The 72089-nt window shown below is 41.1% G+C and overlaps 2 protein-coding genes across 2 annotated transcripts; one reads left to right on the top strand and one right to left on the bottom strand.

Moving 5' to 3' along the window:
- The first annotated feature begins 37610 nt into the window (after positions 1-37610).
- On the top strand, positions 37611-38816 carry LOC147446350 (uncharacterized). Its single transcript, XM_086526214.1, has one exon. It carries the CDS (start codon positions 37615-37617, stop codon positions 38512-38514), a length of 900 nt encoding a protein of 299 aa, XP_086382340.1. The 5' UTR covers positions 37611-37614; the 3' UTR covers positions 38515-38816.
- A 490-nt stretch (positions 38817-39306) lies between these two features.
- LOC147446349 (uncharacterized) lies at positions 39307-43562 on the bottom strand. Its single transcript, XM_086525604.1, has 12 exons — positions 43267-43562; positions 43085-43182; positions 42917-43003; positions 42740-42845; positions 41918-42661; positions 41695-41837; positions 41153-41443; positions 40988-41078; positions 40499-40676; positions 40264-40374; positions 40100-40187; positions 39307-39722 (listed from the first exon to the last, which is right to left on the bottom strand). Exons 1-12 carry the CDS (start codon positions 43453-43455, stop codon positions 39605-39607), a joined length of 2244 nt encoding a protein of 747 aa, XP_086381730.1. The 5' UTR covers positions 43456-43562; the 3' UTR covers positions 39307-39604.
- Positions 43563-72089: the final 28527 nt, after the last annotated feature.

Below are 72089 nucleotides of genomic sequence, written 5' to 3'. Positions count from 1 at the left end.
TGGATAAGTTTTTCAATCTCCTCTTGTACAATTTTGGCGTACTTAGGATTCATTGGATAGGGTCGTTGCTGGACGGGTTTAGCAGTGTTGATCATGGGAATTGTATGTTGCACCACAGAAGGTGGAACGCCCTTCATGTCATGATATGTCCAAGCAAAGATATCCTTGTATTCCTTGAGGAGCTCCTTAAGTATAGCCTCTTCAGTTTCGGTAAGGTCTTGAGCAATAAAGACTGGTTTAGACTCCTCACCTGGTTCTGCTAATTCTATCTCTTTAACTACCGCTGGACCATCATAGACTCCACTGCTTCCATTGGTAGGTATTCATTGGGCTTTGGCATACACAACCTTTCGCTCCCCCGTGGTATAAGATTTAAAATGTTCAGGAGCCGTATGTAAGTCAGCAGGCTCTTGTCCTGTCGAAGACCTTTCTTTTAGTTCTGCCTCCTTTTGTTGTTGTGCTAACTCTCGGTTTTGACGTCTTCTTATAGTTCGACTCAATTTCGGCTCTGTAACCTCCAATTGAGCGAGGTCAATGGGTCGCGGGCTGCACCACATGACACTCTGGAGATGTTCACCCCAATTGTCTACTAGCTTTCGATGAGCATCACATGCCCCTAGATAGCTAAGCCATTCTGCAGTAGATCTTTCCTTGTTTATCCTAGCTCTCACATTTGCTCGATATTGTCATCTCTTATATGACCTTTGTTTCTTGTTAAGGTTTTGATTTTGGTAAATGTTTGAACTCGACTCGCTTGATAGGTCTTCGCTTGTATCTTCTTCACTCTCATATAAATTACCATAGATGGTCGTACTAGACCTTGAGTGTTCAGTTTCTATACTTGGCTCACTCGATGTTTCCTCAGGTTCTGAATCCATTTCTTCCTGAGATTTCGTTTCCAATGTGTATTGGCTTGAAGCCTTTGAGGAATCATCAGTTTCACTCTCAGGTAGGTGTGCCTCTTTCTTATCATCGGATGTTACATGCGCTACACCTAACATGTTTACTGGTGCAATGTGTGGTATCTCTTTCCCATCTGGTGTTACCTAGGTTGTTCCTCTAGCTCCCCATGTATCTATAGTTGCCGCTGTTGGAATTAGGGTTGCAGAGAAACACACACAGCTTGGAGAAGACGAAGGAAGCTCAAGGCACACAATAGAGAGTGTATTCCTTAGTGTGCAATGGAAAGATAGATAGCCCTAGAGTGATGGGCGTATATACAATGCACGGGGGAAAAAACCTCCTAAAGAGGGAAAAAATGCCCCGGCGGTCCTAGTGTGTTCACACACATCACTACCACATGTATATGGTAACAAATCCCCCCTGGAGTGATGCGGTGAACGAGAGCTGGCACATGAGTAAAGGGAAGTGCCATGCCCTGAGGACAGGATCAGTCCACAAAGGGGAGTAAGCCCAAAGCTTTGCGGAAAGCTTCAAGCTTCTCACGAGACAATGCCTTTGTGAAAAGATCTGCAAGGTTGTCCTGTGTTGGCACATAAGCCAAGCTGATCTCTCCTGCTGAGAGCCTCTCCCTGACATAGTGGTAATGCACCTCAATGTGCTTTGTGCGAGCATGAAAAACTGGGTTCCTCGCAACTGCCAATGCGCTCTGACTGTCAGTGTAGATAGTGTTGGCAGTGTCCTGTCCAACACCCAAGTCAGCCATAAGGCGTCTGAGCCATACACACTCAACCGTAGCTGTGAAGACTGCCCTGTACTCAGCCTCACAACTCGAAGTGGCCACAGTAGGTTGCTTCTTGCTCAACCATGATATACATGAACTGCCAAGCATGAAACAAAAACCACTTGTGGACACTCGCGTGTCAAAACAACCAGCCCAATCTGAGTCCGAAAAAGCATGTAAGTCTGGCGGCAATGATCCCCCCTTGGGATAAAACAAGCCAAGATGTAAAGTGCCACTAAGGTAGCGGAAAATCCTCTTGACAGCCTGCCAATGCTTAGACCCTGGGCTATGCATAAATCTGCTGACCTGCGAGACTGCAAACTGAATATCTGGCCTCGTGTTGCATACATAAATGAGGCAGCCAACAGCAGTTTGGTAAAGAGTGACATCAGCAGGATCGCCAGCATCATGTAGACTCAACTTCAAACCTGTTTCCATGGGAGTGGCAATAGGTTTGCAATCCTCAAGTCCAAACTTACATAGCAATGTCTCTATGTAACTTTTCTGACACAAGGCAATACCACCATCACACTGCTTAAACTGTATACCCAAGTAATGATGCAACAGCCCCAAATCTTTCATCTTGAAAGTAGCATTCAAATCAGCCTTAAATTCAGCAATATGTCTCTCATTTGGTCCAGTGATCAGCAAATCATCAACATAAAGAACCACAATGAGAAATACATCATCCTCACGCTTTACATACAATGTGCTTTCTGTTGGACTGTTACGAAAGCCTCGTTTAACCAAATGAGTGTCAGCTTTCTCATACCAAGCACGAGGAGATTGCTTCAACCCATACAAAGCCTTCTTACATTTGCACACTTTGTCCTCTTGTCCTTTTATGACAAAACCGCGAGGCTGCGTTACATAAACTTCCTCAAATATGTCACCATTCAAGAAAGCAGTAACAATGTCTGATTGATGTACATCCCAACCAAAATGAGCTGCCAATGCACATAGAAAACGCACAGTAGTCATACGACAAGTGGGAGCAAAAGTCTCTTCATAATCTATGCCTTTTTGTTGTGCATAACCCTTTGCAACAAGTCGAGCCTTATGGCGATCGATCTCACCATCCGGCTTGCGTTTCAACTTGTAAACCCACTTTGTACCAATGGCCTTTTTGCCAGGAGGCAAATCACATAAAGTCCATGTGTCATTCTCTATAAGTGCATCATATTCTGATTTCATGGCAGCAATCCAATTTTCTGAATTTTGTGCTTCATCAAAAGACAGAGGCTCCTCAACATCATGTAAACTAGACACAGCCAAAGCATAACAATCTGATGCATAAGATGCATGGCGAGAGCCTGAACGAGTACGACTAGATAAAGGTGCATCCAATTTACTGTCACGCAAAGTGTGCACCAGCCATTTTGGCATACCTCTAGCCTGCTCATTTTCAGCCCTTTCCTCATCAAGTACATCATGTACATCTGCATCAGTAATAGGCTGTTCTAAAAAATTTTCAGAAACCCCCATAGGCTGTACATTTGCCTCATTGGAACTTACATTCGTATTTCCACCACTGAAAAGAGGCAACAAAGTGTCATAAATGTCCTGTGAGCTTACATTACTGTCTCTAGTACATGACAGCAAGGGTTGAACAGAATCTTCCACAAACACTACATCCCGTGAAACCAAAATACGTTTTGTTTGCGGATGATACAACCTGTAACCTTTGCTTTCAGCACTATAACCAACAAAAATACATTTGACAGCCTTATCATCCAATTTTCTGCGCTGCACTTGTGGCACCAAAGCATATGCCAAACAGCCAAAAACACGCATGTGCTCAATAGAAGGTTTTCTATCATGCCATGCTTCATATGGAGTAATAGACTGCAAAGCTTTCGTAGGACACCTGTTAAGTACATAAGTGGCACACATGATGGCCTCAAGCCAAAAAGAATGCGGCAAAGCTTGACTTTTGACCATACATCGTGCCATTTCCGTTAGTGACCTGTTTTTCCTCTCAGCAACACCATTTTGCTGAGGTGTATAAGGCACTGTACATTGGTGTTTTATCCCACGACTAGCCAGAAATGCATTAAATTCATGAGACATATACTCCCCCCCTCGATCGGAACGGAGGGTGCCCATAGTACATTTTGAGACATTTTCAGCCATAGCCAAAAATTGTTTGAAGCACATAAAAACTTCGGACTTCGCTTTAAGCGGAAATACCCACGCATGCCTGGAGTAATCATCAATGAAAGTCACGAAGTACAGGTAATTGCCCAAGGACGGAGTTTGCATGGGCCCACAAACGTCACTATGCACAAGCTGCAACCTGCATGTGGCCCTAACTGAACCATCCTTTGGAAACTTAGAACGCTGCATTTTACCCAGAATACAGCCTTCACAAACATGTTTGATAGGTGCTTCAAGAGGCGGCAAAGAAGCAACCATATCAGATTTCTGCAAACGCAGCAAACTGGCAAAATTCAGATGACCAAAACGTGCATGCCAAAGTTTTGCATCTGAAATAGCCCTTGAATCTGCAACAGCATTTGCAAAATTTTGTCCACACTTGTCATACAAAGTGAGCTTATACAGCCCACGGCACAAAAGCCCAGATGCAACAATTTCATCACCAAAACTGAGATCATGAACTGTACATCTGTCATCCACAAATTTGACTACAAGTCCAAGTCTAGCAAGTGCGGATACAGACAATAGATTCTTCTTGATCCCAGGTACATAAAGTGCATCAACAAGTGTGAAGGAACTGCCATTAGCAGCAGTGAGCACAATCTTTCCAACTCCCTGAACTGGATAAGAGGCGTTGTTGGCACAAGTGACTGAATTCCCATGAGGGACAGACTCGAGAGAGGTAAACAATTCACGATGTGAGGTAATGTGCTTTGTAGCACCACTGTCGAAATACCACACATGTGAATCTGCAGCAACTGACAAGCATGCATCATGGACAGCAGGATTGTAAGTGCACTCTGCGCTAAAAGCCCATTCTGCATCAACATCAGCATCACAATCTCCTTTCACAGAAGACTCAACAATGGCTGCATTTGTAGTGGAACCAGCATTTGCAGTGGAACCACCCTCTTTCTTCTTAGCCTCTTTGGCCTTCAACTTAGGACACGACTTGATCAAGTGATCATTGGCTTTACAATAATGGCAACGCATCTTCTTTTTGCCCTTATCACCAGAATTGCCAGACGAAGTGCTGCCAGCAGAAGCATTAGGAACAGAATTTTTGCCACTCGCAGCAGAACCATAAGAAGTGGCTGCATTACTGTTACCACCCTTTCTTTGAGAAGCAATAAACGCCTGTTCAACTGCACGCTGCCTAGTCCTGTTTTTTCTAGAAAGTGACTCTTGCAACAGCAATGTGCATAATGCATCAAACTTGACAACTTCAGGATTTCCTTGGGTCATCAGTCTCCAAGTACTAGCAAAAGTCTGGTAGGAATCTGGTAAGGCATCAAGAACAGTCTGCACAAGGGAACTGTCAGAAATGACTTCACCTGCAGAAATGAGTTGCTCATTGATATCCTTGACACTAGCAAGGAAAGTGTCCATATCATCTTCCTCATGTATAATCTTCGACTCTAGCTCTTTACGCAGCAAAGCAATTTTAGCCTCATTGCGGCTTGCATAAAGACCTGCTAGAATATCCCAAGCCTGTTTTGCAGATTTTGCTGAACGGATGTGAGGAATAATGGTGCGCTTCACAGACAACGCAATCAATGCATGAGCCTGCGCATCCTTAACATCCCAACGAGCTTGTTCTGCTGTAGGCAAAACAACTCTAACAGCTGCAATCCTTGCAGCAAGACCTGCAACATCCTCAACATCGCCTACATCTTCAGAACCAGGACGTACATCAATGCCCTGCACAATGTTCCAGACACCTTTTGACACAAGAACATGTTGCATCATATAAGCCCACATAGGGTAGTTGTCCCCATCCAACCTGTCCTCAGCAGCAAACATCTTGAACACATCTGTGTTGTTGTTGTCAGCCATGGTAAATGCTGCACCTGATGTGAAAACTGCCCGAAAATAGGAGAAATGGAGCGGGAACAACTTGTGCTATATACCACAAACCGTAGAAGACTATAAGGCACCTGTTATGCAGAAAACGGCACTGACAGAAAATCTGCACAAAATGACGAAATAGCCTGTGCAGTACTGCCCGTAGTGGAAACGGAGGCCGAAATGAGCCCGAATCAAAATTATGAGCAGACCAAGCTCTTTGAGCTTCCCCAAAATATTTGTCGACCTGCGAACGCTTGCCAAAGCTCACTGAAATCGGAGAAAGTGAGCAGGCGTGTGCTGGAGCAGCTGGCGACTAAGCCCGGGAGGACGTGACCTGCTCTGATACCAATTGTTGGAATTAGGGTTGCAGAGAAACACACACAGCTTGGAGAAGACGAAGGAAGCTCAAGGCACACAATAGAGAGTGTATTCCTTAGTGTGCAATGGAAAGATAGATAGCCCTAGAGTGATGGGCGTATATACAATGCACGGGGGAAAAAACCTCCTAAAGAGGGAAAAAATGCCCCGGCGGTCCTAGTGTGTTCACACACATCACTACCACATGTATATGGTAACAGCCGCTAGGTGTACCCAATCGACATTGTCTGACCCCGCCATTCCGGGTAGGATATCCATATAAGGAGAGTTCTCCCCAATATCCGTGTCTTCGTTACACGTGTAACAATACTGTAATGGAGCTGAGTGAATTGTTGTGTCAGATAGATTATCAATGATCAATTTATTTCCTAGAGGATGCGTTCGACCACTTAAAAGATCAACTCGAATGACAGAGTCTTGGAACTGTAAGTAGACGTGGTTTTTGGACCAGTCATGCACCATTTTTGCTTCCCTCATGAATGGAAGCCCTAAGATCATCTCAAATGACATAGGATGCTTGGAAAAATCCATAACAATGAAATTTTGCCTTACCTTGTGTCCCAAGACCTTGATTCTGAGATCCTTTAGCATTCCAATAGGCGTAACAATAGATCCATTAGCCATTTTACCACTACGCTTGTGGCTTCAAGGTGAGGTCGCCCCATAGACTCCCAACAACTCTTTGTCACCATGCTGACTCCCGCACCACCATCAAGGACTCCCTTTACAGTTAATCCTTTAGTAGTGATTGGTAGAGTAGCATTAGATTCATCACCTTCAAAGTATTGCCCCAACTTGTTAACGGGTACTTCAATTACAGATTCATGTCCCACTAGGTCAGATGGTGGTGCTAAATGTTCCTCATCATTCATTACCGAGTCAGGTTTGTTCATATGTGAAAACTGTGGTAATCCGGCCTGTAATTCTCCATTGAGGAAGGCTCGAAGAGCTAAGACTAGCTCGGGGTCTTTATATAGTTTGGACATGATGGTGGTCTAACTTCTGAAGACATGAAATCCATCAATTTGGCAACATTTAATGGCATCTTGTGGGACGTAGGACCCTGACAAGAGAATGGTGAAGATGGAATCTCAACTTCCTCAAGGGAGTCGGGCATTCCCTCACCAAACATTCTCTCTAGTAGGAAAGGTGTGTGTCCACTTTCAGATGTCCTACCCTCACTCTCTTCCCGAATGATACTGGGTATAGCTAACGGCCTGTAGTTCTTGTGAGGTTGAACTTGTGTGGGAAACACTGTGTCCGACATATGGATGTTTGGGTTCAGGTTCTAATGTTCGTTGAGTTTCTTCCACCAAACCCCTCAGTTGTTGGACTCGTTCAATTTCCACTGTTGGGTTTGGATAGGTTCCAATATTTCTCTTGCAATCCTCATTTTTCGTCTCTCGTGGCTTATCTTGGGGGTTCGCAACTGGGTAGTTTAACTTTGAATACTCTTTTGGTGTTCGTCGTAATTCCCTCTCGTGATCCTCCTCACTGGCTTTTTCCTTTGTAGTAATAGTTTTGGTCTCCGTGGTCTCTATCAAATCTGAGTCATCCTCAGGGTCATTCATATACACGGGATCCTCTCCTGTCCCTATGTTAGTCTTTGAACTAGGTTTTGAGCTAGAAGCATTAAGGGATTTCTTTCTTCGTGTTTTCTTCTTTCTCACTCGGCCAATGGATGCAGCATCTCTCTCTTCGAGGATGTAATTTTGCTTTTGGAGCATCGACCGTGTGAGTGCATTCACTGGTGCTATGTTTATAGTTGGTGGTGTCCCATCAACAATCTCTATTATGTTCAATGGTGTGATTTTCGGTGCATTTGGATTGTTAGGACACTGTGCGATCAAATGATCTATGCCACAACGATTACAAGTGAGTATTGGCATTGCCAATGCATTCCCTTGACTTGTTTGCATTAGTGCAGCATTCTTTTGCATTCTAATGGGGCACTCAGCTACTCGATGTGGTCCACCACATTCGTAGCACTGAAGAGGTGGTCTCCTGGCAAAACTATTAATGTTTTGACCTCTTGCTGCTAGCGCAGTAGCTTGATATACCGGTTTGATTTGTCCCCAATGGTCTTTCATATAGTACATGGGACACTCCTCAAGCATGTCGACTCCATAGGTGATACTAGAGTCTATGTCTTCTTCGCAATCTACATAAGTACTAGATGACTCGCAACCTATTTGGTTCATAGGTGTAACTCTTGGATGAGGGGGTTGCGGTCCTAGCACTGGAGGTGGCAACGGTGTGGTTGGACCACATTTTGGGTTCTAGGGACCATGTGCTGTAATGGCAACTGTTGCTCCATGGGTGGGGTAGGCATCAATGCAGGAACTCGAGGTGAGTCTGCCCAAGTTATAGGCGGTCTATTTTCCATGATGCGTTTAAGCATTAGGCAATCCTTCGCTTGATGGCCATACCTACCACACGTGTTACAAGTCCCGTTAAACTTTACTATGAAAGTAGGGCATTCACTCGTAGTATGTGGGCCCAAGCAAATTGAGCACCATTGTTGCTCCCTTCTTGGATACATATGAGTGTTTTGTGGAGCACGATTACCCCTAAGGCTTTCTTGGATGGCCTTGGTGAGATCTGCCAAAGTCATCTCAGATATCGTTTGCTCTTTCACGATTGGCTTTATCTTCATTGGCTCATGCCCTGATGCTTGCGAGCTACTTGACTTCGGCTCGGCAGACACTCTTTCTCCTGCAATCATTAAATTATCCTCCAATTGGATTGCATTCATGGTGACTGCTTCCCAAGTAGTGATACCTCTAATGACTAGGCCATTATAGATACTTTCATGTCGTAGTCCCCTAATGAATCTATCGAGCAATTGGTTGTTTTTGAATCGCTCGTTTGGATTGCATCGAGAATTCAAATTCTTTAGGCGAGTAATGAAGTCTCTCACGGATTCACCTTCTTCTCGTTGGGCTTTCTGGAGCTGAGAGGCTACACCCCAAAGTACTCCCTCTCATATGTATTCTTTTAAGAACAGTCTCCTAAGAGTAGAGTAGAGTAGAGTAGAGTAGATCGTTTTCTCTTCTACTCTTAAGGTTCTATACCAATCTCCAGCCTTTCCGCTTAGGGTCAAACTCAAAGCCTTACACTTATGTAGCTCAATGTGCTCTTCCAAGGAATCACACACATGTTCAAAGACTTCCATATGCTTTCTAGCATCTCCGTCTCCATTGAATTTCTGTGTGAGCTTAGCTACTTGAACTGCCTTGCTCCTAGGCTCTCTATCAGGTGCACTACGCATGTTTTCCGCAATAGAGCGACCGATAGTTTGAGCAAATGCTGCCAAATCTCCTATTTGAGCAGGTATAATGGGTGTATGTGCTCCTGGAACCACATGTGAGATGGGAGTTGGCCTTGGCCTTGGCATACGCGCGGCTCTTGGGTCCCAAATTTCGTATGGTGGTGTACCAGACGGTGGTCCAAAGTTTACAGGCGTGGCCCTAGGCATAGGGGGTGCCTGATATGGCATGTTATTATTAAATGGCATGGCTTCACTTGTATAAGAGCTTGGATAATTCCATTGTGGATTGTAAGCTTTTGGAATAATCGGAGGTGTAGGAGCTACATGAGGCTGAGGTACGACAGGTGCACATGATTGATACATACATGTAGGTATAGTTGGGGGCACTGTGCTACTAGGCATCGGCGCAGTGTTAACAAATGAACTCCATGGTGTACTTCTTGTCATGCTCACCATTGGGATATGCATGGTAGCTGTAGTGTCATTAAGAGAAAGATGAGCTAGATCTGGGAAGGTAAAGCTGCCACTTATGGGCTCAGATTGTACTGAGGCTCCTGGCAAAACAACATATGGAGGATCAATGGGGCTCACTGAGGGAGTCTCCATTTGTGACAGGGTTGGTTGGTTGGCCTTTCCCGTATCCAAGAATCTCATTAGGTCTGTTGAAGGCATGTTGATCCCTGTGTTCTGTCTTTCTAACTCGACAATCCTATGGAGGACATCACAAACTCTCTATTGTTGCTCATCTATGCTAGTAGCACCCGATGTGGATTGTAGAACATCTAACCAACCCACATGATAGGTGTGTCCTGTGTACCGATCAGTTAAAGCTTCTGCTTGTAGGTCATACTCCCAATTTCGTTTAGGAATATCCCATCTAGGCCTGGCGTGCTGGAGGTTTCCCTTGAAGTGGAAGCATTATTGCTCCCCATAGCTTGCCCCTCCGTGACTGCTACCTTGGGAGCACTCAGTTGCTCGGCTGGCATGATTGTTGTCATAGGAGCCTTTGCTTTCAGGGCTCGACTTTGTTCTAGCCTTCGTAGGTTCTCAATTTCCCTCTCCCTTGTTGCTTGCATATAGCGTTCGATCTCTTGTACTTCGGCAAGACTCCTTCCATCGGGTAGTAAAACCTCAGAGGGAGATAGTCCTAAAGGATCAGGAGATGCAGTGGATGGAACATTCACATGCACACTCTCAAGAAGCATAGGGTCTATTTTACGTATGAATGACGAATTTACTTCCCCACTCCCTTCATTTATTTCATTAACCGCATGTTCGGAGCGAGTAGCTCTACTAAGGGTCTCTTTTAAGCGGCTAAACACGCTGGACCCGGGCCGTGGGCCCATGGCATGCATGTCTTGACTTGAACTATCAGGGTTTGGTGTAGGATACCCCTCCATGACTTCGTAGTCAGAGGAAGAATCACTAGACGCGATATGAGGATCTTGGGTCGCGCTACCTTGAGTCCCGGCCGAAGGTCCAGAACCTAGGGTGGAGGAATAATGGGTGCCCGCGTAAATGGAGGCACTACCAATATGCTCGATCTCTAACACTCGTCCAAAGCGTAGGTTCATATGACTTGGATCCCCTAGAAGTGTCAATGAGGGCCCGTGAAGGCTGCTCACCTAGTAATTTTGGGTGTTTTGCAACCCAAGTCTTTTCTTATTTTTTGATTTTTTGGTCCTTTTCTTTCTGACCCAGCTATAGAATAGAACCTATGATAGCTCAAAACGAGCGTCTCGGTCAGAGGGACGTGCCGTGCTTTACAGCCCTCCGTTTGGTCACTTTATGCCCTCGTAATCCCTAAAACCGTCAATTTCTAGTAGGGAACTAGGCCCGAATTAGAAAGTCTAAGGGTGTAAGTGGGAAGAGAACGGAGGAGAGTGGAGGACTTGCCCCACATGCTCTCATTCCCTCTTGTGGGAGTAGGGTATATATATAAGAGTGAGTCTAGTATGGGCTTGGGGAAATGATCCCGATCCCAATCAAAATTTTAGTGTAGCCCCCCAGTCACTCACGCTTAATCGGTTTTTTTATTATTATTAATATTATTAAATTAAATTTTTTATTATTTTTATTTTTTTTGGGCGACGACCGCGCGCGGATTTGGTAACCCTTTCTTGGCCACACACACTCTCACCTACCTAACCTCCCAGTCAACAGCTCACAAACAGCTCACTACCTTATCTACTTACTAACTGTGCTGCTAACCACTAACTAATCTACTAACTAATCTGTTAACTGCTTGGTGACAGTGAGCTAACTGTCCATCTACTTCCTCTCTCACTGCCTGCTGTGCAAACACTGTGTGCAAACAGAAATTGCTAACTGCCTTCCTACTTATTCATTCACTGCAACCAAGCTAACGACTACTAATTGTGCAAAGACTGTGTGCAAACAGAAAACACAACATTATGCAGAAATCACAGAACTTGCAGACAACACAGAAATTAACAATTTACAGAAAAACAACTCATTCCTCTTCTTTCCTACTACAAACAACTCATAGGAGAAGCACAAGGTGCCTCTTGGGCTTAGTGCAGGGCGTTTCCCCGGCAGCGGCGCCAAAAATGTGCGCTTCTTGCCGCACTGTCGAAGCAAGGGACTTGCCGATACACCGTGTGCAAGCCACAAATGGCTCCAAGCACACAACAAGACTAATCTAGCAAGCTCCAAAGAGGGCAATGGTGTGTCACTCACCGCTCTATGCTCCTGTCGTGGAGGATTCCTCGCCGCGATGAAGAAGAAGCTGCAGTCGTGCCGCGCTCAACCGCTTCGCCGCCGTCGTGCCTTCGTAATGCTCGATCGCACACACACTCTCCCTCTCTCTCACACACACATACACACACACACACACACACACACACGAGGAGGTGAAGAAGAAGAAGATGGAGATGGAGATGGAGATGGAGCAAGAGCACTCTTCTATTGCACAAATGAGAGAAAGAATGAATTTTAGGTTTAGTTGGCTTTTATATGAGCTCACCCCATTCACACTTGGGCGCCCATGCTTAGCCAACTAATCCCTTGAATGTCCCAGTTAGAGTGCGCCTCTCATCGACGATCACTCTTACCCTTTTCCTATTGGTCCGACAAGCCCGGTACCTGACTCTACCAAATACATAATACACGTCCGTCGTAGGTGATGGGGTGTCCGTGAGCCATGAGGGTTAACATCGTGAGTTATTGGGCATTGGATAGATGGCATCCATGTAAATCTTTGTACATTTATGTTCATAGATTTACAGTTACTTAAAGTGCCACATTGGACTTTAAGTGGGAGGTTGTTGGGATTAAAGCCCAAGTAGCCTCTTATATGGATATGGCCGGCCGCCCGCTTAACTCGCTTATCACTAACTCTTTGTATATACTCACTTATACTTGTGTGAATAATAAGATTTGGGAGATAACCCTTCAAAAAATTCTTTGTGTACTGTGTAAGCTCTCTGTCTGTGTATCTGTGTGTGTGTGTGTGTGTGTGTGCGAGTTGATCTAAGCTCCGCTCTGCGACTTCAAGAAGGTCTTGCAAATTCTCGATGTGCAGGGCATTCGGAGTTCAGATGAGCAAGTTATGGGCCACCAAAGTTTTCAAGGGGCCAGTTGTGTGCTCACAGGGCTGCATTGGTAGGCATGTTGACATGAGTTTTTTGGGCTTGACCAGGTTTTAAAAGGTAGTAGACATCATGTGGAGTCAACAAGGCTTGGCGGCTTGACAATCGGAGCAGAGGTGGTTGAGACATGCCAGTTTAAAGTACGATGATAGTTGCTGGCAAAGTGGCCCCATATGTTTTTTTTCAACAATTGCAACCTTAATTTGCGAGCATGATGGGATTTAAATTCAATGAGAATGATAAGGATCAAAGCCTAAGTTGACGGCTCTCAATAGCACCTTACGGTTCAAGAATCGAGTCGGCGGGTGGAATTTTACGGCCCGGGGGAGACGAGCTTGAGCAACTTGTTGTCTGTGGGAAGGGGCCCTATGGAACCCATTCAGGAAATGTAAGGGCTGGTGGGTCAAAGGAAAAAAAGAAAGGTGGACTTGTTGGAAAAAATGAAAGAGGCAACGACAGCGCCATGTTTTTTGAAGGGGACATGAAATGAAGAAAAAGAGAGGAAGAAGAGACATGCGCTCTCGAAGAGAAAGAGGAGAAAGAGAAGAAGAAGAAGAGACAGGTGCTCTTGAAGAGAAAGAGGGGAAAGAGAAGAAGAAGGCGTTGTCCAAGATAAAGTAGGGAGGAGAAAAAAAGAAAAGAGAAGAAGGAAGAAAAAGAAAGGGAAGAGAAGAGGTAAAGAAAGAAGAGGGGAGAAAGGAGGAAAGGAAAAAAAAAGGAAGAGGAGAAAGGAAAAGGAAGAAAAAAACCAGGCGGAGGTTTTTTTTTTAGCGAGGAGTGAAGGTGAAAATTTCTTCTTTGGCTTCTTCTTTTAGTCCTGTCAAGAAGGGCGGGCCAAAACAGGGGTTTCTTTTCTTTCAGTGGACGGAGGCTCAAAGAAAGAGGGAGTTCATGCGTGTGTGTTTCTGCAACGAAGGCAGGATGAGAGAGGCTTTACCATAGTGAGGGTTGCTGAGGTCAAATTCCTGTGCCCATCAAGGTTGTGCAGACGAATCCGGTTGTACTCGATTGGACTTAAATAAATAAAGGGAGTCATTGCCCAAATTTTTGGCATTTTTCCCTTCCCTCCCTCTGTTATGTTGCTCTTGTGCTTGTGTTTGCGGTGTCGAGTGTGTGTGTAGGCAAGCGTGCCCCCATTGAACCGGTGGTATCTTGTGGAAAAGTGCAAGAAAGAGGATTTTGGCGTGTACGAGAAGCTGTGAAATGTGTCATCTGGTGCGTGCGTATTTGATCGTGATTAGATATAGTGTGGTTGAGTCAAGAGGTGTGCAGGCAGTGGTTTGCTAGCAGGAAACAGGATTTTGAAGGTGAATCCTAGTGGAGTGGGGTGTTGTGTTTACCTTGAGCTATAGAGAGGCAAATTGTTTGTGTTCTGGGTGTGTACCCCCTTCCCCCTATCCAACGTATGCATAAATGTTACATTTTAAAATAAAGATGGTTACAATATAAGGCTCTTTTTTAAGGTAACCGCTATCCAAAAAATAGAATATATATCTGAAACGTCTGAAATGGAAGAGACAATTGATTGCAAATGGATAGTGGACGAAGTTTGTGTATGGGATCTCCCACGCAATGATGAGGCAAATACAATGATTCGAGATGCGACAATTTAGGGAACAACGCTCAAGATAAATTTTCAAGTGGATATGACATAACTTCCTTATTTATGATAAAGGTGTTGAATGAAGCTAACGAGGTTTGTGAATATGAAAGCAAAAAAGGTGAGATAGATAGCTACATCATGGAGCATGATGCCAAAGTGCAAACAAAGGAAGTAGAGAAACCATGAGAATATGTCATCATCACCATACCTGAAGAATGTTGTTTCAAAGAAATCGACTCCAAAAAAAGCACAAATGAAATTAGATGAAGGAGCAAAGTTTCCAAGTTCGACATCAAATGTTCAAAAAACTCAAGGTTAATGGTCAAATATGGATAAGACAGAAGTTCTATTGTCTCCTAAAATGATCAAAATACATTCAAGGACAACAAGAAAGCTTCATCAAACACGGATAAAACAAAGAATGATATACAAAGACAATAGACAAGCATTGTCAAATTCAACAAGAGAGGTATCCACAACAATCATAAGTAGCTCACATAGTGCCTCAAAATTGGTGAAATATTGTAGATGACTCATATTGTAGTGGAACCAAAGAGAAAAGGTCCATAATCAAGTCAACGACAAAAGAAGCTTAGTTCCAATAGAGGCAGTCAACACTAGAGCTATATTCAGGGCCAATAGTGACCACAAAAGGAGAATGTGCAAACAATTGTAAAATTGCCTCAACAATCAAAGTCTAAAACATGCGTCAGCCATAACACAACAGATATGAATTACACAAGGAAGGGGGGAGCGTCATCAACGACAAAGCTATTTTGAAGCGAAAGACCAACCTTGAAGACAAAGCTGAAGACAACCCTAACAACAAGATTGCACATGGGGATGACACGAGCTAGGAAGGGGGGAATGTTAGTAGATTGAACAAACGGGCACCCACCTTGTTGGACATGTAGCCGGACACCATATTTGTACTCTGTTAATTTTTTGAGCTAGTGTAGTGATACTCTGTGTAAATCTTGATTCCAAAGTAGTAGATCAAGTCCCTGCATTGTAATTCTGTCATGATATTTGTAAAGGTCCATGTGAGCCGACCACTGGCCCTTTAGAAAGCCCTTGGTATAAAGGTCAATAACTTAATGTGAAGGGAGGCTTATCTTTTGGAGAAGAAAGAGCTCTGCTATATGTATGCTCAAGCGACTACAAAGCTCCGACTTGTAATCATTGCAACTAATGATTGGGTAATTTGATTTCCATTCCAAAACTTGCATTGTGTTCCTCTCTCTTTGCTCTTTCATTCAAGTGTAAGAATTGTCAATTTTGTTGTGGTTCGTGACTACACGTTAGTGAGCATAATCTTTAGATTTGAGTGCTTAAAAGAACTATTTTTTTATGTTTTGACCATAGGAGAGTGTTCCTAGACCATAGAAAAAACTTTCTATATAGGTTTTGTTGCAATTTTTAAGACCTTTTTCATGATGGATCTTGATTTTGATACCTTTTCAGATTGCAACCAGACTTGGTAGGATAGTGTTCTAGGTGTCTTAGACCTCCTCCTAAAGTTTTTTTGCATTGCAAGTCCGTTCAAGTGCCAAAATGGCGTGATGACTGAGAGCAGTGAGAAAGGACATAGGCAGATTTTCCAATCATTGAGTGGTGGTTTGCTTGTTGAGTTGGTGTGCTTGCTTGTTAGGTTCACTTCTTGAGATTGAAAACCTCAAAGAGTCTCTGTACGCCATCCGAGTCCTATCCCTGAGTATTGCCATATTATGTTAGTGGTAGACAACTATGTTACATACGTCCAATCGTGATGACCCACTAACAACAAGCACTAGGTCTCTCTTCTCACTTCACGTAGTATCGATCCATACCGTATTTGTAACTTTTTGCATTTATTTTCAAATTGATATTTGAAGTGCAAAAATTTCATTGTGGGTGCCGGTTGGGATGGTCCTGCTTCCATGTTTGTTCCTTCTTTAAAACTCACACTTTTGAATCTCTCAGCCATATAGATATAGGATCTCTTTGATGACATATCAAATACACTTTCCTTTGGGATTGACTCTAAAGGAAGCAATGGTCCCTTATTCACACTCTTTACAATGGAAATATTGCTAACTTGGTCTCCTATGGCAAGATTTTGAATTGGGTAAAACCTACCCGCTTTCAAATACAACAAGGAAAAGCACTCTTGCAAAACCGTGACTTGTTACCACTTTGGCCACCTCCAGTTCTTGAACTCAAGATCACATCAAGCCACAATGCTCTCGTATGTGAAACTTGTATAACAAACTCTCAATGGTATGAGTTTACTGCTGCTCAATTAGTAAAAAAATCTTGAATTGACAAACAATCATGCTTTTGGAACAAATCCTATTGTAGCTTGTAGAGTCCGCAAATGAAGTCCAAATTCAATTTTAAAAAGACCACTAGGATTCTTGAAACTAGATCTAGCTATGGTACAATTTTGGTCTCGGTCTGTGACATAGGGACATGGATCGCGATCCATGTAACTTAGTGGGGTAGAATGTGATGAAACCTTACAAACATTTTGTCCTTGGTACCCTGACATCAGCTTTATTATTTTTGTATGATTTGGACTTGTTTAGGTCAATTGAAAGTCAAACCTTGGGTTTGACTTTGCAAGTTTTCACCTTAAAGTGTTTTTGGCCCTTTTGATCCACTATTTGGATTCTTTTTGCAATCTTGCTTTAATTGTTTCCAATGGTTGCTGTTACAAACTATGAAAAACTCGCTGCCAAATTTCTTAGATGGGGGACATGGATCACGATCCATGTTCCATAACTCTCGACTTAGGATTTGGTGAGATGATAGGATATGACATTTCTAGTCTATTCCCAAATTCTTTTTGGGTTTGGATCAATTTGGTCAGGCAAAAGTAAATCTTAGGTTTGTTTTGATAGTTTTTGACAATCATCTATTTTTGGTCTTTTTAATCACTTTTTCAACCTTTTTTTGTAAAGGTGTGTTGCGGGAGCAAAACACACCACCCATAAAGTGCATGCAACACAACCTAGATCAACATAATGTCAATTGAGGACACAAATGACATGATAGGCACACGGAGGAAATCTCTTTAGCTTGGGCTGAGACCATCCTACACATACAATACTCTAGAAGGCCAACTAAACCACAACCTAGAATCTCACTGCTCTCAACTACACCACCTAGCCACATATACACAACAAAAGGAAACTCACCAAATCATACCAGAATCGTATGAAACTTAAATAACACCATACCCTCACTAGGATGCACCTTATTCCTAAGCCTCTATACTCAAAATCCTAGCTCTAAACCCATCTGTGAAAAACGCGTATAAAGATAGAGCAGAATTCTGGAAGTTCTTGAAACTGAAATCTATGAGTACCTATGTGTCCCTACAACTTTAACAACTACTTGTAGGCAAAAAATAGGCATTGTTTGATATACTTACGACCACGAGTATCTCATAGATACGTGAGCGCGTTTGCTCCGTTCCACGAAGAATGCTTGCCATTGTCATGTAGCTCTTGTGGAGGCTAGCACAATGATGCATTTGGATCTATAATGTGGTGAAAGAGCAAGGAGAAGTGCCAGGATGAAGCTCATGCTCTCTTTCTTCCTCTCTCACACACAATCGACAGCAGCTTAAAACTTATGATTATGAAAAAGTTGTCTACAAAAGTGACCTAGGTACCTTATATACTAAGGACACCTTAGGTTAACCAAAAATAGAGTTTGAGGGGTCAAATGGCTTTGTATTTACAATCTGGAAGTGTCATTGCACCCTGGCTTTTTCTACTAGACTACCTACTTATTACAAATAATGTTAAATAACCATAGTCCTCGGCATTCCATAACTCTGAGAGAATAAGGCTTTAGTCTTCACATGATTCAAGAAAATCATATTTGATGACGATCATTTACAATCTTCAACTTCTCTAGGCCAAGTTGCACTCTAATGCAAAGTATGTCTGTCAAGCCGAATCTGGGAGATAATTTTTTTTGACTTGAGGTTCAAAATCCATGTCTAGCATTCGATCCTCTTTATCAAGGACACTTTTTTGAGATCCTCTAATTACCCTTATGTTTGCTCTTTGTCTTTGAGGACTTCTTTGTTCCTGCATCAAGGTGATCAAAGCTGCATTTTCCATTGTTAGCTTTTTTGTGTTGTGTAAATCATTGTACTGCTTCTACTTGATACATGACTTAATTAAAGTCTGACAAACCCCGATTAATTCCCCAACTTAGTAACTTGCATCAAAAGGGCTTCATCCGACATCATTCATCATTGATGGGCTATCATTGTCCCTTTGTTTCCAAAACTCATATACATGATGTACAGGGTATGTAGATGGCTACCATGGCTTTAGATTTGAAAAAAAATTGCATTTTTTGGCTAAGAGTTAGACCTTTTTTTGTGTGTGTGTGTGTGGAAACTCTTAGCATGTACTCTCTATGCATAGCCTCCTGACAAAGTTTGGCTTGATTTGGGCATGTATTTGGCATACAAGCTAAATTTTTAGATTTCAGTTTGAAGAATGACTGATGGGCATCTCTGGCACCTTCTAGCTACCAAACACATGTAGAACCAATGATGATGATCAGAATTGGGCTTGACCCTTGGTTGCTCCTGCAAACATCAATCACAATAGATGACTGAACTGTCATTTATGTCCCTTTTGTTCTTGTGAGTATTGTTACTCCCTTTTGTTTGTTAGGCTTCATTAAGTCACATACAAGATAGAAGATTTACAGTATAAAGATCTACTTCCTGTATACGGCCTTATAGTCGAGTGAAGTGTCTGATGGAAACTTTACACTTGATGGGTGCTTTCGTTTAGTTGCATCACCAACTTCCTTTTTACGACCATTCTCAATCATGTTTGGCCTTATGTTGTTGTCAAAGGCTAATCAACACTCTTTCTTACCTTTGGCATTACCCATCATGTGTATGGCTTTTGAGACATGCTTTGTGAAGTTTCATCATTTTCTTGGACCTCCTTTGCTTTGTACTACTCAGGCACTTCTTCAGTCTGTTCTTCATCTGGATTGTGGATTATTCTTGCCTCTTTTTTTTTTTTGAAAATCTCAAAAATAACAAAGTAAAGCCAAAAATCAACTCAACTTACGAAGCAAGATTAAGTTAATAGAAATCTAATTGCTATGTACACTGCACACATGTCCCTAGGGGCTCATATATGGCTTTTTTCCCCGTACTCCTCTTGTAATGCTACTATGAGGGCATATAATCTAAATTTGTCAAAAAAGTCACAATCAAACGCAAAAATTCAATGCAACTCACAAAACATTGCCCTCTAATATTCATATGTTAGGTCCACATTTAGAATGCCTCCCCCACTCCTATTTGGAGTCCTCCTTGGCGACAAGGTATCGCCAAGGGTATGTGTTGTGCTTGGGAAATTGAAAAATGTGCCTATGTAGGTCTTGTAATGTAGTTCTATTATGCATACGCAGTCAATGCATGGAAAAGATTTATGTTGTGCAAGATGTGGGTATAAGCAATTTGCTTATTGGAATATATTGGTGAAGCTTCCTATTCTAAGCATTTATGATGTTCTTTGAAGCTCATGTGCCATTTTCTTGATTGAAGGTTGTAGAGATTTTTTGAAGGCTTACTTATCTGTTTGATGCTTCTTTGTAATCCATCTTAGCCTTGTGGTTGGTTGTCGTATTTGGCATTGTTTCTTAGAGTGGGTTCTTGTCTAAGTGTAACCGCAGGAGGAATTGAAAGAACTCAAGCCACGGTGCGATGATAACAATGTTGTTGCTTTCCTTTGCGACCCACTTCTTTGTGATTACCAGCTGTGTTGTTGATGCTGCTTGTTTGGGAGCCCATACTTGTCCTTGCTTTGTTTGTGTTTGAAGAGACTGCTTTGGGATCCACCTTGTCTTTGTGGGAGAGTCTCCAATGCTCTTTGCTTCAGCTCTTGTACTCTTGGTTGAGGATGCCATTCAGGCTTTGGTAGTTGATACTTTAATCGTTTTGAAATCCAAATGAACTCCTGACTTCTATGTGCTTGAATCAACTTCTTTGAAACCCAAATTTGAGTTGCGGAAGCTTGCGACTTTGTGTTTTTCTTAGCCGTTCTTGCAAGCTTTGACTATTTTTTTACTGGCATTGGATCTTACAACTTTTCATCAAAGATCTTTGTCTTCTTGATCCATACCTGTAATTGACCAATCTGGCTCTTTGGTATCCAAATTTGTCAAACTTTTTGGTTCTGACCCATTCTTTTCTTTTGGCTGTCCTTGGTTGTTACTGAAGCTTCTAGTGATGGTGATGACATGAGTTACTGGTAGGGAATGTCATAAGAATCATCATTGTTGCTACTATCCTCAGCAATATTGCATTCTAGCACTTTCTCTTTGTGGTTTAGCTTGTTATGCATAGTTACTACTTGTTTGCTCTTTGATTGTTGTTTTTGGGATGACTTGAGTATCCACTTTTAATGCACTTTATTCTTGTAGCAATGACATTGTTTCCTGGGTCTTTGACTGGACAATCATAAAACCATGCATTTATTAAAGCGTTGTTCATGTCACCTACTAGGTTGTCTAGATTTCCATTGCCAGCATCTTCTTGAAGCTCCAAGTGTTCTAAAGAGTCATAGAACTCATCTTCTTCTTTGATGACTTCACTTTCCTGGATTACACTCACTGCAAAGTAAGGAACAACATCATAGCCATTTTCATCTCAAAACTTCGTTGTTGGATCGTCTTGAAGAGCACACACATCCAGGGTCGCCAAGATGTGTTCCCATTCAAGTGTCTCTAACTCTTCCTCAGGAAAGGGTTATGGGATATAATCCTTATCTTGAATTTCCCTTTCTAGGATGCCTTCCTCTCGCTTTAAACTTCCGCATTGTGAGGCTCCACACATCCATAGTTCTTTAGGCTTACCCAATCATGCTGGAAGTTCTGATCCTACTATAGTAGTGAAATCAAACTCCTCCATAGGTGTTCTTGTCACATCCCTGTAACTATGGTCCTTCATATTTATCTTTGTCATGATTTCCATATGTCTCAAGTAGACATAGTGATAACCCCAGTCTTGGACCATTTTCAGTTGTCTCATGAATTGTCTTCCTAGAATGATGTCATAGTTGTTCTTCTTGCCAAAGTCAACAATATCAAAGGTTTGCTCATATTCAATGCCACAAGAAGTAACAACTGCTTTTTCTAACAGTCCTATGGGCTTTCCATGTGTTCTCTGTAAGCTATAATTTCATCCTTGTAGCCCTCACTACTAGTTTTTTCCATTTTTTCCATACCTCTTTTGTTGTGATGGCAACACCAGCTCCACTATCAAGGATTGCTACGGTTTTTACACCTTGAAATTCCATAGGAAGAGTGGTGTTCCCATCTTCTCCCTCATATTACTCACCTACCTTGTTTAGTGAGGTATTTCTAGCTCTTTAATCCCTTCCTCAATTTGAGTCATTGGTTTTTTAACACCAAATTTCTCTAGGCATTTTCCCACAGTAGCCTACATGTTTGGTCGTATTCTAAGCAACTCGGCTAATGCTATCGTACAAGTGACTGACGTCGATAAAATTTATATCATCCCTTTTGAATTGATGACCTTGTTGGGAGATAGTCTCTATGATGGGACTGCAACAACCTCTGACTTGGCCTCGTACTCTCTCGTATAGGATGGTAGTGTTCTTAGCAAATGGGGTTGACTGTCCATAGACTTTACAGATCCCTTGTCTCCCCAATATGATTCCACCTTTAGATTCATTTGAGATCTAGCCTCAAATTCCTCTATTGGTGAAAGAGACACTCCTCTTCCATCACCCGTTTGGTTTACTCGTCTACTTATCTCACTTGCTTCATTGGCCTCTCCAACTTGTTTCCACAATTCATCAAGACCATCTATTTCTTTACAACTATCAGGTATAGCTATGTGAAATCCCTTGAAAGAGTTATCCATGGTATTCAACACTATCCTTGGTCTAATGGGGGTTTCTGGAGCTTTGGTCTATGCTCATGATTTGAATCTAGCTCTTTTGTTCCTGGTTTGGTGGGATTATTGGTGTAGGTGGGACAAGGATCATACCCTTAGGTTTTCCAACTGGTGGTTCTAGTAAAGCTTGGGTTGTTTGAATCATTTTCTTACACATTTCCAACCTGTCCTTTTCTAGTTCCTCATATGGATATGTCATCCACCTGTGTTCTTGGGTTTGGTTATTTTTGAGCCGTGTTTCATAGGCTTTTAGGAGGGTGTCTAAATGCTCATTAACCTTCTCAACCAACACTGATCCTCCTAAACTAGCACTTCTTGGTTTCTCATCTATAGATGGTTCTTTTGGAGGTTGAGACATCTGTGTAAGAGAAGGTGCAACCATTTCCTCATGTTGTCTTATCTTCTCTTCAACTTGGGTAAGCTTCTCAGCTAGGGGTTTTTTCTCTCATTCCCTACATGCTTTCATCGTAGCCGTTCCAGCTTTCCAGCTATTCCGTTTGCTCTTGGTTTTCTGACTAGGTGCATCAGTCTTTGGTTCACCCATCTCTGGAATCGTGTCAGTTTTCATTTTCTCTATCTCTCAGTTCTCAATAGCTTCCTTTAAAGCTTGCGCTCTTGTAACTACTTGAACTGGTATGAAGTTTTCATTTTCCAAGCTACTGGGTAGCTGAACAATTCCTAAGACATTTGTTGTGATCTTTCTGACTCAGTTTAGATTTTTTGGACAGTTGGGGATCAAGTGAATGACACCACAGTCAAGACAATAGGCATTTACTTGAGTAATCTTCTTCTGAGGATATTGTTTGACCAAGTGGGGTGTCATCGCTTTTGTGACAATCTATCTCTGGTTGAGGAGCTTCTTCTTAAAATTCCTCTTGGCTGTAAACAGGCTCTGACCTAGCTAAGCCTCTATTTGCAATGAATGGTAATGTCCTTTCATCCATCTCATACCTTCTTTCTTCAACGCAAGAGGTGGAGGTTGTACCGGCCTCACCACTCTTGGCTGTAAACAGGCTCTGACCTAGCTAAGCCTCTATTTGCTACAGTCGGATGCCTGGATGCCCTGCAAAATACTCATGATAACACAATGCATACCATAGAACGATAAATCGATATACTTGAATCATCGCACACGCACATAAATCAACGACGTACGCGAACAGAGAGAGATAGAGAGCGAGATAGCACGTGCAGACGCACCTCCTAGAGTGGAGTGCTACGTCGGCACGGCGAGAGAGAAGGGAGAGGAGAGGAGAATAACAAAGACACTGGGTGCAATCTCCCCCCGTGCAAGAGTGACCATTTCCCTCTTGCACGTATTTGTTATATAGATTTCTTAAATGGTCAAATTGGTTACAAACTGGCCGGCCGGTCATAATTGGCCAAAGCTCATAAAAGAGCACTTGAATAATAAAATGTACATGATATACAAATACATTTGCATAGGCCAAGTTGGGTCTAGTCTTTTCCACCTGTCAGCTGCAATAAATCATAAAATATCATTTCTATAACATACCTCTCCGTTGAAAAGCAACTGTCCTCAGTTGCGAAGATAAAAATCTGCAAACAATACTTGTAAAAAACAGTGATTAGTAGTGTCAAAAACATCACATAATAAAAGAAAAATTTATGAAACTAAACAACATTATCTTATGCCTGCCGTCATCCACATACTACCTATTCTAGTGTCCCATACCACTAGAATAAGCAGTATATATCATACCCTGATGAATCAGGATATCATTGGTCACACTCATCATTAATCTCATAATGTCAAGTCTCATCACATAAACACTGTCATAATAATCACCAGATACCAAATCTCAATCCAATTCCAATTCCACAATATAAGTCCAAATCCAAATCACTGTCATTATGTACCCGGGTAACAAAATCATGCCAGTTACAGTGGTGGCCAGTCACTGTAGCATGATTTCGTGGTTGGTGTTGCCTAAATCGGAGAATCTACACCAATAAGACGTGATGCCTAAATTGGCGAATCTGCACTAATGCTGCCTAAATCGGCGAATCTGCATTTGGTGAAGAAAATTATGAACCTGCAGTTTGTTGGTGTGCTGCCTAAATCGGCAAATCTGCACTAGGATGAGCATTGATACACTGCCTAAATCGGCGAATCTGTGTGCTTGTGACCAATGGACTAGACAAGACATAAAAAGTGGAAAATAAAAGATCTGTTTGATATGAAATTGGAATAGACTGGAGTGTGGAAGCATGTACCAAATGTTAGCGATCATCGCACACCAATTGAGCTCATGTAAGGAGTGGTGTGAGAAGTCATCTCAGTAAAGATTTCAATCAAAGTAAGTACGAGCCATGATATTAGAAACAATAGATTTTGCAGTTTATAACATATGCGAACAAGTAAAGAAGCTCCCTCTTCTAAAAATAACCGATGATACTCTTACATATTGGAAAATTGCTTAGGTATAGTCTTGTGAAAATGCATGTCAATAGAGTTACTTGAAAGAAATTAAATAGAATGAGCATGGATTTATCAAACTCTTATTAAACTATAGGATTGTCGTATAGGAAGTTGGTGTAATAGGTGATGGATAACCTTAACATAAGAAAGGAGGTAGAATAAGCGAAAGGTTGGTGTATTTGTGTATGGGTCTATATATACATAGAGACAGATTATGGAGTAGGTGATCTTCGTAGATAATAGTACCTTGATAAATTTCATACCTGGAGGGTTGCCGAGATGTTAGCATTGTATCGAGATTTATCTGCAAAAGTGTTTCTCAAATACCAAGCACTTACAATTTCTTGTTCAATTTAAGAACAATATAATCGTACAGTAAATAAATTGTGATGATAGAATTGATGCAAAGTTGGATTATTTGTTAGTAAAAGAGGATGAAAGCAGGCAAGTTTGAGTACAAACAAACGGATAATGAAGGTGCTATATAAATTTGTTGAGTGGTGTGCAAAGCTGAGATAGCTAGTGGATAGCAGTCTTAGGGCAAAGCAATACCAAGCTCCATGAATAATTGTTTCGTTTAGGATAATTGTAGAGCAATCAAAGTGAAAATCTCAGTAAATTACATTACTGCTAATGGGTATAACTGACATAATGTCTGATGCAGATAGTGAGGAGAGAGCAATTTTATCCTTTTTAGTAGATAATTACTTACGTGTCTTGATCCTCATTCTAATGGTTGATATAACATCATCATACATAATAGGCAGAGTATTTATAGGAATGGAATTGGCAACGACAGTCTATAGCGATGGTGTAATGAATTTTGATTAGATTTGCATGCTCTGCTAGGGTTCGCATGTTGTGTACTTGTGATCTTTGACAAGGTAGAAAAAATACATTTTGTGCTAATCATTGAAAATAAGTTCAAACTTGAAATTCGTGCGATTTTAGGTCAAATATAATAAATCTTTCACTGGTGATTACACTAAACTTGTGTAAATTTGTGACTGTTCTTTAAGGCAAGCAAAAGAGGTAATGGGGAATTTACAAGTTCAAGAAATTAAAATACAGTAAAGGGCATCGAGTCTGACTGTAAAATTAAATCATCATTGTCGTCATCAATGCTCTAGCATTGTTGCAGGAAGTATTGCATCTAGAGCATCGTGATTGTCCATCGTTGTAGGTAATGGTATTGGGGGGAAGAGAGAGAAAATGAAATGAAAAGTTATATTACTCGTCTTTAAAAGACATGGGGTCAAACTCGTACAATCCTTATGGATCTAATACAATGTCGAGTACAAAATAAAATGAAGTGTAGTGAAAAATTGAATTAAAAGACTAAAATTAATATCGGCAGACTGAAATCAACATCATCATGATCATCTCAATGCCCGGGATGGTCGGCAGGCGACGTTATCACAAGAAGTTGGTCATTGAGGAGCGTTGTCAATGTTCGAATATGCTTGGCAACCCGATGATGTCCGAAAGGCTATTGTATGCTTCATCTGTGTCCGTCGTGACAAAGAATCGTAGTGGGAGAGGGAGGAGAGAGCGAAATGAAATGAAATGTTTTATCATCCGGCTTCGAAAGGCCTATGGGAACAAACTGATAGCATCTAAGAACGAAGGATACAATCTTGCTGGATGTGATACAATGTCTAGGCACAAATTAAAATGAATTACAATATTCAAAGATTGAAAGAAACAAAAATAAAAATTAAAAATTAAAAAAAATCATCTTAAACAGCGTCGTCAATGCCCAAGGATGCTCTGCATCGGGCATCGTATTACAGCGGCTTTGCAGAGGGTTGTCAATGTCTACCTCTGTAGGTAGTCGAGAGAGAGAGGAGGCCTCCAAAAACTCTGCTCTTGCACGCCTGGTTTCCACCCTCGTGGACTTGCAATAATACCCTAACTTTTCTCATGACTCCTCAATTGGAGGCCGCCCATGATGTCCTCGAGAACTCGACTCGAAACTAATGGCATCATGCGAATGAATACAGCCACCCAGCTCCTGGAGGACAGCAGTAGCTTCAATGAGTCCAACAGCTTTTTTTGTTCCCAGCACAAGCTTAGCAACTCCATCGTTGGTGGCAGTATCTCAGAGCATCCGGGAATCAGCGACAATGAGAATAATGTCAGATGACCACGACGATGGCAGTGAGCAGCGGCAAGAGCAAATGAGCATCCTAGAACCCCTACTGAGTGAGCTCCTCTTACGCATAAAAAAATAAATAAAATCAACCTACGAAGCTCACTTAGTCTTCATGTTTTCACATGGTGTTCCATATTGCATGCACTAAGTGGATCTCGCAGGAGAGGTGGGACGGCTGAACAGAACCAGAGAAAAAAGAGAGCGTCGTTTTCTCTGGAGGCTGAGGGTGGCGATGACTGGAGGAGAGTGAGAGATAGAGAAAGGAAGAGGTACTGCCAGGAAGTCAGGGAGAGGACGACTGCATGGCGACTGCAGTTGAGGGGTGCTGAGAAAAAGGGGGGGTCGGTTGGCGCCGCAGTGTAAGAGAGAGAGGGACAGTTAACTGTGGTCGGCCTGAGAGAGAGATGAGAGAAAAAAGTTGGTGCGGCTCTCAAAGTGGATGGCACGCGCCACTGTCGTTTGGGGTCGTTTTTGCCGAACCAGGATCAATGTGCTCTAGTCGTGCATGGCGGACTGCACCGAGAGACAGAGAGAAAGGTTTAGTTGGTAGCTTGGGTGGCCGTCGTTTGGGTTTGTCCATGCAGAGTTGGTGGGTAGCCCATCATGCGGAAATGGTTGGTAGCTCTAGTTGGCGACAACGCCACTGGTTGTCAGGGGGAGAGAAAAACATGCGGTGTGAAGTGTGTGGGAGCTGTGTGCGAGGACGGAAGTGGCGTGTGGTTAATACTTGGCTGCATGGCAGCGTAGTAAAGTAAAGCAAGAGAGAGAGCGAAAGACAGTGAAATTGTGTGGTTAGCTTTACTGCTAACTTTCCGTGGAGCCTTTGTTGCTCCATGTGCACAACTGGAGAGGGGAGAGAAGGAGATTAGCGCCGTTGTGGCCTACATGAGGCAGGGAAGAAGCTCCCCAGACCCAACTTGGTCGAACTCTGTGTAGAGAGCGTGTGTTTTGCTGGTGCTACTCGCCTTGGTGATGTGTGGAGGATGCGGGAGAGTCTGGCGAGGTTCAATAGCCTGATGTGAGGATTATTTGAGAGACTAAATTGGGATTGATTCCTAATTTCCTACTATGCAATGAGTCCTTTAGGTTGCTCCTTATGACGGGAGAGAGAGAGACGGGGGAAAAAAATTTTAAAAATATGTTACAGCTTCATCTTCCTCGTTGGGTCTTCTCCTTCTTCTTCTACTTCTTGCTCATCGAAACTCAGGCTACCTTCCTCTTCATAAATCTATTCTTCTTCCTTTTTCCCCTTTGTCAAATTCTCTCGTGGATTTCTTGTCAGCTAACCGGCAATTGAAATCTAACATTCCTCACCTGTTATCCTATACTGTGAGTCGTGGACGACCCTTGATATCATGAAAGAGATTCTATTCCTCTCTTGTTATTGCATATTGCCATAAGATTCCGAGCATAATATTATGTTTAATCTATTCTATCGATATGTTCAATTAACATAATTATACTAATAATTACTATATCATGATAATAAACAACGGATTCTCTTCAATTTCTAAAAATCACTATCTATCTCATATAATCGACATTAATTAGTATAAATTGAAGCAATTAACAAAAGCTACAAGCATAAGGAAACAAAACACTTAGCTGTTATGTGTCAAAAATCTTCAGTCTTGGAGCGTAGCCTACGCTCTGATACCACTGCTACAGTCGGATGCCTGGCTGCCCTGCAAAATACTCATGATAACACAATACATACCATAGAACGATAAATCGATATACCTGAATCATCACACACGCACATAAATCAACGACGTACGCGAACAAAGAGAGATAGAGAGCGGGAGAGAGCGAGATAGCACGTGCAGACGCACCTCCTAGAGTGGAGTGCTACGCCGGCACGGCGAGAGAGAAGGGAGAGGAGAGGAGAATAACAAAGACACTGGGTGCAATCTCCCCCCGTGAAAGAGTGACCATTTCCCTCTTGCACGTATTTGTTATATAGATTTCTTGAATGGTCAAATTGGTTACAAACTGGTCGGCCGGTCATAATTGGCCAAAGCTCATAAAAGAGCACTTGAATAATAAAATGTACATGATATACAAATACATTTGCATAGGCCAAGTTGGGTCTAGTCTTTTCCACCTATCAGCTGCAATAAATCATAAAATATCATTTCTATAACACTATTTGCAATGAACCGCAATGTCCTTTTGTCCATCTCATACCTTCTTTCTTCATGTCAAAACGCAAGAGTTGGAGGTTGTACCGGCCTCACCACTCCATTTTTTTCTCTCATTTTCTATCGCTTCGAAGGGAGGTACCCTCTTTGGTTGTTATAATACATTGCAGCTGGTACTATCGCTTGTTTATTAGATACTTTCATCATCAGTGTGGCTCTCATGTCTATAGGCATTCTAGCACCTGGCAGTGGAGGTTGTTGTATTAAGACAAGTTGTGGCCTTGCAAATTCTATTGGTCTTGGTGCATTCTCTATAGCGTATCTAGGTGGAGTAGGTGTTATTGGAATAGGTTGTACATACCTCTCCCTAGCATATTCCATGCTATAGTAACACTCTTCTCTCGTATGGTTTGTCCTTTTTCTCTCAATTTCACACCATAGAGGTTCTTGGAGGTCAGATTTGACTAGAGGAGCAAGTCTCTGAGCTAATCCTTCTATAAGATTCATTTTCTCACTAGATATCTCTGGCTTTAATGTGGGTTGGATTCTTGGTGAATCACTCCTCTGAGAAGATGTGTCACTCACTCTTAGTATCATGTCTTCTCAAGGTTTTGCTCTGATTTGGATAGGAGTAAGTTATAGGGGGTGGTGATAGTACATATGGTCCTCTTGTGACCGTAATTGCACCTCTATAAAAGTCATGTTCTATGGTTTCATCTGGGTACAACCATGGTCCATTAGCAGATTCACTTGAGGAGGCATGTCTGCCATCTCTGTGATCATTTCATCTCTCGTTATTGCTCTGGAAGGGAATCCAGGTGGCTCCTTTTTTGGAATTCTCATGCTTGGTGGAGATATCTATGGTCCTTCATTGACCAAATGTCCACTTCTATAAAAGTCATGTTCTATGGTTGCATTTGGGTACAGCCATGGTGGTAATGTAACTGGGCTTGTGTCAAAATGTGGATAAATTGGCATTTCAACACTTCTAACTTGGCTTGTCATATCTACAAAATTATTGGTAGATTGGCTTTCCCTCCTGATGATCTTAGCTTTCTTAATGTCAAACCAGCTCAATACTTTCAAGATAGCCCTTAATAAGCACCTTTGGCCCTTTTTCAAGTCCCTAAAAGTCAAGTCTGGGTGGTCTTCTGACCTCTAGATATTGGTTCTAGGTACCCTAAAAGTTTGGATGTAGGAAACCTGGGAAAATTAAGGTCTAAAAATTCAGTCCTATTGCCTGCAAGCTTTTCTCTTGGCTATACTTGACTCAATTTGGAGTTGTCTATCAAAAGTTAGAGCAGTTTTGGTGAACTACACTTGAAACAGCACTCAAAACTGTTTGAGGATCAAGGATTTTTGCTTGTATCTTAATCAAATGTGAGCCAAATTTGTTTAAACTTGGTCATTAGGCTTACTTTACAATGCTTAACACTTCTAGAAGCTCAATGTGCGTTTTCATCTCCAAATTAGGGCTAGAGACACCATACGCGTATGATGTCTATTGTGGCCAAATCAAGTGATTTTTACTCCAGAGGATCTTTATCACTTGGGTAACTCTAAGAAACTTTTAGAATTCAATTTGAACCAATTTTGTGTAAGTTATGATCAGTTCAAGCCTGACTCTTTCTAGATCTGTCTTCTGGCCTTTACAAGCTCAAATGAGCTCCAAATTCAATGAAATTTTGGCTAGGGACTTCTTTTATGCTCTGGGACACTGAGGTATACTCAAATGTCTAATTTGACCAAAATCTGGCCCCTAAGACATTATACACGTATAAAGTCTTTTGGCTCAGAATGACATGAAAACGGGCTTAAAACATCATTTCCCAACCCCCTATGTGGTCAAAAGTGAAATTTGACTTTCAGATCTGGCCTTGAAACATTATACGCGTATAATGTCTATGTGCTCAAAGTTGGCCCAAATTTGGTGTGTGAGCTTGTCTTGCGGTGCTTAACACCCTACTATGCTCATATCTCAATTTTGTTCTCTAAAAGTTTCCTTTAGACATCATACGCGTATGATGTCTAACTAGTCAGAATGAAGTGAATTTCACTCTACAAGTTCCTCACTACACTGGCAACTCACAACAAGTTTCAAAACTGAATTTTGACACTTTTTGAGCAAGTTATGATCACTTTAAGCAATCACTTGCCTAGATGCGTCTTATGGTCTTTGCAAGCCCAAAAATGCTTCAAATTTGATGAAATTTGGCCCCTAAGCTTCCTAAATGTTGTAGATCACAAGGGTGCACACAGTTGTAACTTTTGACCTCAAATCTGATCTCTAAGACATTATACGTATATAATGTCTTTTGCTCAGATTATAGTTTTGTTTCTACCAGAGGTGCTACTCAGTGTGTAGATCAAGAATATGTGCTCGCATCAAATTTTGGATGTCAAAACTGCACAAAATCATCAATTTAAGGGTTAAATCCCCTAAAACAGTAAAATCCCCTTAACTCTCAATCTATAAGCCCAAATGAAATGAAATTTGGTGGGTGTGCTCAACACAACATGCAAAAGATGGGTATAATGTCAAAACCTCCTTTTGGCTGCCAAAATTATCCTTTAGATCCCCCGCGTATGATGTCTGCTGATTATTTCTTTTGACATAATTCATTCACAAGCATCCCCAAGTCTCTAACACTGGTTTTCAAGCACTTCTACCAATTTTCATGCAAAAATATGCTCAAAATCTCAAGTTTCTCTTTTTCTCGTTTCAGACACTCTGTCTTTTATCTTTTGGGTGTCAAGAGTTGGTCAAAACCCTAGTCTCAATGTGCATTAAATGGTAAAACCCCCCTTTTGAACACAATGGTGCAGTCAGATTTTTCAAATTTGGCCTCCACATGCCCCTTGAGGCATTATATGCGTATAATGTCCAGGTTTACAGAATTACAATTTTTGTACATAGAACTCTTGCACATGCCCTCTTATTTGCTCAACATCAATCAACCATGCAAAAATGTCAACAGAAAGATTTTTATTGCATTTTTACCTCAAAAGCATACTTTTCAGTGATTTTAAATGCAAACAAGCACATTAGCAAATAATTCGGTGATGAATAGCTCCAGATCAAAATCAACATGTCCTACCTAAAGCTAATCCTACAAATCATATGGGGTTTTGCATCTATGAGTAGAAAAATGGTTCAATGCCACAAATATTTTTAGCACCTCACAAATCACTTGACCACCAACAACTGCTTTAATTTACAAATCCTAACTAAACCTATCTAATCGCAGACCCTCGGCAAGACACGCTTCCTGGCTATCCACTTGATCTCAGAATAACCTCTTCCGGATCCACTTAAGAAAAATGCTTTCTTTATCCAAAACTAAAGCAAGCAACCATCACACGAGTGTTAGTAGGAATACCTACCTAAGTCCTTGTATACGCGTCAACGGCGCCAATGTTGCGGGACGACGGCAACTAAAAACTTATGATTATGAAAAAGTTATCTACAAAAGTGACCTAGGTACCTTATATACTAAGGATACCTTAGGTTAACCAAAAATAGAGTTTGAGGGGTGAAATGGCTTTGTATTTACAATCTGGAAGTGCCATTGCACCCCGGCTTCTGCTACTAGACTATCTACTTATTATAAATGATGTTTATAACCATAATCCTCAAATTCCATATGTATTACGGCTTGGGAGAAATCCGACGGATCACGCTTCATATATTACACCACCCATATTGCCCCCAACTACAAAACAATGTTCTTCGCTGAAAGAGGAAACCGTACTCACACTTACATGCTTGAACCTATCTCCTTGTCAGTTGTACGCACTATCGCAGCCATTCGGATTAACTCCCATTTCCTTCGATGCGAGACAGGGCGTTGGGGCAATGGAGAAGAGTCAAATAGATTGTGCACATTATGCTCACTAAAAGTTTGAGAGTCTGAGTACCACACTACTAGAGTGGTCAGCTTTTGTTCACATCCAAACTTGCCTCTCTCACATTTTCAACCATGACCTAGACCTACACACTTTCATCTCCCAGCCACAGTGTGGGCTCTCCATTGCAACTCTCATTGCCACAATTTTGGAGCATAGAGAGGCACTCATCAGCCATACACATACTACATCACATGTAACTTTGGTCCCATAGGTCATATTTGACCTCCGAGGATGATAATAAAATCTCTCTCTCTCTCTCTCTCTCTCTCTCTCTCGCGTTAAGTGGGTGAGAGAGAGAGAGAGAGAGAGAGAGAGAGAGAGAGAGAGAGAGAGACAAAGAGAGAGAGAGAGAGAGAGAGAGAGAGAGAGAGAGAGAGAGAGAGGGAGGGGGGGAGAGAGAGTGATGTAAAGTGTGGGTTTTGTCCTAGAGTCTAAGTGAAGGAGGGAAGAGGGGGAATTATCCCACATGTAATGGAGTTAAGCTATAGAGCTACTTAAAGCTCACTTTCATGAGTAAACAAGACAGTTCAAGTTTGCAAAACATGCTTCTCTATGGTGAGCCTGTGCTAAGCTATGTCAATACTCAAGATTGTGTTTATGAGTCCAAGCTAATCTATCTGTGAACCTAATTCACTTGAGTGATATTCTTGCTTACACACACACACACACACACACACACACACACACACTTGCACTATGTTTCTCTATCACCCACCTTAGCTAGCACGATCCCATTCCCATCAAGTGGTATCAGAGCTATGGTGTGCTAGCTAGGCTCATTACTATGCATTTGTATTAGTTTGGATTAGTATCTCCCAATCTCATTAGATCCTTAGTTTAACATGCCTAATGAAGATAAGTGCTTCTCTAGTTAATGTGAGCATGTTCTTGGGTTCTTTCCCTTGAGCCACTACTCTCTTGGCTAGTAGAGGGATTAATACTTGATTAGTGATTTTCATTATTGCATTGCATTTAGTACAATTTTGGATCATTTTTTTTTAAGCTTTGACCTTTTCTGCATCAACAATAATTTGATTCTCCTCGCCGAAATCTTTGCAATTAGTTGTGTGTGGAGAAAGGACTAGCCAAGAGCTTTCCATTGAGCCCAAGATTGTTGCATTCTACCGATTGTTCTTCTTCATGCTCCAAGTGTAGTTTTTCACTCTCATTCTCTGGAGTTTCTACAGAACAGCGCCTCAGAGGCACTTTGTGTGTGTGTGTGTGTGTGTGTGTGTGTGTGTGTGTGTGTGTGTGTGTGTGTGTGTGTGTGTGTGTGTGTGTGTGTGTGTGTGTGTGTGTGTGTGTGTGTGTGTGTGTGTGTGTGTGTGTGTGTGGGCGGGGGGGGCATTTAGTGAAAATACCCTTTGTTGGGTGGCAAACCTCCTTCTTTAAGGTTTTCAAAGGTGGGGTCAATGGGACCATTGCCTAAATAAGGCAAACTTTTGACTTACCAAGGTGTGGGCCGGTGCATGGTGCTATCCGAAACTCAAAACAGGCGCTCAAGCGTTTTGAAGTCCCCACTCGCATCCGTGAGCAGACCCCAGCCAACGATCGGCCACCTATGTGGGTGAAATTCAGTCATATGGCCCCTACAGCCAGTCGCAACCTACCAACCTGCCCGAAGGACCTACCCGCTTGCCCTCGCCTGTCTGAGAGCTGCCCGGCCCACAAAAGCCCCCCTTCCTACGCTATGCTGGTCTGAAACCCCAAGCACCCTAAGAGCCAAGCTCCTCACAAGGGAGTGTCCACAAGTGGTTTCTATTTCATGATTTAGTTTTTGTTTCTTCTTTAAGAGAGATGAAATGAAGTAATTTAGTTTAACAAAATCCAAGATCCTCGTATGAAAGACTTCTTTTGCTTCCGTTGTCAAACATTTGTTTTGCTCTAAGCATTGGCAGGCTGTCAAAGCATGTTCTTCAAAAACTTGGGCCGGTTGTTATTACGCACGAGTGTCCACAAGTGGTTTTTTACACGTGATTTGTAGCTCATATATATCGTGGTAGGGCAAGAAACAACCTACTATGGCCACTTGTTTTGTGAGGTTGAGTACAAGGCAGTCTTCACATCTATAGTTGAGTGTGTATCGCTCAAACGCAATATGGCTTATTTGGGTGTTGGAAAGGACACTGCCAGCATCATCTACATTGACAATTAGATAGCATTGGCAGCTACAAGAAACTTCATGCTTACACAAAGCATATTGAGGTGAATTATCACTATGTCAAGGAAAGACTTTTAGGAAGAGAGATCAACTTGGTTTATGTGCCGACACAAGACAACCTTGCAAATCTGTTCACAAAGGCATTGCCTCGTGAGAAGTTCCAAGCATTTTTCAAGGCTTTGGGCTTGTTTCCCTTTGTGGATTGATCATGTCCTTACTAGGGCATGGCACTTTCCCATACACTATGCACTAGCTCTCGTTCATCGCATCACTCTCGGGGGATTTGTTGCCATACACGTGGTAGTGATGTGTGTGAACACACTTAGGACTAGCAAGGCACTTTTTTCCTCACTAAGAGGTCTTTCCCTTGTGCATTGTATATACGTCCACCATCCCTCTAGGGCTGTGTTATATTACTATTTGCAGGATAAACAATATACACTCTGTTGTGTGCCTTAAGCTTATTTATCTTCTCCAAGTTGTGTGTACATCTCTACATTCCTAATTCCAACAAAATATTTGTGGTACCAAATGCTTTGTGCAAGAAGTTTCCCTACAGGGGACACAAGCAATACCCAACCATTATTCATGAAGGCTTATGAGGACTCAGTGATAGCCACGCCCACTCTCAACCCTGTCAAGATCATCCTTATGGGACAACATAGAGAACAAGGCTACCCTAAACTTGCACAACACTTGCAATGTCATGTTGCCATTCGGCAACAAAGAAGAGAGTGACAATGTGCTACTGAATTGCTTACTACTATATTTTTTGAGTTTATGTAGACATGCCATGAGCACGCAAGAGTACATACTCATTGTTCTCTTCACCTCACAACAGACTTGCAAATGATGGAAGACAGACTAGGAATTTGAAGGCAATGTCCACATTGTATGAAAATTCATGATCATGCACTAAATATAGGTCCACTAATTGATTGAACTTGCTTAATTACAATTGGGCTACTTGATCCATGAATTCAATGAAAATTTTCTTGTAATAAGGATTGATTTGCATATAATGTTGCAATTGGAAAAAAGAGAGTAGGTTTGCCATGAGTTGATTCACATTGCGGTATTTTAACTTTGGTGCTTGTGGTGTCTTGTTGATGTTAGAGATGCTCAAATGTCATGTCTAACTCGATGCATGTGAAGGACAAAAATGGTTGTCATTGCAAACATAGTCCCTGTGACTATGCTTGAGGCGGTTGAACATGATATGCTACCAAAAGAGTGGGGATAGTGATGATGAGGGAGTTGGTGGAGGAAGAATATTCATGAGTGGAGCCGGTAAATGCAAGGAGATTAGCACAACGTACCTTCGGCATGATGGTTTTCGATTTTTCACCATCTTAAGGCCCATGAAGATTAAGTAGTTAATTCGACACAATAAGGTCTACTTACAATTTAGCAACCAGCTACTAAGTTTGGCTACAGTTTGGAGAGATCTTGGTAGATATTTGTCTTTGGAAGAGCACACTCGTCTTATGGTGTTGTTGAGGCACATTCCTAAAACTTGGGAAGCTTTCAATGCTTCAAAGGCTTTTTAGGCCTCGATAAATTATAACATGCTGAAGCTGCATGTGGGGATTGCAAGACAAAGGAAGGGCACATGGTACAATCTATTATAACATAATATGGCGGAAGGGGGAGCCCTTTACACGTGTCTCAATCTGCGACCTGAAGGCTAAAGTCCAAAACAACAAAAAAAAACCCTTTGCACGCGATAAAGAGGGAGAGAGGGGGGGAGAGAGAGGCCGCCGAAGGCAGCCAACCGTACTAGTAATAAGAAAAGAGAGCCCTTCACAAATTCACATACCAAAGCAAGAAAAAGAATCTAGTGGGCCCATTAAACATAGAGGAACCTTTTGCAAGCTAAAACTACAGACACAAAAAAATTATAGGCCTATCTCTCCTCTCCTCTCCTCTTAGGCATGTTTTAACATGAAAAACATCCCTTTAAAATTTGTATGCTTTTCTCCCTTCTTCTCCAGGGCATGTTTTAGCATGCTTAAAATGAAGAAATAATGAGATGTAAGCCAAACTTACTTCTCTACTAAGGCATGCGGTGGGACTCAAGAGCAAAACAAATTTGATGAATACAACAGGCGTGGGTTCAAGTCCCACTTGCTATGATGGACAAAATCAATTCTTTTCTATAGACATGTACTTCAACCTTACTCTATACTTTTCCTTTGTCATTACAACAATAGAAATACGGCATATGCTACAATTACAAAGAATCCTTGTCAAGAATGAGCATTGAGATTCACTTGGATCCCTTAAACAACAAGAACTATAAATGAATTCTTGTAGTCTCTCTCTCTCTCTCTCTCTCTCTCTCTCTCACACACACACAAGCGCGCACTCATACACACGCACACGCACCCACCCTATGACCAACTCACCTTTAGAGGCTTTCGTTTCCTTCATGTACCAGTTGATAGACTTTGCATTTTCTGTGGTTGAACTCCTCTTTACCCAACTTCTTCCAACGTTGGCTCTCTTGGTGGGCGCATCTCTGCAGTTTCTCTTTGATTTCCTTCTCTCCTTTTGGTTTCCGAACCGAGCCCCGTCTTCATCGATCTCGGATTTCTACCCATCGGACTCAATCAGTGATGACCTCTACTACATGGATGCAGATGATGGCTACTACTACCATGACACAAGCAGGCATTTCTTTGATACGAATGAAGAGGAAAGCCGGTCCCCCTTGCAAGCCAGGAGATCACGTAATGCAGCGACCCCCCTCAGAGAAGATTTGAGAAGAGAATTATTTGACACTCAATACGACAACAGGCAGAGAGACGATTATATGACGATGTTGAGGACAGTGCCTTATGATAGGCAAAGCAGAAGTACATCTACGAATGGTGATCACCTGGGCAATGCAGATGGCCTTGTGCGACAAGCACGCAACAATCCCTCTTTACACCACTTAAGAGGTGATTTGAGAGCAAGTGGAATGGAGAGAGAGCCCCGCCGTCATCAAATGGGTCTATCTCAGCAAAGCCCCAGTGGATCCCTCTACCATTCATCACCCTTGTCTCCGTCCTCATCATCACCATGGATTATGCTAAAGCGAAGCATTAAGAAGTATGCCAGCAAACTTTCTGTTTTTCTCATGTCAAGGATATGGGCACAGCGCAACAATGGTACAAGACAGTGGAATCGTCCTTCGCTCTTACAAAGTGCTTGGTAAAGCAAAGGCAATTCTTACTTCAATGTACAATGCTTGTTTTCTTTAACCTCAAGAAGAGCAGAGTTTGATGGTATATACAAGAATGGTTTTCCTTACAGCTAGTATTGTATAGGAATGGTTACCTGTATCATATTGGTGGCTTACATTCAAAACTAATATATTGGCTTCACTTTGTGCAAAATGTTTGCTGTCCACTTAAACCCCCTTTATAACGTGCATTCGCAGGCTAATTAAAAAAGCCCTTTCAAAATGTAAACAAGAATAGATAGACCTCTTTTTTTATGAATTAATGGGTAAGTTTCCAAATGGATTTAAAAAAACCGCTCTTATCAATGTATCTCCATTTAATTTGCTTACATTTTCAAAAATAAAAAAACAAATTAGCATGGTTTATTAACATGATGATTACACAATGGACCACAAAGACTTACATATTAGTATGATAGTTGCTGTATATTATGTATATGCCATAGTCATGCGTACTGACCCTGCATCATTTAATACGGAGGATTGAAAGTTGTCTAATTTGCACAAGTCACAAGTGAAGTCGCGACCTACCCAACATCAAGGATTGTTGTTTACCAATAACTCCACTTCATCATCATCATCAACTTGGTCTCACTAGCACAAAATTGTAAAATTAATTTCTAAGGTATATACCACAATTTGTAATTGTTGGGCACAAACTCACCTTGAAAGTTGAAGAACAATGAGTTTAGAGCCCAAAGTTCTCCATTCTCAATTAAGAATGGCATTCCACACAAATGAGCCAGACAGCCACCTTAGAATTCCTTTTGAATTGAATTAGTCTGATTTTTAGGCAGATTAGATAATGTACAAATTTTGAAGGCTGCATATTTCATCCCTATTGAAGATTAGAAGAGCCTCAGCGGTTACCAACAGAGACCTAGCCGACAAAACTTCTAGTACAGGAGTACCCGATGGATGCCAGAATTACATAATTTTAGGAAGAGATGAATAAGCCTGCAACATAGTTAGCACATGGATGGCTCCACAGATTGAAGAAAGGACACCAAAAAGGGAACTCAAGCAATGTACAAATTTATTGTCAGAGGTGATGAGATCAATACTATGCTTCCACCTTGACAGCAATGGGAATCCTATTCTCCTTTTCTGCATCTCCTCCTTCAACATGAAAGTCCTCTAGCCCGGCTTCAGCAAGCATCTTCTTACGAGAAATTTTAGCCCTACAAGTTCCAAAATTAAGATTGGTCATAATGGCTCTGATAGGAAAATACATATCTCCTAATAGAAAACAAACATATCTATATCTCCTAATGGCTTCAAAATAAATAAAGTCAGTAACATACAAAGTGCAAGGAAACTCTAAAAAGAAGAAATCCTAGGAGGATATGGAAAAGACACATTGCATGCATGCTCAACCACCTCTTTATATAGACATGCAAAGTCTATTGACTTTCCACCTTCATTTTCTAGGCGGACCCTCATTTGAGATATTTTAAAAGGATTATTATTTATCCCAGATTGTAGAGACCTAAGGTCTCTGGCTCTGATAGAAAAATTAACCTATAATGTACTCAAAGAAAGAGCAACAAAATGGCACCTCTGCAAAAGATACTTGGTCAAAATAGCTTCATCTGCATCTGAATAGACTCTCCACGAATCCAGAGTAGGCTGTCCTGCCTTGCATTCTGCACAAGTAAAGTAGCGTTAGTGCACTTTGTATGTTTCAAGTGCATTCTCAGCATTTTATAGATTTTGGACAACCTTGAACAACCACACGATCTGTATTTTCAACCCCCTTCAACTTATAAAAAGCTCTATGATCCAAACTCCACGCAATGGCATCTGTTCTCACTGCATCACTTCTACCCTTTTCTGCACAAACAAAAATATTCATTACCAGAGTCTACAATACACCTATCGTGCAACAAATGCTCAATCTACTCATCTAGCTAGAAACTCATGAAGAACTATCCAGACTTTCTGATGTACCACTTACTCATTCTGGATATTGCTTCTTTCTCTAAAGAAGCAGCTGCAACAGCTCTCTCGGTCTCTGCTAGCACCTTGTTTAGTAGAGCCTCCTGATCCTCATGTGTCAATGGACCATTTAAGTTACCCAAGGCAATTAACTTTGCAACCTCTGCATCCTTAATCTTCTGCTTGGCATCTCTAACCTGTAAACCATGCAATTACTTACCAAAATGCTTAAGAATATTAGCTCTAGGCACTCATCCGGTGAAGCATTTCTGAGTGACGAATATGCTTGTTATGAACAATACCAGGTCAACAGGCAACCATACACAAATGCGTGACTTTTGCACTCAAAAATGCAAATGGGTTGGCAGTGTTCTTCTGCATGACTTTCACACTCAAGAATGCAAATGGGTTGGCAGTGAGAACATGCACTGCTGGAAGCTCAAGCTCATGTTTTCTTAACATGATCTTTAGAAAATCTGACAACCTATTTTACCATTCAATATGTTACCTCTTTCCTGGCTGCTAGAACCTCTTCTCGAGTCCCTTTTTGAGACTCCGTATATTCCCGATTAGCAGACTCTATGTGGTCTCTCATAATCCTGCAAGGACATGTAAATTTGAAGCAACTTGATGATCTTGACAAGAAAAACAACATAGCAGGGCTTGATCTTACTGAGTTTCCAGACTGTCATCACAAAGGATGACAAGAAGTTGCAGCTTGTGGTACAGCCCCAAATTCTCATAGCTTTCTACACCTTCTTCAACAGCAATTTTCATTGTTCTCAGATCTTCCTCTAGGACTACAGTAGAAGCCACAGGGCCTCCATGCATGAAACTTGTTGGCAGTGACTTGTCACTATCCTTGGAAAGGCTCTTAAGTATACAAGATCTTTCATTTAAATGCTTGTTCAGAACATTCAGCCAGGATCTTTTGCCACTTGAAGAATGCGTAACTTCTCCATTCCTGTATTGCACATATTGGAAGGAGAAAAGGTCTCTTGAAGGTCAATTGGAAGAAGAAAAGAAGGAATAAAACGTTTCCATCTCCATAGTGAACAACATTGCCACATGTAAACTGGTATACTATCAAGAATTTATTAATGGCATAAACTTGGCTGACTGATTGTCTTTGAAACTAAAGTTGGTTTCTACACCAAAATGAGAGTCAATACTGGTCTATGAGTATTCCTTGGAACTCCATAAGAGAAAACTTACGAGGCTGAGAAGCTACTTTCAATTATGTTGAGCAGTTTAGCATGCAACTGCACAAGTAAGGAGTTGCTTCCCTTCCGTGCTAAGCGCCCCTTTGTTAACTCCCGCAGCACAGCCTCTGCATCCCCCCTTCTTAGTCCCAAAACCTAAAAGAAAAGAACCAAACAATTTGATAATAAGCATAATTAAAGCTACCACAAAGAGTTTTGAAATCACTGAAGCTCACCGATTGGAAAGCAAAACAGAACTCGACAAATTGAACTGCAGACCCTATGGCCTCTGTAGGAAAATCCATGCCTGCAACCATTGTTATAGGTGCACCCTCGGGTAAGACAACCTCATTTTCAACAGATGAAAACTTAGTTTTCCCAGCCTGGCCCTTCTTCTTAGGCTCCTCAGCTTCTACTTTTGGACTTGTCAAGTTTCCAAGCTTGGGCTTGTCAGATGCATCACAGAGTGCCCATTTCTGTTTGACATCTTTCTTTCCCAATGGTCTGCTTTGAGTTTTACAGGTTTCGGCCCCTCCTTCAACTTTTACTTTCACCTCCAGGCTTAAGTTTTTTTTAGCAGCCTTGCTATTTTTTATAATCAAAGGCTTGCTTTCCTCATTATCAGCTCTGCCTTTGTTCTCTGTGTTTTTTTTCTTTGACTTCTTCACCAGGACATGCCCATCTTCCCTCTTTACTTTACTCAGCTCCAGCTCAGAAACTCCACTTACGGTAGTGCCATTCTCGGTTTTCGGAACCAAAAACTCCTGTATAGTACCTTGAGCATTCGAAATATTTTTCCTCTTCTTTGCGGGAGAAGCCACATCAGATGAAATAGTAACAGGAGCTTTCTTCTGCTTTGTGGGAGGTGTACGTAGAAGAGCATTTGCAACAGGCCCTTCTACTTCTCCATCTGCAGTTACTACAAGCTTTCTTTTCTTGGCTTTAGCCATACCAGGAGAGGGAGCGGCTTCATTGTGATCCTACGTTTGAAGAAAAACACATTTAAGGGCCTGCTTGAAAAATACTTCAATATAACACTACAAAGAGAAGCAGCCTACCACTCTGACAGCAGAGCGTTTCTTGAGAAGCTCAGCCACAGATGTAAACCCCGTTGCCTTGGCTGTATGAGCCAAGATGCCTGTTGGAACACATCCCTGCTTCTTCCTATGGACGTGGGACATTGTGAGCAACAACACATTTGATCTAAGCAAAACATGTGCACAGAGATGTCTTACAAGCAGATGCTGCAATTGCACTCTCTACGGCATTTGGGGCAGCTCCAAGAAGGAAGCTGAGACACTTCCGTGACTTTCTCGCCGTATCTGTGTCACAGCTGGGTACGTTGATCTCTCTCTCTCTCTCTCTCTCTCTCTCTCTCTCTCTCATTCATCACGACGACAAACCTGTTGAGCAGGCACTTGGCACAGTAATGCTGGGTACACGGCCTGGAGCGAAAAGAAGCTTTACAGGAAGCCATAAAATCAATGGTCTTCTGCCGGCACTGAGAAGGGCAAGAGAAACGATCTGATGAAGCGATGGCACATGCGAGAAAAAATTGGGAGCTGGAGAATGGCCGAGGAGCTACCTGATGGCATGTTCTGCCGTTTTCAGAATCATAGATGCGACCGCCGATCACGCGAAGGCCGAGCCCTTTCCTGCGCTTCGTGGTGGCGCCCGCTTGGGCTCCATGGACATCTTCTTCGAGCTCAGCTGTCCTCTTCATCTTCGAAGGACTAACGACCGCCCTCGCAGCTTCGGCTTTCTTCGTGGGCATGACAACCGGAGCGTGAGAGTGTGTTCAGTGGTTCAAGGGAAAGCAGCTGCGTGTTGCGGAAGATTTTGAAATTGCGAATAATTTCCCGCCTTCGTAAGTGGCGGACGAGGCACGAAGCCCCCCCCTCCCCCCCACCCCTCCGGCACTTTCCTCTCTCCCAGTAGGGTAGAGGAGCCAGTAGGGGGACGGGTAACTTGGGGAGCTTTAATCTCCTTCCTCCGAACTCAAATTTTTGTGCTGAGTAGCTCAATTTAATCGCCTTTTCATAAGCTTTCAGGAAAAATAATTTGGGATTGGTCGGGTTTGAAAGTCGATAGTCGCGGCGCAATTTTCGGAATGACGTGTATCAAAAATTGGCATGAATAAGAACACCAATCGGGGCCAAAAGAGGTAAAATGCAGCCACAACGTCTTGAACCCACACCCTAGACAATGAGGAGGCTTCGTTTCAAATGAACTAGCTGTTTCAACTCCACCTTTTTGTGCTTCTTTTGGTCCCCAAACATATTAAAATTAGGGGTTCATGTGTCTTTTCTGTGGGGGCCGTACCACAACTGGCCCCTGATCTACCCTAGGTGCTACAACTTTCGTAAAAGAAAAGAAGAGGAGAATCAACACAGATTCTCCTCATGAAATTTGTGAGTAGGAGGCTGATTGCAGCGTGCGTGAGAGAGAACGCAGAAAGTGCTTCAGGTTGGTAGCACGCATGGAGAGGAATTAGCGACAATCCCTGAGCCAACCACGAGCAGGATAGCGCGAGCCAATCAGCTGCAAGTAAACAGGCAGAAGGGCGGGCACGGGGCGGGGCGGGCACGGGGCGGGGCGGGGCGGGGGGGGGAATGTTTTATTTCTTTAACCTTAGATCGATGGCTTTGTCAGAAAGCTGAGTGTTGGAGTTGGCTACGATATTGTCGAGACGGTCAAAGTTCAAGGGGGTTGGACTCGACTCTCGTGTGCGGAGATCTTTTTGAATAGGGAGCCTTTCTCTAAGGCTAAGGGCAAAGATGCCCTTGAGAATGGAAGCATCTTAATAATGAATGAATAAAAAGAGAGCAGAGTGAGTAGGAGCGAGTAGGCAGTAAGTCCACATCTCTTTTGAACTAAAGGCCCTCAACACTAAGTGACACCTATATTTAAGAGGGAAACGGGATCAAGGGCGGGGAAGTTCACGTACGAAGACCGAAAAAAGATCGCAACCGCAAATGTTTGCTCAAAAACTAAACATGGACATGCACTAAACTTGGACTGTTAAAAAACTAAACCTGGACACGCACTAAACCCGGACAACGTGGGCAAATGCGTCTCAACTCACAATATTACATCATAAAAATGGTTTGGGATACACAATGTGCGCGCGGGGAGGTGGTTAGCCTATGTGACCCTAAACGCGGAGCAAGGTCACGGGTTCAAATCTCGACGGTGTGCCTCATATTTCCCACTGGGTGAATTTAGTACCCCTCATTTTTTCGGCAGCACGACTCGTTTTTCCCGCTAGCCAGGTTTAGTTCGCCTCGAGATCCCGCCCCCCAACCCGAACCGTCGATCCCATTACTCTCCCCCGCATTAAATATAGGTGTTACTTAGTGCCAAGGACCGAAGGCCACCTCTCCCTCTTTCTGTGTGCTATCTCGCTGAGTACGTAGGACTGCAGGGCACACCACTGGGAGCTGTCGGATGAAGGAGGAGTAGACGTGTGGCAGGGAGGGGAGCCGGAATCCCTCCCCCTATTATATATGTATAGATAGATATGTATAGAAAGTAAACTCGACCAAGATAAGGAAGCCGAGACGCGTTTACTAAGGGGGGTGTCACATTGGGACAAGCAATTGGCGGCCATGTCGAGGTGGCGGGCAGCCATTTGTCCAACAAAAAGTGAAAGTTGGCCTCCCACTCATGTCAAAGGGGCGGGCAAACCCCCCCGGCCAACTTTTCTCCATGGGTGTTCAACTACAAAAAGGTGAGGCGGAGATTTTTTCACACGCTTTGAACTCTTGCAGTCAGTGCCGAAACCGGAAGCTTTACCATTTGGCTATCTCTCACTGGCTGCAGATAAAGGTCACCTTTTTTGTAATTACCCCAATGTAACTGCACTTTGGTATCCACGAGCGAGATGGGAGAGGGGCGGGTGCCCCAGTCTGACACGGGCCTAATGTGGCACGAGAGGTGAGGTGGGGGGGCTGACAATGCAACTCCACGCTGAGGTGGAGCTTAGGTGGAGGCTTCTCACGATCATCATGTAGGCACATGGATTGTACCTCTATGCAATTGGTGCTCATTGGTGCCTTGAATGGAGGGAGGTTGTGCATGTGAGGTGAGGATGCGAGAGCAGGGAAGGAGCCAATAATTAGCCATAGCTTATTTTAAGCATAAATTCACCGTAGTCTTTTTCATCTTTTGATGCATAACCAACCATCATTGCCACATACATATTACTAGGATGTTTATAATTATAACCAAAATTAAGGTGCATGTGGAGATTGTATCCTCTATGCAATTGGTGCTCGTCGGTGCCTTAGTGGAGGGAGGTTGTCATGCAAGGCTTGAGAGGTTAGGTGAGGATGCGTTTTCATCTTTGGATGCATAACCAAGCATCATTGCCACATACATATTACTAGGATGTTCATAATTATAACCAAAATTACAAAAAATATTATTAATATTATTTTGTAGAGAGAGAGCCACTTTTGTGGCTTTTAGAGACATTTGTTAAAAAATCACCAATAACTAAAGTCAAAATAAAAAACCCTTTCAAAAAACATGCCCAACAGATAGTATGAGTTGGTGAAATTTTATAAATACTCGAGCTACATTTTCATAGCCAACTCAGAGGACTATTTTTTTCTAGAACGAAATTTTTTATTAAAGTATCTCAAAGTTAAGTCAATCTATTTTTAAGCATGCTCAAAATTCATTGAAAATACCTACATACTTATGTGATAGCCTTCTCAAAACTATATATTTTTTAGATAAAGATTGATGACATTTGATAGTTGTCCAGTTTGGGTGTAAAAATACAATTTTATACAAAGATTATCATTTCTAAAAAAGTTAATTTTTTATTCTGACTGTTTGAGTGATAAAGTTTTCTCAAAGCCTTGTTTGCATCTAAAATTGATATCGAATAATTTTTCGAATGTTTTGATCTCATATGCGAATGCTATACTCAAATTACTCAATGTAAAATAAGCCACTTTAGTGGCCTTGATACAAGACTAGTATTTAACATTAGATGACGCCAAATTGAGGGCCAAACTTCATGAGACTGACCCCCCCCCCTCAGAATTCTCGTCGTTACCTTTACAACAAAGAGAAGTTTGATTATACATAGGATTGTGGGAGCTAAGATCTCTCTGACTCAAGTAACTTAGCGACTTCATTTATCATCATATTTTGTTCTCCTCTTCATCAATACAAGTACATTGCAAAGAGAAGGAGTAGAATCCATAGGGCTTTTGTTATGAGCTTAACAAGAAAAATCTCCATAGCATAGTAGTATTACAAGTAGTAAATATTCTTGAAATTTTTTATGGTCTCTGTTAATCTTATCATATGACCTCTGTAATCCCCTAACTAGCTTTTGACCTCTTCTATAGCGTAGTAGTATATACAACTAGTAAATATTCATGAAATTTTTTATGGTCACTGTTAATCTTATCATATGACCTCTATAATCTCCTAGCTAGCTTTTGACCTCTTCTATAAAGTTATAGAGCCTGAAAAGAGCCAAATTTTGATAAAAACTTTTATAAATGTAACTGTGTATGACTGATTTAGTGAAGACTACTTTTTTCTCCTTTTCAAAAATAGTAACTTTAAATCTCTAAGAGGAGATAGAAAAGTTCAAACTATGGGAGTATGAACATGGCAATTTAGCTTCTTTTTAGATTTTTGAAGAGGCAAATGAACGTTCTATGCCCTCATGCCCACGTACATGTCCTTGTACCCACTTTGCCTCTTGTTCCCACCCACCATAAATCATATTTTGTCGTTTTGGATCGATTGGGAACTCTTTTGAGTTGTGTAAAATTCTTATGAGATCTTAGGAAAGTTTTTCATGCACTTATAAAGTGGCATTAAATCTCATGGCACTTCTTTAGCCATGAAGACACTTCCTTACATGCCTCATTGTCCTTCAACTTGTGCTTTCTATTTCTAGTACAATCGATTTAGAGAGAGAATAGCCATGATAAAACCTAAAATACATTAGAATTACATTTTGATGATAACCCCTCCCTTGAAATCGTAGTTGTCCTGGACTATGCACGGATCAAGTTGAAGGTAGCTTGTGTTTGCTTGAGATGCACATTAAAGAGAGACTACTTTTCACTTTGCAAAACTTTGTCTTTGTGCTTAAAGATAGTCTCAAGTTGTAAAAGATCCTTTTATTAATCAATCTATAGAGAATCCTCTTCAATAGAAAATATTTTTTTGCGACGAGCATTTTTCTACGAGCGTTTTTTTGGAATCCGACGAGCAGATTTCAAAAAGATACTTTCTCTTTCTCAACCCTTGATAGTTGAGGATCCGCTCTTTTTTTTATCTTCTCATTTTTCCTCTCTCTCTCTCTCTCTCTCTCTCTCTCTCTCTCTCTCTCAATTTTTCTCTTGGCAAACACATCTCGATCAAACATCCATCGTTTACAAATCTCCCTTTTTTTTTGCTTTTCTCATGTACACTCATACAAGCACATAAATAGATTCGAATTAGTACACACACACACACACTCTTTCAAGCATCATAATTTATGTTGAGCAACAAGTTCAACCACCAACTAGATAAATGCTACACCCGAATTCTTTCTGACTCACTCGTACTCTCTCTCTCTCTCTCTCTCTCTCTCTCTCTCTCTCTCTCTCTCTCTCTCTCTAAATTTTTCCCTTGGTGAACACATCTTGATCAAACATCCATCGTTTACAAATCTCCCTCTTTTTTTTCTCTCTCTCCCTCTCTCTCTCTCTCTCTCTCTCTCTCTCACACACACACACACACACACACTCACACACACACACACATTTCTTTCCTTGGCAAGTATACACGCACCAAGGACCAAAACACACTCGAATCATTAAACACATACACAATCTTTCAAATATTTACACAACTCAATTAGAGATTGTGAACCTGTGACCAATAAAGGTCTCTCTCTCCCTTTGTCATTGTCAAAGCTTCCTGTTTTAAACTCTCTCTCTCTCTCTCTCTCTCTCACACACACACACACACACACACACACACACACACACACACACACACAAGGACAAGTATACACCCAAATCATTTAACACCAAGATTAATGTTGACAAGTGGAGAGACATAATGATTTTTAAACCAAAATAATCCAAAACATCTCCGCCAGTGGTCCAATACGAGAAAACCTTATTTGGAATGGGAGACTCCTTTGATTACGATAAAGTTATCCTTCAAAACTCAACTTTCTCTTGAGAGAATTAGATATTAACTTAATTATATCTCTAAAGAATCTTACATGCATACTTTATAGAGAGGGAAGAAAAAAGATTTATTTTTTCATTTAACTTGAATACATAATTGAAGAAAAAGTTGTCAGCCTTTCATGAAAAAAATTGTTTTGGAGAAATTACAATGCCTCTTTTGAAAATTAAGATTATTTCCAAAATTTTCAATACTTAATTGCCTTTTATTTATGGCATTTGTCTCTATTAAGTAATTTAGGTAAAAGAAAAAGAGTAACTTAGGTAACATAAATTTTTGTGGGGGTTTAGAGATAAGTGTAGATATCAGTCACCATTTATCATGCATAATATTTAGATAAGTATGATCTCCACGCACCTATGGATAAAGAGAGTGCTTTCTATATTAGCCTGGTACTCTAAAGAACTTGAAAAAAACGAAACTTGAAATAACATCATAGTTAATGGTTAGTAACGTTATTAGTTAACAATAAATATTAATAATTTGTTCTTATAAGTACGAGAAAAGTTTGCTTATGAAAACATGAGTTTAAGCATGAATTAACTTAGAATTTTAAATAACCCAATTATTTAAAATGTACAATAGTATGAAGATGACAATAAACCTTACCTTGGCATATGTATGATAGAGTTTTCTCCTTGCTTTGGGGGATTATTGAAGAAGTGTGTTGATGTAGTCAGGTCTCTCCCTCTTTACCTTCACTTGAAGACCACCAATTGCGCTACTTGGAATGAGATAAAGGAATGAGACAGGGAGATTCAAGCTATTGAAAGCTTAAGGGTTAGGAGAGAAAAGAGGGAGAGTATAATGAGAAGAAGAAGATCAAGTTATAGCAAGCTTGATGATGGTTTTGGCCATGGCTTCTCCTTGAGAGGGACGTGTGTGAAAGTGGCTTAGCTATGGTTTTCCCAAGGTCTTTCTACAATTTACTCTCAAGTTTGCACCTTGAAAAATGAAGGAGAGAAGTGTTGAATGAATAAGAAGCCCTCTTTTTATGGTTAGTTGATAAGAGCCTTCACTCATCTTGATAGCTTATCTTCTTTATAGATAATTTACTTTTACTTATTTTGACAACTTTTCTTCCTTTTCAAAACTTCTTCCAACAAGTTACTTATTCACCTTATTCTCATCTTCTCGCTCTTTTTCCTTATGCTAATTTTCTTGAGATAAAAAGGCTAATTTCTCATGCTTTGGTTTTAGCCCAAAAAGTAATAATAATAATAATAAAAAATTGAGGATAGTTTGGGTAAATTTGGGCTAAAACCAAAGCACCAAAGTTTACTCACGATTGTGTAAAGGCGCCACCTCCACACGTGGCGAAGGAGTCCCGATACCAGAGTCCTGGGACGAGGATAGGGATATGCCTGGAGAAGTATATGTGATTGCTTGAAAGAAAACTATATAAATTTAATAATACTAAAGAAAAAAGGAATGAAAATATTAAAAAAAACAAAAAGGTGGAAATGACTTAATAAATGCACACTTACAAGGGTATGCAACAATTTACACGCTGCTTTCAAATGCTTGAAATGTATTCTTGGTTTGACATGTTTGGAATATTTTTTTGCTAGTATCATAGTACAATCTTAAAAAGGTGCATTCATCAAATGGTTCGGTGGGAGGGTGGATTTCAGAGGGTTCATTTATTGGCCAGAAAGTTGAGCCCAATTTTATGTTGTACATTAAGTCAATTCAAGAACGGGGAAAGGAATTTCAATCTATGAGTGGGGATCAAACTTGGAAAGGAGGGCTTTGTGTAGTTACTAAATACACTCATCTTAGGGGAACACACTAATAGTTGTGCTCGATCATAACCGAGAAAAAAGCGTCAGTGACCTTGAACCAAGGGTGAATTAGAAAACTCCCACCAGTTGACCATGGAAGGTTGAGTTTAAATTTAGTCTGATGACTTTGATTAGAAAGTTTGCATCAGTAAGAAAAAATATTTCAGGATTAAGGGATCCATATGAGAAAAAGTGAATCTTATCACTCCCTTGAGTTGGTATCAAAGAGTAGGAGGATTCCTATCTTGGTGTCGGTCTGAAGTGGGAGGGATTACAGGAATCGTGGTGTATCTACCTGGCCTAGCACATGCTGATGTATGAACATGTTTTTTCTTTAGCTCGATCCAAGCACTCTCAAGAAAATCAAGTACAAGTGCTTGCAAGCCAAAAATAAAATAACATATTGATCTCCTTGTCGGTGAAATCAGATCATGTGCAGTAGGGCTCATCCTTGATGTGCACCTCATACACCTCCACATGTCGGTCTCCTGTGTGGCTTGAAGACTTCATGTACATTTTCTACAATGGATTTTTCTTCAATCCACCTTAGCCTTTTAAACCAAGAGCCAAACCAATTTTCTTTACTGCCTCCTCTAAAATGGAAGTACAAAATTTGACTCACGCCATTTCTTAGTACTGAACCACTTGGTGGAGGAGCTGGCCTTGGATCTATGTTATGATTCACCACATAACAATGAAAAACATAGTTGGGACAGAACCAAAACCATTGCATGAGAAGCCCATTTGGATGTTTTCTATACCCCTCAAAAGGTGGTGTAGGAGTCTCGTTACTACACACCACTATATTTTGTCCACATCTTTTTCCACCAGTAGGGGTGCCACTACATGCTACACGGCTACTTAGAGGAGTTCTTCTAATTTCCCACATACTTTCATTGGCCTTTCAATCCAAAACACAAATCTTTGCATTGTCTTTAAAATTATCACTCCCATCTGCAACCCGTGAATCCCCCTTGAAATTGATCTTCCTATGCCTTTCACGTGATGTACGGTCACGAGTTTTTGCATCGTACTCTGGTCTATGTGTGGATTCATCCTCAACATCAATCATAATCGATGGCCCTCACTTTTGTTGAACGATTTAGTTGTCTCCGTATCTGATTGAATAAATCCAATCCATAGGCAGGGCCAATCGTAGACATTTGCTCCCGTTCCGCTCCTTGCCCATGAAATCTACTTCTGTGGAAAAAAAACATATGTGCAAATCCCTTTTTAGTTGCAATAGGAAACCTACACCAATTTTCTTTTGTTGGCCCAATTTTTATTGCTGCTACGGACCTACAAAACCTGTACTGTAGAATTTAGTTACTTTAAAATAATATGCACAAATAGGAGCAACAAGTAATCATCCTCACCATTTTTCCTCCACTAAGGGGCCCATTGCTTTAGAAAATTTTAGAAATTCTTGCTCGCCAAGTACATGGCAAGAGTCCCCTTCTTGCATCAAAGTCGTCACAATTTCCTTTTCCACACACATTTGTACCTTTCGTACACTCGCATGCATGTCTACACTGAGGACTCATACAACCATTTCTTTGGTTTTCAGTGAGTCTTTTGGATGTACCATCCCTCATGTCATTTTGGTGATTCCCTTAATGTATCAACAATCTGCTCATGCTTTCATCCCTCGGCATGACATAATATATGAAGCAATCATAGGTACGCAAACAAATGGGTGGATGTCCACGATAGTGACAAGTAATCTTGACTCTATGTCCATGACATGCGTTGTGTTCGACTTCCTAAAGGTAGCCAATTTTGGGAAACTTTCATTGAGACGCTTAAGGGCACCTACACAATGGATTTTGCGACACACTCTAGGAAATGCAATGTTTGAGGTTTGCGGTTTGCTCCAGTGGTGTGGATCATACTTATGTTCCATAGCATCCATTGGATGAACCTTCCCTAAGGTCGATGGAAACTCAAACGCCATGTTACCATTGCACATCTTTGGAATTTTCATCACTGATTTGGTTTCCACCAGCTTTGAAAGAAGCTCCGTTGATGTGTTTGGATTTGTCACACTGAGATAAAAAAAGACAAAATACTATTCCTTTTCCTTACCTCGGCAGAGTTTTCCAATGCTTGCTCCCCATAAAGACTTCTTCTCTTGCAACGACATCCGCAGTTGGAGCATCTGTGTTGACGGATATACACGTACCCCCATCAAAAGGGTGCAATCACACTGACATCCATAGAAGAACAAAACATCAATAACGATTCTCTTGTTGATCTCTTTGGATTTGTGGTTGATAGCCACATTTCTTCAGGGTGGATTGGTGCACATGTTGTGCCATATAATCACCTATTGCCTCGAATCCATATTCGATGTTTGGTCAATCCGGCCATTAGAACAAACAATGATCGTGTGTTAGTACTCACGACCTCTATAGCCAAAAGAGGTTCCCAATCCATGATGGATCGTTTCATTGTGTCTGAAGCTTTTCTCGAGCAAGATCTCATATTATTTGATAGATGTGGCACTTGTGGGAGAGAGTTAGGGATGTCGGCTATGTTTGATGACTAAATTAGAGCCATTCCCAAGCTCTTTCACATGGACGAAAAAAATTTCATCTTGTGAGACGATACTCATTGGCTCTAGATGTGGAAAAATTGGGCAGTGCATGAGCGGTTAATGAATTCTTGACCTTGAAGGTTTACAGAATTGTGAAGTTTGACCTTTAGGAGATGGCAAAATTTATGTTAGTGCTTGGCATGATCAACAAGTAAGGTCCTTCACATTACTTTTGGTGACTTGAATTTTGTATTGTTAGTAAAAATTCACATTAAAAAAAGGGTGACACGAGTCCATGTGCCTCACACCACTATCCACGATATCTTCATGATACAAAAATTAGCACTTGCCAACCATAGTCCTTGTTGGACAAGTTCAATGAAGAGGATAGGGCGAAAGCTGAGAGGGCACTTTGTGGTACGGCAATGAAACAATCGAAATGGCTTATACTACCGATGTCTTTGCTAGCACAACTACTGTGGAAGGTAAGTGTAAATTTACCATACACATGCATTAGGTGAGTACATGTTGTTTTGCTTAAAAATCATTTTGTCTTTGCGATGTGCTTTATAGGAGGAGTTTGATGCAATGTATTAGCCTCAAACGCAGAATTTGCCGGCCAAGGGTAGTAGAGAGTACCTTTTGAATGAAGATGATTACTAGGCAAGCTATGATTTGGTGGTAAAGGAGATCAAGAACTTCTTTGTGCGGAAGGGATTGGAGAAAGCGGTCATCGCCAATCCCAAAAATGGCGCAAAATTCTTCAAAAAATGTATTTTATTTGTGGTTTGGAGAGAGAAAGGTTGCAAAATGATCCCCTTCAGAGTGTTCAAGGTTGCACGTGTATGCATTAGTCATGTGGAGTAAGTATTATTCACTTTTGAATGCACTATTTGTTTTTGTTAATTGTCTAAGATGGTATCCAATAAAACATTGCAAGAAATATCATTTGGTTGACATATTGGCCAAGGGTGATGTTTTGATGATGGAGGCATCTATTCTGACTCAAGAGAAGCGATTCTCACAGTGACTGAGAATGCACATTTACTGATGGCAGTTGGAAAGGTGAGCATAGTAACATTATACTACAGGACCATAGCCACACACAAGGCAAAGGAGCAACCATACTTTGCATGTACTGCATGAAACCTACTATAAAGATATTCAACTATAGAGTTTTATTAGGATGCATGCTTCATATTGTGTGTTTTGATTCATGAAGTCGTGATTGTAATTTGTAGATGGTGGTTGGGCATCCTCAAGAAATGTTTACATAGTCCATACCCTGATCATCCTAGTAACACATTGGTGGAGTCCAAGAGAGAGGAGAGTGGGATCTATCCCGAAGATTGGATAGATAAACTCCATGGTAAGGATACATAGAGAGACTATCCATGGTTCTTGGACTATGTGGATGGCGAGTTTCCCAAAAACAAAGCTGAAGAATAAAATTGTAAGTTATCTTTTTCTTGTGCAACTAACATGGTATTTGGTTTGGTATAGTGCCCTCACTATTTTTTTTGGACTTGCGGCATTACACAGGAAGGTTAGGGGGAAGGGCAATAGTGGAAGTGTCACCATCAATCAGCCTCCCGCCAATGCCATTTTTTTTTAGCATGGCCAAGGGACATCCAAGCCCAAAAATTGTAGCTGGTACCCACATGTGGTAAGAAGAGAGGATGACTTGTCATCAAAGAATCTGAGGAGTTTTCAACAGAGCAGCAAGGTGGTGGGTCAGATTATAAGCAGGGTGACTTCGAGCGACACTTGGAATCATGGAGGTCGAGTCCATCTCGTGGTTTGAGACTTGGGGTTTGATGCATACCATATCCATTGCTATTGGGCAAAGCAAGGGCAACCATTTACTTTCAATGAGGTCTTCTGAACCACTTGCTTCCTTTCCACTAGGTAAAAAATGCAACTATATGCCAATGCATTTTGTTTAAATTAAAATGGTTCCCAACGATTGATCACATTTTGGATGTGAGGCAGTTTTGGCTCACTCAGATGCAAAAATGACAGAAATTGAGAGTATTGCAATGGTTTCCATACATCTTGTAGTACTTGCTAATATAGACCATCTCATGGATCCAAAATTCAATCTTGAGTGAGTTTATGACCCTTTGGTATCTAATTCCTATTCTGAAGTTGTTGAGCAGTCATCAATCTTTTGATGCATGGTCTTATGCATTGAAGCAGCCTCCTAGTGATCCATCATTTGGTGGGATCTCTCTCTCACACTGGAAAAATGGATCTTGATTAGCAGCTTGGAGAGATGTGACTTGTGTGGGCAAATCTACTGACACATTGCAAACTTGACGCTAGCATCGGTGGCATTCCCCGATGGAATTCTCTAACAAGCTCGCCACCAGTGTGTTCACCCTAGCTGCAGAGTACTTATTATCAGATGGTGCAGTTGTAGTGGTGTGCCAAGTAGACCACTAGGGACTTGTCACCAAGGAGACTCGCTTGTGCAATTTTTTCCATCTTCATACCATCTTCCTTCGGATGTTTTCACACACATATGTTGTTATAGAGGATTTCATGGATTTAGTAAGTTCTTAGCCATTACTCTACAAGTTTCATGATAGATATTGATGTGTTTTTGTTTTAAACATTAACCATGTAGCACGTTGAGACCTTGTTTCTAGCCATGTTTACACGTAAAATTGAAGGGCTTCCAATTGTTCCATTATATGATTGTCAGGTTGAAGGAGTGGCAACCAATAGTGACGATTTGAATTTGACAACGACATGATCTGAGAGCCCTTAGAAGAGGCGCCATGGACACTAGATGACATTAGAGCACCCTTTCTCGTCATTACCTTTACAACAAAGAGAAGTTTGATTATACATAGGATTGTGGGAGCTAAGATCTCTCTGACTCAAGTAACTTAGCGACTTCATTTATCGTCATATTTTGTTCTCCTCTTCATCAATACAAGTACATTGCAAAGAGAAGGAGTAGAATCCATAGGGCTTTTGTTATGAGCTTAACAAGAAAAATCTCCATAGCATAGTAGTATTACAAGTAGTAAATATTCTTGAAATTTTTTATGGTCTCTGTTAATCTTATCATATGAACTCTGTAATCCCCTAACTAGCGTTTGACCTCTTCTATAGCGTAGTAGTATATACAACTAGTAAATATTCATGAAATTTTTTATGGTCACTGTTAATCTTATCATATGACCTCTATAATCTCCTAGCTAGCTTTTGACCTCTTCTATAAAGTTATAGAGCCTGAAAAGAGCCAAATTTTGATAAAAACTTTTATAAATGTAACTGTGTATGACTGATTTAGTGAAGACTACTTTTTTCTCCTTTTCAAAAATAGTAACTTTAAATCTCTAAGAGGAGATAGAAAAGTTCAAACTATGGGAGTATGAACATGGCAATTTAGCTTCTTTTTAGATTTTTGAAGAGGCAAATGAATGTTCTATGCCCTCATGCCCACGTACATGTCCTTGTACCCACTTTGCCTCTTGTTCCCACCCACCATAAATCATATTTTGTCGTTTTGGATCGATTGGGAACTCTTTTGAGTTGTGTAAAATTCTTATGAGATCTTAGGAAAGTTTTTCATGCACTTATAAAGTGGCATTAAATCTCATGACACTTCTTTAGCCATGAAGACGCTTCCTTACATGCCTCATTGTCCTTCAACTTGTGCTTTCTATTTCTAGTACAATCGATTTAGAGAGAGAATAGCCATGATAAAACCTAAAATACATTAGAATTACATTATGATGATAACCCCTCCCTTGAAATCGTGAGAAGAGTGAGTTCTTTTGCTTAGTAAGGTGAGGAGTTGTTGAGCTCCCTTTATATAGTTATAGTTATCATTGCATTGTCCACTAACATACGCATTATTCTACAGGTGGTTGTTGGATACATTCACAAAGGTTGGCGATGTAGTTTTGGACTGTCTTGTTGGATGCGACGGCTTGGCGATGAAGTGTGCATCTACAACAACATTGCATCAGCATTGAGCAAGATTGCAAATTGTTTTTGACACGTGTTCAACCACATCATTAGCTTCCTAGTGGTCTAGGATCAACTCTTCATTTGGGTGAGGTTCACCTTTAGCACAGTCACAACCAACTCTATTGCCTTTACCATGTCACCAGGAGTCCACGGTGTCATCTGTTCCACCCTCGAGCAGACCACCACCTATGGTACCAGGTTCGCCAAGCCACGATCAACTATTCTATAGACCACTATTTCCCTCACTACCCATGAGGCCCCCATCTGCACGCGCCCCAAAAGCACAACTTTCCAAGAATCTGAAACCCATAATGTATTGATTATTTCATATGTACTTATTCTCTATGTAATGGCACATTCAGACTTGGTCCGTGTTCTTCTCACTACATTTTAATTTTTGCTAAGGATCACTCTCTATTTTTTAATTAGTGAGGTTAGTACATTCGTGATGTTAAATTATCCTTGGTTTCAAGCTAAGTTAACCAAAGATGTTTAATCTTCAAGCGAGTCTTTCTTGAATATTTTATTCTATTTGAAAAGCAAAAGGAGGACACAATGTGAATGTTCGTGAAAGTAAAGTCACTTAGGGTTCTTTATAGATAGCAAAAAATTCTTTAGTTTCATTCATGTGCAAGTTTCTCTGTGTTTTTTTTCACAAGATTCTATTTCAACCTTCTTGCATTCACACATTTACCATGCCAAGGGAAAATTGTGGACAATGCAATTAGTGTGGGCAAGCCGAACAATGCAGGCATGGCCATTGATTTATCAAGACACAGTAGGATTGGGTTGTAAACCCTTAAAATTGACTTGTTGCAAATGATTTGGGTGTATGTATCATTGTTTGGTTGGTGGTTAAACTTGTTGCTCTATGTATATCATGATGTTTGAAAAGAGTGTGTGTGTGCAATGATTTGGGTGTATTTTTGTGCATGTGTATGAGTGTACATGAGTGAGGCAGAAAAGAGGGAGATTTATATGGACAAAGTTGAATTGGATTTTTTTGGATTGTACACCCTTGAAATTGGCTTGTTGCGAATGACTCAGGTGTGTATCATTGTCAAGTTGGTGTTTAACTTGCTGCATGATGTATATCATGATGTTTGAAGAGAGTGTTTGTGCAATGATTTGAGTGTATTTTTGTGCTTGTATATGAGTGTGCACATGCATGAGTGTACATGAGTCATGTCATGCCAAGGGCAACCCTGGGTCAAGGGCCAACTGCCAGTGGGAAGAGAATCTTACGCCAAGAGGCTACAAATAAGGAGGTAGGGAGGAGGCTTCTTTCAGGTAGTTCCCATGGCATCACACTAGTATCAGAGCCAACCTATTTTGGGCAAAAAGGAGGTGTGGTCTTCTAAATCTAATTGAGGCTTGTGTGCATGTACATGCAAAAGGGCCGTGGAGAGGACAAGGAGGAAAGAGCCGCAGAGGGTTGTGGGCATCAACCCTAACGAGGGGGGAAGAGTTGACATCGATCTGCTCAAGAGAGCATGGATAGGACCTCATTGAGATCGCCTTGATGAGTTGGGTAATCCTTGTCACAACAAGCGCCATCTCTTTCGCTCTCCATGCAGCAAATGGACGCGTTGCCATAGCCAGTCAACTTTCCTCTTTTCTCATTGGAACACCCAAGGCCAAGGGCCTTAGGGCAATTAAAAGCGATAAGTGCAAGTGCCCATGGGAGAAAACCCCTTCTCACCATCTCCTTTTGCTTACCTTGGGCCATCGAAGCCACGTATATAGAGCACCATCGATCAACATCTATGGATTGAGGGCACCATATTCGTGTAAATATTCATAAACTACAGTAATCTTGAGTCAATTTGAATCTATTCGATGACGCCTAATTCTGGATTTTTGATATAATCGATAACAAGAAGAATGTACGCCAACCTCTTGAATCACCGATACAAAAGTGTACTACAACCATTAAAACAATGCATTTGTGCGACTTGGCTTGCGGATCAAATACGTTACGGTTTTTTTTTCTACAATTGTTTATGACTTGAAGACGTAATTAGCATGGCTAATTATTGGCATTTGTGGTGCATACTACGGCTACAAGCATATTGATTAAAGGTACTCTTCTTTCTCTTACTATAGCTTCACTTAGCCACTATGGATTTCGACATCAATATGTCTTTTGATTTCGAGCACCATATGCCCGATCTTCCCAATGATGGCTCATAGTCGAATACTCTCACGGAGGGTATCCGTGCAGCTTCAAAAGGACATGACACTTACGAATTGCTTGATATTCAGGAATTTTGAGCACTTCAAGCACACATGTCTATGATGGAAAAGAATTTTGCATCTTTGAATGAAAATTTTAGTAAATTATCCACTTTAATAGTGCAATTTATGCAGCAACAAGCCAAGGGCTCAAAAACCACGTGTGAACATTCGCATGTCAAAACAACCAGCCCAATTTGAGTCCGAAAAAGCATGTATATTTGGCGGCAATGATCCCCCCTTGGGATAGAACAAACCAAGATGTAAAGTGCCACTCAAGTAGCAAAACATCCTCTTGACAGCCTTCCAATGCTTAAACCCTGGGCTATGCATAAATCTACTGACATGTGAGATTGCAAATTGAATATCCAGCCTCATGTTGCATACATAAATAAGACAGCCAACAACAATTTGGTAAAGAGTGACATTAACAGGATCACCATAATAATGAAGACTCAATTTCAAACCTGTTTCCATGAGAGTGGAAATAGGTTTGCAATCCTCAAGTCCAAACTTACATAGCAATGTCTCTATGTGACTTGTCTGACATAAAGCAATACCACCATCACACTGCTTAATCTCTATGCCCAAGTAATGATGCAACAACCACAAATCCTTCATCTTGAAAGTAGCATTCAAATCAGCCTTAAATTCAGCAATATGTCTCTCAGCAAATCATCCACATAGAGAATGACAATGAGAAGTACATCACCCTCACACTTCACATAGAATGTGCTTTTTGTTGAACTGTTACAAAAGCCTTGTTTGACCAAATGAGTGTTACCCTTCTCATACCAAGCACGAGGAGATTGCTTCAACCCATACAAAGCTTTCTTACATTTGCATACTTTATCCTCTTGTTCTTTCTTGACAAAATCGCGAGGCTGCATCATGTAAAATTCTTCAAATATGTCACCATTAAAGAAAGCAGTAACAATGTCTGACTGATGTACATCCCAACCAAAATGAGCTGCCAATGCACATAGAAAACGCACAGTAGTCATACGACAAGTGGGAGAAAAAGTCTCTTCATAATTTATGCCTTTTTGATGTACATAACCCTTTGCAACAAGTCGAGCCTTATAGCGATCAATCTCACCATTCAGTTTGCGTTTCAACTTGTAAACCCACTTCGACGGCCTTTTTTCCAAGAGGCAAATCACATAAAGTCCATGTGTTATTTTTTGTAAGTGCATCATATTCTAATTGCATGGTAGCCATCCATTTTTTTGAATTTTGTGCTTCATCAAAAGAGAGAGGTTCCTCAACATCACATAAGCTAGACATAGCCAAAGCATAACAATATGATGCATAAGATACATGGCGAGAACCTGAACGAGTACGACTAGACAAAGGTGCATCCAATTTACTATCATGCAAAGTATGAACCATCCATTTTGGCATACCTCTAGCCTGCTCATTCTCAGCCCTTTCTTCATTAAGTACATCATGTACATCTACATCAGTAATAGACTGATCTCCAACATTTTCAGAAACCCCCATAGGCTGTACATTTGACTCATTGGAATTTACATTCAAACTTTCACCATTGAAAAGAGGCAACAAAGTGTCATAAATGTCATGTAAGCTTACATTGCTATCTTTAGCACATGTAAATTATTTTTGAATTTTTATTTGCTTTTTAAAAAATATTTTTTTGATTTTTTTGTGCCTTTTTTTAATTTATATTTTTATTTTTTTTAATTTTTTGGGGGGTGTTTAATAAATAAACCCTAACTAAAGAATAAAATAAAAAATAAAATCAGACGAGATTACACACAAAAAAGCAATTAAATTAAAACAAGCTTTGCGTTTTGTCAGCATCAATGACACTAACTGCAAGGCAGATATGGCGGTTTTGCAGAGCACGCACGCTGGCTGGATGATGGGAGCTTGCAACAGAGATGAACGGGGCAAGAGAGGGGGTTAGCTCCCTATGGCGTACATTGGATGAAGAGAGAGAGACCTTCGACACTGACGATTGCATGAGAGAGATAGATAGATAGATTTTATTATCGTCCTCGGAGGTCAAATATGACCTATGGGACCAAAGTTACATGTACTGTAGTATGTGTATGGCTGATGAGTGACTCTCGATGCTCCAAAATTGTGGTGATGAGAGTCGCAATGGAGAGCCCACACTGTGGCTAGGAGAGGAAAGTGTGTAGGTCTAAGTCATGACTGAAAATGTGTGAGAAGCAAGTTCGGATGTGACCAAAAGCTGAGCACTCTAGTAGTGTGTGGTACTCACACTCTCAAACTTGAGAGAGAGAGAGAGAGAGAGAGAGAGAGAGAGAGAGAGAGAGAGATGTCTCATATAATAAGCGCGATTTTCCAACTGGGAGGAGAGAGAGAGAGAGAGAGGGAGTGTAGTGAGAGAGAGATAGTAAGCGTTAATTTTTTCAAGAGAGAAGAGAGAGTGTGGGGAAGAGAGAGGGTGATAACAAGCCTGCTTACTTCCAGGCGGAGGGTTTTTATTTTATTTTTTAAACCTTAGTCACAACAAGGAGTTCTCACAAAAAAACGTCAAAAGCCGATTTTTTTGTCTGAGTCCGAAGTTTCAATGTCGAGTCTACAACGAGCGTCAAAATTTTGCCGAAGCGTGCACTAAACCTCATGAACAATTGCCGGTTTGTTGGAGCCAATTTTCAATTTTTCTTTTTTTAATTGTCCAGAAAAGCCAAAATTAGCCTGATAATGCCAAAATTAGCCTGAAAACTAGCCAAAAATCCAAAAATCGCTTGATAATCCCAAAAAATTGCCCAAAAATCCAAAAAATCTCAAAAATTTCCTTAAAACTTAGGAAATAATTGAAAATTGCATTCAAACACTTTTGACACGTACAAATAAGCCAAGAATAGTAATTTTGCTTGATACAACAAAACCAACAAACCGATCTTTGAAAATAGCAAAACGCTCAAAACTTGACTAATGAAGGTACCAAAGTGCTCTAAATCATGTGATAATTATGCATCCAAAACATCTTGCCAAGATCGTATTTCATCAATTTTTTACAAAAATAATTAGAAATTAATGAAAAAATTAAACATAAAAGTGCCAAAAATGTATAAAATTATACAAAAATACCCAATTTCTTTTTGAAAATTATCCACACATAGCTAAGAGGTGCAGCCAAATTAAATCTTAGTTAGCACATTGATTCAACTGCCGATTAATATTGCTAATGAAAATCAACACTAAGCAATTAAACCGACGAACTAGGTTAAAAATTGGCGCACTTAGACTGTGTAAATCTCTGTTTTGAGGTGAAAAAAGCAGCAATTAATCATTACACACATCGAATTTGCAATCAAATATCAAATCAGTCATGCACATTAACAAACTTCTATGCGCGCACACACACACACACACACACACACACACACACACACACACACACACACACACACACACACACACAAATACACTAATAGTTGACAATTTTTACCAATTTCTAGGTGCGCGCACACAACTTTAATCACATCAAATTTGCAAATTGAATACACAAATGTGTGACCGGGCATGTCCATATCACAAATGAATCATCACATTTGCAAAATCAATAAGCACACATTGATTTTTTAGAGCACACACAAGGGCAAATTAGTGCACACACACACACACATAAAATTAGGCATTCACACACTCAATTAAAGTGCACACACACACACACACAAAATTTTAGTGCACACAATTTCAATTGACCATTCAAGCATGCAATAGGAAAATCAACAATGCAAATTACCACATGAAACCATCAATTTACGCATTACGATGGCATGCAAATGTGCAAATCAAAAGCTCAAAATCACCAAATTGATAATGCCTATGCATACCGCACATGTTTTGAATCCAATGGCACCATCCAATTACCGATTGCTCGATGTGTAGGCAGATTTTGTCGAAGCTCCAAAGCCTAATCTTGCATTCCAAAATCAACAATTGGTTGAGTGATTAGCACAAAACGGCATCGTTAGAATTCAATCCAATGTTAGTCCGATTAGAGGCCGTGTATTGTAAATTCTCAATTTATTTCAAGTCATCATAATAACCGTAATGTGCTAGGACTCAAACGAGAGTTCTAGGCATTAGGAGAATTTTGGACTCACTTTCAAGACTTCTAGTTCTAGAGAGACATTGAAATTCGGCATTTTAGAGCCAAACTCGTTAATAATTTTGTTCTTCAAATTATACAATGTCACACTTTCAAATCATAAATGCCATAAGTCGTACTAACTTTGTAATGACGAATTTTAGAACTTGCATTGAAAACTGAAGTATCTACGTTCCCACCCAAATGTTGCTTTGAGTAATTCTACTTGCCTCTCAAAATTGTCTTTCCTTTTTTTCATATTTGCGCTAACTCTACTGTGTGTTCTAGACCATGACAACTTCTCTAAGGCCTAGCACTACCATTGACTTTGTTAGCATTTTTAACAGTTATACTACAGACGATCATGCATGGATACCATCTAGAATAACTATCAAAAGTTGGGTACTATTGCAGATGAGGAGGAGGAAGAGCAAGCAACAAGGGACAAGTTAAAGAGTTTAAATTGTGTGCACAAAGCAAGCGGGTGAAAGAGGTCCTCCAACAACATGCAGAGTAAAGGCTGCAAACATCTCCTCCTAGTTGGTATGTTGCAGATATTTATCCATCGAACAGGACGGACTCGCAACCAGTTGAGAGCATAGTTGGGATTTTTTATGCTTTCCATGCATTTATTGGTGAGCAAATGTACCGAGGATGACCACACAAGGAGCTTGAAAATAAAGGAATATTCTTTTATGACATGTCATATTTGGGACCCAGAATATCGTCTGGCTAGGGTCGTGGAGGTCCTTTGCCACTTCCATCCTTTGACAGCAAGGATTCGTCTTTGCCAACGTCCCAAACTAGTAAAAGCTTCAGGAATAGGTTGTTTCAGGATACACAAAAATCCCTCAAGTATTCAATTGCTACAAAGATTGTTAGGCTCACTCTATTTATGCATGTTGAAGTGTTTGTAGAATTCTTCTTTGATGAGAAAATAAGAACTACCACAACAATGTTCATTTACAAATCTATGAGTTGTTTGGACTTTTTAGATGATAATTGGGATAGGAAACAATCATAGGGTGCAATTTCTATTTTGCAAAAGAAGTCCATAATTGCAAGTACATTATAAGCTCTCAAAATTTCATAGTGTCATTTCACTATTTTAGATATCATCTTCTTAGTGGGCAATGTTACCATATACATTGGTAGTGATGTGTGTGAACACATTTGGGAACGCCGGACATTTTTCCCCTCACTAGGACGTTTCCCCTCCCCCCCCGTGCATTGTATATACACCCATCACTCTAGGGCTAACTTATCTTTCCATTGCACACTAAGTAATACACTCTCTGTTGTGTGCCTTGAGCTTCCTTCATATTCTCCAAGCTGTGAGTGTTTTCTTGCAACTCTAATTCCAACAATTGGTATTAGAGCAGGTTGCGTCCTCCCGAGCTTAGTCATCAACAGCTCCAGCACATGCCTGCTCACTTTCTTTGATTTCAATGAGCTTTGACAAGCATTCCCAGGTCGACAAATATTCTGATTCGGGCTCATTTGGCCCTCGTTTCCACTACAAGCAATACTGCACATGCTATTTTGTCATTTTGTGCAAAATTTTTGTTAGCACCGTTTATTGCATAACAGGTCCTTACACTCTTCTACGATTTGTGCTATATAGCACGCGTTGTTCCCGATTTGTTTCTCCTTTGTTTGGGCAGTTTTCACATCAAGTGTAAGCATTCGTCATGGCCGACAACAACAGAGATGTGTTCAAGATGTTTGCTGCTGTTGAGGACAACTGGATGGGGACAATTACCCTATGTGGGCTTACATGATGCAACACGTTCTTGTGTCAAAGGGTGTCTGGAATATTTACATGGCATGGATGTACGTCTTGATTCTGAGGATGTAGGAGATGTTGAGGATGTTGCAGGTCTTGCTGCAAGGATTGCTGTTGTTAGAGTAATTTTGCCTATGACAAAACAAGCTCGTTGGGATGTAAATGATGCGGAGGATCATGCATTGATTGCGTTTTTTGTGAAGTGCAATATTATTCCTCACATTCGTTCAACAAAATCTGCAAAACAGGCTTGGGATATTCTGGCTGGTCTTTATGCAAGTCGCCAATGAGGCAAAAATTGCATTGTTGCATAAAGAGTTGGAGTCAAAGATTATGCATGAGGAAGATGATATGGAAACTTTCCTTACTGGTGTCAAGGATATCAACAGGCAACTTATCTTTGCAGTAGGTGAAGTCATTTCAGACAATCACCTTGTGCAGGGCTGTTCTTGATGCCTTGCCAGATTCTTACCAAACTTTTGCTAGTACTTGGAGACTTATGACCCAAGGAAATCCTAAAGTTGTCAAGCTTGATGCATTATGCACCATTGCTATTTCAAGAGTTGCTTTCCAAAAAAAGCAAGACTAGATAGCGTGCAATTGAACATGCCTTTATTGCTGCTCAAAGAAAAGGTGCTAACAGTAATGCAACCACTTCTCATGATTCTTGTGCAAGTGGATAATCACATGTTCCTAATGCCTGCTGACAGTTATTTGTATGGAAATTCTAGCGATAAGGGCAAAAAGAAGATGCGTTGCCATTATTGTAAAGCTAACGATCACTTGATCAAGCAGTGTCCTAAGTTGAAGGCCAAAGAGGCTACAAAGAAAGAGGGTGGTTCCACTGCAAATGATGGTTCCACTATAAATGTAGTTATTGTTGAGTCTTCTATTAAAGGAGACTGTGATGTTGATGTTGATGCAGAATGGGCTTTTAGTGCAAAGTGTACCTATAGTCCTGCTATCCATGATGCATGCATGTCAAATGCTACAGATTCACATGTGTGGTATTTTGACAGTGGTGCAACAAAGCACATTACCTCACATCGAGAATTATTCACCTCTCTTGAGTCTGTTCCTCATGGGAATTCAGTTACTTGTGCCAACAATGCCTCTTATCCGGTTCAGGGAGTTGGAGAGATTGTGCTTATTGTTGCAAATGACAGTTCTTTTGCACTTGATGCACTTTATGTACCTGGGACCAAGAAGAATGTTTTTTATGTATCTGCACTTGCTAGACTTGGTCTTGTAGTCAAATTTGTGGATGACAACAGATATATTGTATATGATCTCAGTTTTGGTGATGAAATTGTTGCATCTGGCATTTTATGTCGTGGGCTGTATAAGCTCATTTTATATGACAAGTGTGGGTAGAATTTTGCAAATGCAGTTTTGGATTCAAAGGCTATTTTAGATGCAAAACTTTGGCATGCACGTTTTGGCCATCTGAATTTTGTCAGTTTGCTGCGTTTGTAAAAATCTGATATGGTTGCTTCTTTGCCGCCTCTTGAAGCACCCGTCAAACATGTTTGTGAAGGTTGTATTTTGGGTAAGATGCGATGTTCAAAGTTTCCAAAGGATGGTTTAGTTAGGGCCACATGCATGTTGCAGCTTATGCATAGTGATGTTTGTGGGCCCATGCAAACTCCATCCTTGGGCAATTACCTTTGCTTCGTGACTTTCATTGATGATTTCTCCAGGCATGCATGGGTATTTCCGCTTAAAGCGAAGTTCGAAGTAATTATGTGCTTCAAACAATTTTTGGCTAAGGCTGGAAATGTCTTGAAATGTACTATGGGCACCCTCCATTCCGATCGAGGGGGAGTATATGTCTCATGAATTTAATGCATTTTTGGCTAGTCGTGGGATAAAACACCAATGTACATTGCCTTATACGCCTCAACAAAATGGTATTACTGAGAGGAGAAAGAGATCACTTATGGAAATGGCACGATTTATGGTCAAAAGTCAAGCTTTGCCGCATTCGTTTTGGCTTGAGGCCATCATGTGTGCCACTTATGTACTTAACATGTGTCCTAAAAAAGCTTTCCAGTCTATGAATCCATGAGAAGCATAGCATAATAGAAAGCCTTCTATTGAGCACATGCGTGTTTTTGACTGTTTGGCTTATGCTTTGGTGCCACAAACACAGCGCAAAAACATGGATGATAAGGCTGTCAAATGTATTTTTGTTGGTTATAGTGATGAAAGCAAAGGTTACACTTTGTATCATCCGCAAACAAAGTGTATTCTGGTTTCACGGGATGTTATGTTTGTGGAAGATTCTGTTCAGCCCTTGCTGTCATGTACTAGAGATAGTAATGTAAGCTCACAGGACATTTATGACACTTTGTTACCTCTTTTCAATGGTGGAAGTTCAAATGTAAATTCCAATGAGGCAAATGTACAGCCTATGGGGGTTGCTGAAAATGTTAGGGATCAGCCTATTACTGATGTAGACCTACATGATGTACTTGATGAGGAAAAGGTTGAAAACGAGTAGGCTAGAGGTATGCCAATATGGCTGGTGCATACATGGCATGACTGTAAATTGGATGCACCTTTGTCTAGTCGCACTCGTTCAAGCTCTCACCATGCATCTTATGCATCAGATTGTTATGCTTGGGCTGTGTCTAGCTTACATGATGTTGAGGAACCTTTGTCTTTTGATGAAGCACAAAATTCAAAAAATTGGATGGCTGCCATGCAATCAGAATATGATGCACTTATAGAAAATGACACATGGAATTTATGTGATTTGCCTCCTGGCAAAAAGGCCATTGGTACGAAGCGAGTTTACAAGTTGAAACGCAATTCGGATGGTGAGATTGATCTCTATAAAGCTTGACTTGTTGCAAAGGGTTATGCACAACATAAAGGCATAGATTATGAAGAGACTTTTACATCCACTTGTATTATGACTATTGTGCATTTTCTATGTGCATTGGCAGCTCATTTTGGTTGGGATGTACATCAATTAGACATTGTGACTGCTTTCTTGAATGGTGACATATTTAAGGAAGTTTATGTATCGCAGCCTTGCAGTTTTGTCAAGAAAGGACAAGAGGACAAGGTGTGCAAACATAACAAAGATTTGTATGGGTTGAAGCAATCTCCTCGTGCTTGGTATGAGAAGAGTGACACTCATTTGGTCAAACGAGGCTTTTGTAACAGTCCAACAGAAAGCACACTGTATGTAAAGCGTGAGGGTGATGCACTTCTCATTGTGGTTCTTTATGTGGATGATTTGCTGATCATCAGACCAAATGACCGGACCAAATGAGAAACATATTGCTGAATTTAAGGCTGGTTTGAATGCTATTTTCAAGTTGAAAGATTTGGGGCTGTTGCAACATTACTTGGATATACACGGTGTCAGAAAAGTTATATAGAGACATTGCTATGTAAGTTTGGACTTGAGGATTGCAAAGCTATTGCCACTCCCACAAAACCAGGTTTGAAATTGAGTCTTCATGATGCTGGTGATCCTGTAGATGTCACTGTTTACCAAACCACTATTGGATGCCTCATTTATGTATTTGCAGTCTCACAGGTCAACAGATTCATGCATAGACTAGGGTCTAAGCATTGGCAAACCGTAAAGAGGAATTTTTTCTCCTTTCGTGGCACTTTACATCTTGGCTTGTTTTATCCCAAGGGGGATCATTGCTACCATATTTGCATGCTTTTTCGGACTCAAATTGGGCTGGTTTTTTTTTGGTACACGAGTGCCCACAAGTGGTTTTTTTTTCATGCTTGGCAGCTCATACATATCATGGTTGAGCAAGAAGCAACCTACTATGGACACTTCAAGTTGTGAGGCTGAGTACAGGGTAGTCTTCATAACTACGATTGAGTGTGTATAACTCAGATGCCTTATGGCTGATTTGGGTGTTGGACAAGACACGGCCAACGCTATCTACACTTACAGTCAGAGCGCATTGGAAATTGCAAGGAACCCAGTTTTTCATGCTCGCATAAAGCACATTAAGGTGTATTACCACTATGTCAGGGAGAGGCTCTCAGCAGGAGAGATCAGGTTGGCTTATGTGCCAACACAGGACAACCTTGCAGATCTTTTCACAAAGGCATTGTTTCATGTGAAGTTCAAAGCTTTCTACAAAGCTTTGGGCTTACTCCCCTTTGTGGACTGATCATGTCCTTGGGGCATGGCACTTCCCTTTACTCTATGTGACAGCTCTCGTTCACCACATCACTCCAGAGGGATTTGTTACCATATACATGTGGTAGTGATGTGGGTGAACACACTTAGGACCGCCGAGGCATTTTTTCCCTCACTAGGAGGTTTTCTTCCCCTATGCTGTGTATATACACCCATCACTCTATGGCTAACTTATCCTTCTATTGCACACTAAGTAACACACTCTTTGTTGTGTGCCTTGAGCTTCCTTCGTCTTCTCCAAGCTGTGAGTGTTTTCCTGCAACCCTACTTTTGAGAGAGCTTACTTACTGTGATGGAGACAATGTCAAGTACAACTCTTGCACTGCTCAGGGTAGATCTTACATATGAAGACCTTCCACTTCTGCTAGAAGTGTATGCATTCAATCTCAACAATAGAAAGGTACTTACTAAGTAGATAAACTTTATTTGTCTTTAATGCCTTAAAGATATAGATACTAACTCTTTTTTTTCTCAGGTTCCAAGACATAAGGAGAAAACAACATTGTGCAAGGAGTCCCTCTCAAATACACTTCACTTCATTGCTTCCACCGGAAGCTAGGTTACATACATTGTGTACACAATGCATTTTAATTTCTATGCTATCCAAGATCCAAAATGACAAATACAAAGACATTTTGTGCCACTCAAACATTGTTTAAAAAATGTACACTTTGTATTTGTTAACCCTCACAGATAGCCTATCACCTTCAACGGACGCATATTATTGATTCGATTGAGTCATGGACCGGGCTTGTTGGTCCAATAAGTGTGTAGGTGATTGCCGATGAGAGGCACACCACTTATCTTATTCTTACAGTAGTTTTGCAAACGACTGTCCATTGTGGGCACCCATGTGTGAATGGGCCAAACTCTTATAAAAGGTCCATTTGACCTAGAAATCCTCATTCTCTGAGGTGTAAGCTAAAAAGTGCTCTTGCTCCATCTCTATCTCCTTCTCCTTCGTGTGCTCATAGGTGTGTGTGTGTGTGTGTGTATGCTTGAGATTGAGATTGAGAGAGAGAGAGAGAGAGAGAGAGAGAGAGAGAGAGAGAGAGAGAGAGAGAGAGAGAGAGAGAGAGAGAGAGAGATCGAGCATTGCGGCGGCATCAACAGTGGTGAGGCGGTTGAGCACGACATCGATGGCAGCTCCTTCTTCTTTGTAGCACAAGATCCTTCACGACAGAAGCATTGAGCGGTGAGTGACACACCCCTGTCCATTTGAGCTTGCTAGGATCTTCTAGTTGTGTGTTTGTAGCCTTTCGAGGCTCGCACACAATGCACATGCGAGTTTCCAGCTTTCGACACGTATGGAAAAGCATACATTTTTGGCGCCGCTGCCGGGGAATGCCTTGCATTAAGGTTGAGGAGCACTCAGTGCTATCTCGGGAAACTTTTCTTCCATCTCTTTTCTGTGTTTTGTTGTGTTGTGTGAGAGCAGTTAAGTGACTATAAAGGACATATTAGCAGGTTTTTGTCAGCTTCTGTTAAGTGGCTGTAAACTCTATTAGTGCTGCATTGTACTGTTTTTGTTAGTTTTGCAATATTTGTAATGAGCAAGTATTAATAGATCTACTAGTGAGTGTAGACAGTGAGCAATAGAGTTGACTGTCTGTGAGTGTGTAGTGTATTGTGTTTGACAGTGTGTTAGCATTAATTAGTTGTTAATTAGATGTGTTAGTTAAAAAGAGGTTAGACAGAGCTCACAAGAGGTGTTGTGTGTACGTGGGAGCTCGACGTCCACGCAACCATATTATCCTTAGAAAAGTTTTGCTGAAAAAAGAAAAAAATAATAATAAAAAAGAAACACTGGGGATATTTGGGACTAAAAAAAGAACTCAAAACAAAAATTTAGAGAAACTTATCTTAAAAGGAAGGATCGGATCGAGATCATTCCCCAAAACCCGAACAACCGGAACCCGAGCACGAGCCTAGGCCAGGCCTCAATCCTCAATCTTATGATATATTATACACACTACTTTATATATAAAGACTAGGACCTCAAGTGAAGGGAGGGCATGTGGGACAAGTTTCTCAAGTCCTCCACCATCCCCTTCACACTAACCCTTTGGACTTACTAAATCTAGCCCTCTCCGATCGAGGAAAAGACTAGTTTTAGGATTTTGAGGGTTGTACGTAACCGAATTGGGGGCTGTAAGCACACTACGTCTCCCTAGCCAAGGCGCTCGTTTTGAGCTATCACATGCCATATTCCGTGGCTTGGTTTTAAAAAAAGGGACCAAAAATAAAAAAAATACTGGATTGTAAACACCTAAAAAACTAGGTGAGTGGCCTTCATGGCACTCACCAGCACTTCTAGAGTGTTGAGGTCACGTGCACCTACGCTCTGGTTGTGTGCTAGAGGACGAGCACATAGAGAGTGTCTCCGTTTACGCGGACACTCATTATTCCTCTACCTTAGGCTCTAGGCCCTCAGCAGGAACCCAAGGTAGTACCACTCAGGACCCACATATTGCTTTTAGTGACTCTTCCTTTAACTACGACGTCATGGAGGGTTACCCGATGCCTAATCCTGATAGCTCAAGCCAAGACATGCATGCCATAGGCCCATGATCCGGACCGAGC

Source organism: Adiantum capillus-veneris, chromosome 12 (genome assembly GCF_014529385.1).
Source record: "Adiantum capillus-veneris isolate H3 chromosome 12, ASM1452938v2, whole genome shotgun sequence".
Lineage (NCBI taxonomy): Eukaryota > Viridiplantae > Streptophyta > Polypodiopsida > Polypodiales > Pteridaceae > Adiantum > Adiantum capillus-veneris.
This window is presented reverse-complemented; position numbering and strand designations above follow the sequence as displayed.

Bases quoted from the DNA above. Each gene is read 5' to 3' on its own strand.
- LOC147446349 (XM_086525604.1), bottom strand. From the start codon at position 43,455: ATGCCCACGAAGAAAGCCGAAGCTGCGAGGGCGGTCGTTAGTCCTTCG. The intron at 42,846-42,916 runs GTAAGACATCTC...CCACGTCCATAG, and splicing joins TGCAATTGCAGCATCTGCTT to GAAGAAGCAGGGATGTGTTC. The intron at 41,444-41,694 runs GTAAGTTTTCTC...TGTGCAATACAG, and splicing joins GAAAGTAGCTTCTCAGCCTC to GAATGGAGAAGTTACGCATT.
- LOC147446350 (XM_086526214.1), top strand. From the start codon at position 37,615: ATGAATTCTTGTAGTCTCTCTCTCTCTCTCTCTCTCTCTCTCTCTCAC.